The 72,089-nt window shown below is 44.0% G+C and overlaps 2 protein-coding genes across 5 annotated transcripts; one reads left to right on the top strand and one right to left on the bottom strand.

Moving 5' to 3' along the window:
• The first annotated feature begins 13,114 nt into the window (after nt 1–13,114).
• LOC311099278 (peptidyl-prolyl cis-trans isomerase A-like) lies at nt 13,115–22,855 on the top strand. Its single transcript, XM_084139988.1, has 5 exons — nt 13,115–13,303; nt 17,527–17,557; nt 19,794–19,882; nt 20,426–20,598; nt 22,428–22,855. Exons 1-5 carry the CDS (start codon nt 13,235–13,237, stop codon nt 22,558–22,560), a joined length of 495 nt encoding a protein of 164 aa, XP_083996114.1. The 5' UTR covers nt 13,115–13,234; the 3' UTR covers nt 22,561–22,855.
• A 4,800-nt stretch (nt 22,856–27,655) lies between these two features.
• On the bottom strand, nt 27,656–42,081 carry LOC311100149 (RING finger protein 122-like). Of its 4 annotated transcripts, none has more exons than XM_084140927.1 (7): nt 41,682–42,081; nt 41,382–41,539; nt 39,874–40,059; nt 34,879–34,924; nt 34,427–34,468; nt 34,199–34,281; nt 27,656–32,603 (listed from the first exon to the last, which is right to left on the bottom strand). In XM_084140927.1, the coding sequence occupies exons 3-7, from the start codon at nt 39,981–39,983 to the stop codon at nt 32,489–32,491; spliced, it is 396 nt and encodes a 131-aa protein (XP_083997053.1). In that variant the 5' UTR covers nt 39,984–40,059; nt 41,382–41,539; nt 41,682–42,081; the 3' UTR covers nt 27,656–32,488. The 4 variants fall into 4 exon arrangements, with proteins under 4 accessions (XP_083997053.1, XP_083997054.1, XP_083997055.1 ...); XM_084140928.1 differs by having other exon boundaries at nt 41,824–41,967; XM_084140929.1 differs by having other exon boundaries at nt 34,199–34,278; nt 41,382–41,970.
• Nucleotides 42,082–72,089: the final 30,008 nt, after the last annotated feature.

Here is a 72,089-nt window from a genome sequence, read left to right as displayed (position 1 = left end):
TGCTCTTATCCAGAGCGACTCACAGTTAGTGAGTGAATACATTTTCATACTGGTCCCCCGTGGGAATCGAACCTACAACCATGGCGTTGCAAGCGCCATGCTCTACCAACTGAGCTACACAAGACTACTATAACTGACGTAATTCCCACTGACTGAAATAAGATGGCGCTGCAGAGATGGAAGCAGCCGTTTTATGGGCTCCTGACCAATTCTGCTATTTTGTGTGTTTTTTTTACACTGATCAACTTATTTTTACATAATATTTTCTATGACCAAAAACAGCTTCTGGACATCAGATCAGCGATTGCTAACCTCGATTTGGTTTCTACTTCAACGACTCGGCAGCTGTTGATGTACTGCTCATTCTGGACCAGGCCCTAATCCCTTGGACTCTAAAGAGAAAGAGACAACGCGAACAAGCGGGCTCCCTGACGAGACTACGTTGAGTAAATAAATCGCCTCTACCCTCCGTTCTACTGGTGAACGTACAATCACTAGAGAACATACTGGACGAGCTCCGTTCAAGACTATCCTATCAACGGGACCCTGAAGAACTGTAATATCCAATGTTTCTCAGAGTCGTGGCTGAACAAGGAAAAGGATAATACACATCTAGCTGGTTTTTCTATGTCTCGCATACAAAGCTCTCCCTCGCCCTCCATTTGGAAAAGCTGACCATAACTCTATCCTCCTGATTCCTGCTTACAAGCAAAAACTCAAACCGGAAGTCCCAGTGACGCGATCAATACGGAAGTGGTCCGATGAAGCGGATGCTAAGCTACGGGACTGTTTCGCTAGCACAGACTGGAATATGTTCCGGGATTCATCCGATAACATTGAGAAGTATACCAAATAAGTCACCGGCTTCATTAATAAGTGCATCGACCCACAGTGACCGTACGTACATATCCCAACCAGAAGCCATGGATTACAGGCAACATCCGCACTGAGCTAAAGGCTAGGGCTGCCGCTTTCAAGGAGCAGGACACTAATACGGAGGACGCTTATAACAAATCCTGCTACGACTTTTGACGAGCCATCAAACAGTCAAAACAACAATACAGGACTAAGATCGACTCCTTCTACACCGGCTCTTATGTTCGTCCGATGTGGCAGGGCTTGCAAACTATCATGGATTACAAAGAGAAACCCAGCCAAGAGCTGCCCAGTGACGCGATCCTACCAGACGAGCTAAATTCCTTCTACGCTCGCTTCGAGGCAAGCAACACTGATCCATGCATGAGAGCACCAGCTTTTCACAAGGCCGCAGGGCCAGATGGATTACCAGGTCTCGTCCTCAGAGCATGCGCTGACCAGCTGGCAAGTGTCTTTATTGATATTTCAACCTCTCCCTGACCAAGTCTAATACCTACTTGTTACAAGCAGACCACCACAGTCCCTGTGCCCAAGAACACCAAGGTAAACTGTCTAAATGACTATCACCCCATTGCACTCACATCTGTAGCCATGAAATGCTTTGAAAGGCTGGTCATGGCTCACATCAACACCATCCCAGACACCCTGGACCCACTCCAATTCGCATACTGCCCCAACAGATCCAAATGACGCAATCTCTATTGCACTCCACACTGCCATCTCCCACCTGGACAAGAGGAACACTAAGATACGCTCAGGACCCTGGGACTAAACACCTCCCTCTGCAACTGGATCCTGGCCTTCCTGACAGGCCGCCCCCAGGTGGTGAGGGTAGGCAACAACACATCCGCCACGCTGACCCTCAACACAGGGCCTCTTAGGGTGTGTTCTTAGTCCCTCCTGTACTTCCTTGTTCACCCACGACTGCGTGGCTGTGCCCGACGCAAACACCATCATTAAGTTTGCCGACGACACGACAGTGGTTGGCCTAATCACCAACAACGATGAGACCGCCTATAGGTAGGAGGTCAGTGACCTGACCAGTGGCGGCTGGCCGATAGAGGGCGCTAGGGCGCCGCCCCCTTAAATAAAATTATTTAAAAAAATAAAATAAAAAATAAATAAAAATAATAATAATAATAATAAAAACATCAGTATGTCAATATTTGTGTGTTTGAAATATGGAATGCACACAGTAATATGTGTAAGATATGATAGAAAATCATATTCGCAACCTTTCCTCTGCCTGTCAAACGCCTCGTCAGCTCTGGGCGATACAGGAAGTGCCCCGAGGAGGCGGGTCTACGTAGCAGTTAAGCCAATTGCTAATTTAAGATATGAATGTATGACATAAAATGTAGCTAATCAGTGATTTTAATTCGAATCCAAGGAGGGCGATTATTTTATCGCCCCAAGCTCGCCCCTGATAAAATAAGGACCGGGCTCCAGTGGCGCCATTTTTACTAGACGACAATGGCGAGCGCAAACGTTACTCCTCCAAGACCCAACCCTAACTCGGTGAAATCTCTCCTCCAAGATCCGTTTGAGAGGAGAACTTTGTCAGAGAAAGTTCGGGTGAAAGAGCTGGGCCCAGATCAACCTGACCTCTCAATCAGACAGCAGGCTAGCGAGAAAGGGAAGCAGTATATGCGCGGCTTCTCCCGTAGCTGGTACACCAGGAAGGCTTGGCTAGCTGGGTGCACTGATGCTAATGCTTTATTTTGCTTTCCGTGCTTGCTTTTTAAAACGACGGGGTCAGATTCAGCATGGACAGGTACCGGAGTGAGGGATATGAAGCACCTGTCAGAGAAGGTAAAGAAACATGAGAACACCAGGGCACACATGGACAACTCTGTAAAGCTAGCTGTATTAGGAAGGGTGAACATTGCTACGCAGCTGGATGACGGCCACAGGATTGCGGTGAGGAAACACAATGAGGAGGTGGATAAAAACAGGCACATTCTATCCAAAATTATCGATTGTGTGAAGTTCTGTGGGGCTTTTGAGTTGGCCTTGCGTGGGCACAAGGAGACTGACTCCTCGGACAACCCCGGCATTTTCCGGGGCTTAGTGGATTTTGTTGCCTCCCTCGACAGTGTGCTGGAGGAGCACCTGAAGACAGCTACCGTTTTTAAGGGCACGTCAAAGACGATACAGAACGAGCTGTTGGACTGTATGCTGTCAGTGCTTAAGGATTACATCCTGGAGGAAGTAAAGAGTGCTGATTTTATCGCCATTCAAGCTGACGAGATGACTGACGTTTCCACCCACTGCCAGTTGGTGCTTGTGATACGCTACATCGATGCTAAAAGTAACGTCCAAGAGCGTTTTTTCGAGTTCATTTTGATCGAGAACGCAACCGCCGACACCATCGCTACAGCGCTGCTGGAGAGGCTCAGCACCATACTCTCACATGGACAAAAGGCCAAACTTATTGCCCAGGCTTACGACGGAGCAAGTGTGATGAGGGGAGCCACCGGCGGAGTGCAGCGTAAAATAGTGGATGTGTACGAAAATGCGCACTACGTCCACTGCTATGCACATCAGCTGAACCTCATCATGCAGCAGGCTACTTCACGCATCCCCAGGATCGGCACTTTCTTTTCCGACCTTGCAGGATTTTCTGCTTTCTTCTCCAGGTCTCCCAAGCGAACCACCGTGCTTGACGAAGTGGTTGCGCATAGACTCCCCAGAGCCTCTACAACACGGTGGAACTTCCACAGTCGCGCTGTAAACACTGTGTACGAGTACAGGGATGACCTCCTAACGTGTTTCCAGACCATCAGAGACTCTGGGAACTTTGATGCCCCGACTGTCAGAGAGGCGGGGGGCTTTGTGAGGATGCTCGAAGACGAGGCTTTCTGTTTTTTCCTGGCACTGTTCCACAAGATCATGCCAAATGTGGACATGCTTTTCAGCCAGCTGCAGAAGAGGAACATCGACCCTGTCTTCATTAAAGCACTTGTCCAGAGGTTCACAGACAGCATGCTAACAATCAGGTAAATAACTATATTTACTATTGGCTGATAAAGATGTTGTTAGAAATATGAATAGTTCACTTACAACAGTTTAAAAGCCTAAATGTGTCTGGTCATCAAAGTGAGTGATTATCATAGAGCCGTCACAATTATATTTGTTTTAGTATTTTAAAAGGAAAGAGAAGACACAATCAGACGTTGATAATAATGCAGGAAAGTACTACACAGTTTGTAATAATTATTCAGGTGTCCACCAGGTCAATTTCTAGAAGAGGCCTAGTTGTTATTGAAGATTAACTTTATTGCTAAGTGCACAGCAGAACAAAATGATGTTGCATCCCTCTCACAAATGTAATAGAAAAAGGCTTTAAAACGTAATAACATCAGTTAATTATGTACATCACAGGTTAAAAGCAGTTACTAGACATAGTTTGTGTGTATATACACACTATCTGTCTGTCTGTCTGTCTGTCTGTATATATTTATATATATATATATATATATATATATAAAAGTCACTGGTTGTGTGTTGAGGGGGAATTACAGTGAGTTAAGAAGTCTGATTGCAAGTTATCAAATTAAACTTTATTTTTTGGACCCAGGGCCTCAATTCCCTCTTTGTGTGGGGACAGCGCATCTGACGAGCAGCAACAGCCCATCAAGCGACGGAGGATGCTGGGACCAGGAGAACAACAGAGGTTGGCTATAGAGGTAAGTTGTGATGTAATTGTCAGTGTTTCCCCCTAGAACTATTTTCAGGCCTGGTAGTATGTAGCCAAAACCCTGAACAATCAGCACCTTGGTAATCATATACTTGAGTTGGACATAGGCATGTGTCAGTCAGGATCACTTGCATCAAAATAGCTTAATTGCAAATTAAAGCTGATGATGTATCTTTTACAGGTATGTGATACCATCCTGAGTCATGCCAAAGAGAGGTTCTCCTTCACCCAGCACCTCATCAGCGCAACACTATTGCACGGAGAGTTGTTCCCACAACACAGTGTGAAGTTCCCCGATACAGCGCTTGAAACAACCGTGGAGGCGTACCCCATGTTGAACAAGGCCAAGCTCAAAACCGAACTGTCCCTCATCTATGAGAACAGTGAGTTCAAGGCTTGTAGTGGTGCAGTGCCCCTGTACCAGTTCTTCATGGAGAACAACCTTCAGAGCACTTTCACAGAGACTGCCAGCCTCCTCAAGATCCTCATCACCACACCCATGACAACTGCTGAGTCAGAAAGGTGCTTCTCTACACTGAAAAGGATCAAGACCTTCCTGAGAAACAGCATGACACAGGATCGCCTGAACGCTCTGGCCATGCTCTCCATGGAGAAGAAACTTGTCAGGGACATTCCTGACTTTAATCAAAGGGTCATTGAGAGGTTTGCCACTCAGAAGGACAGACGGGCAAAATTCCTGTACAAATAAGATGACAGACACACACACACAGAGCAGCTCTGGCCGCATGTTTCTTTGTATATAGTTGACCTTAGCATAAAAAATCCAGTTATATATGGTACTCTAGAAAGTCTTAATAGTGTCTTTGCTAATATTACTGTATATATGTTGTTTGTATCAATTAATTGTTGCAGTTCTGGAGCACATTAACAATTAGTCACATTTAGTATGATCATAAAATACTGTATGCTATTCTTCCAGTCAAAGGTTTGAGTTCATCCACTTGATATCCATTTCTATATTATACATCCTTTTATACAGTGTAAGATTTCCTATAAACTTTATAATAATTTCATGTTATTGTCCACTTTCCACTCTGTTCTGACAGCATGCCTGTTGCGTTGCCTGTTTACTACCAATGGTGAAAAGTTCACTTTAAATGCAAATGAAAGGCTTGGGTTTGTGTAATATGTTTTTGTGTAAGAATGCCTCAACTTTTTAATATTGGCATTAAATAATTACTGAATGTTTCACTGAGCACTGCTGTCCTGCAGTTTGTGTTAAAATATATCGCGATGGTTACAGGAAAAAAAAAGTATGGCACAGCCCCACCGAGAATATTTTTCACCAGCCGCCACTGGACCTGACAGTGTTGTGCCAGGACAACAACCTCTCTCTCAACGTCAGCAAGACAAAGGAACTGATCGTGGACTACAGGAAACAGAGGGGCGCGCACACACACCGATCCACATCAATGGGTCTGTAGTTGAGCGGGTCGAGAGATTCAAGTTCCTCAGTGTCCACATCACTAAGGAAATAACATGGCCCACACACACCCACAAAGTTGTGAAGAGGGCACGACAGAGCCTCTTCCCCCTCAGGAGGCTGAAAAGATTTGGTATGAGCCCTCAGATCATCAAAAGGTTCTACAGCTGCGCCACGCTGCTGCTACTGTTTATTATCTATCCTGTTGCCTAGTCACTTTATACCTACCTATATGTACATAACTACCTCAATTACCTCGTACCCCTGTACATCAACTCGGTACTGGTACCTCTTGTATATACCTTTTCCTTACTCTGTGTATTTATTCCTTGTGTTATTATTTTTCTATTATTTCAAATGTTTCTCTTCCATCAATGTTAGTCTACACCTGTTGTTTACGAAGCATATGACAAATACAAATACATTTGATCGATCAGCATTCCATAGGGAAACAGATGAGGATGTGGCCTCAGTCAGACAATTACTGCCGATTCAGATCATCTATTCTCATCTGATGAATGACAGAGTGGAACAGTGATTCAGAGCTAGGTATTGTATTTGTATTTATTATGGATCCCCATTAGCTGATGCCAAGGCAGCTGCTACTCTTCCTGGTGTCCAGTAAAATTAAGGCAGTTATACATTTTAAAAACATTACAATATATTCATAACAGATTTCACAACATATTAAGTGTGTGCCCTCAGGCAGTTGAAGTCGGAAGTTTACATACACCTTAGCCAAATACATTTAAACTCAGTTTTTCACAATTCCTGACATTTAATCCTAGTACAAATTCAGTTTTAGGTCAGTTAGGATCACCACTTTATTTTAAGAATGTGAAATGTCAGAATAATAGTAGAGAGTGATTTATTTCAGCTTTTATTTATTTCATCACATTCCCAGTGGGTCAGAAGTTTACATACACTCAATTAGTATTTGGTAGCATTGCCTTTAAATTGTTTAACTTGGGTCAAATGTTTCGGGTAGCCTTCCACAAGCTTCCCACAATAAGTTGGGTGAATTTTGGCCCATTCCTCCTGACAGAGCTGGTGTAACTGAGTCAGGTTTGTAGGCCTCCGTGGTCACACATGCTTTTCCAGTTCTGCCCACACATTTTCTATAGGATTAAGGTCAGGGCTTTGTGATGGCCATTCCAATACCTTGACTTTGTTGTCCTTAAGCCATTTTGCCACAACTTTGGAAGTATGCTTGGGGTCATTGTCCATTTGGAAGACCCATTTGCTACCAAGCTTTAACTTCCTGACTGATGTCTTGAGATGTTGCTTCAATATATCCACATAATTTTCCTTCCTCATGATGCCATCTATTTTGTGAAGTGCACCAGTCCCTCCTGCAGCAAAGCACCCCCACAGCATGATGCTGCCACCCCTGTGCTTCACGGTTGGGATGATGTTCTTCAGCTTGCAAACTTTGCCCTTTTTCCTCCAAACATAACGATGGTTATTATGGCCAAACAGTTATATTTTTGTTTCATCAGACCAGAGGACATTACTCCAAAAAGTACGATCTTTGTCCCCATGTGCAGTTGCAAACCGTAGTCTGGCTTTTTTATGGCGGTTTTGGAGCAGTGGCTTCTTCCTTGCTGAGCGGCCTTTCAGGTTATGTCGATATAGGACTTGTTTTACTGTGGATATAGATACTTTTGTACCTGTTTCCCCCAGCATCTTCACAAGGTCCTTTGCTGTTGTTCTGGGATTGATTTGCACTTTTCGCACCAAAGTACGTTCATCTCTAGGAGACAGAACTCGTCTCCTTCCTGAGCGGTATGACGGCTGCGTGGTCCCATGGTGTTTATACTTGTGTACTATTGTTTGTACAGATGAACATGGTACCTTCAGGCATTTGGAAATTGCTCCCAAGGATGAACCAGACTTGTGGAGGTCTACAATTATTTTCTGAGGTCTTGGCTGATTTCTTTTGATTTTCCCATGATGTCAAGCAAAGAGGCACTGAGTTTGAAGGTAGGCCTTGAAATACATCCACAGGTACACCTCCAATTGACTCAAATGATGTCAGTTGGCCTATCAGAAGCTTCTAAAGCCATGACATAATTTTCTAGAATATTCCAAGCTGTTTAAAGGCACAGTCAACTTAGTGTATGTAAACTTCTGACCCACTGGAACTGTGATACAGTGAATCATAACTGAACGAAATGGCGCCGGAGAAGATGGCTGCCGTTTTACAGCCCTCTAACCAATTGTACTATTATGTGTGTTTTTCCGCGTTATTTGTAATTTATTTTGTACATAATGTTTCTGCCATCGTCTCTTATAACCAAAAAGAGCTTCTGGATATCAGGACAGCGATTACTCACCTCGTATTGGACAAATAATTTTTCTTCAACGAGGTGGCCGCGAAAGATATCCTACAGACACCTGACAAGGCCCAAATCCCTGTCATTCGCATGAGAAAGAGACGGAGATATCGTGGACGTAGGTCGGGGTGCCTTGTAAGGATCCGACGGCGAGCGAGTAAACTGCCGCTCCCATCAACCCTATTAGCCAATCTTCAATCATTGGAAAATAAATTGGATGACCTAAGATTACGGTTATCCTACCAACGGGACATTTAAAACTGTAATATCTTATGTTTCACCGAGTCGTGGCTGAACGACGACATGGATAACATACAGCTAGCAGGCTATACGCTACATCGGCAGGATAGAATGGCTGACTCCGATAAGACAAGGGGTGGCGGTCTGTGTATTTTTGTAAACAGCTGGTGCACAAAATCAAATACTAAGGAAGTCTCGAGGTTTTGCTCGCCTGAGGTAGAGTATCTTATGATAAGCTGTAGACCACACTATTTACCAAGAGAGTTTTCATCTATATTTTTCATAGCTGTCTATTTACCACCACAAACCAATGCTGGCATTAAGATTGCACTGAATGAGCTGTATAAGGCCATAAGTCAACAGGAAAATGCTCATCCAGAGGCAGCGCTCCTTGTGGCCGGGGACTTTAATGCAGGGAAACTTAAATCCGTTCTACCTAATTTCTACCAGCATGTTAAATGTGCAACCAGAGGAAAAAAAACTCTAGACCACCTTTACTCCACACACAGAGACGCATACAAAGCTCTCCCTCCATTTGGCAAATTTGACCATAACTCTATCCTCCTGATTCCTGCTTATAAGTAAAAACTAAAGCAGGAAGCACCAGTGACTCGGTTAATAAAAAAGTAGTCAGATGACGCAGATGCTAAGCTACAGGACTGTTTTGCTAGCACAGACTGGAACATGTTCCGGGATTCTTCAGATAGCATTGAGGAGTACACCACATCAGTCACTGGCTTCATCAATAAGTGCCTCGATGATGTCGTCTCCACAGTGACCGTACGTACATACCCCAACCAGAAGCCATGGATTACAGGAAACATCCACACTGAGCTAAAGGGTAGAGCTGCTGCTTTCAAGGAGCGGGACTCTAACCCGGACGCTTATAAGAAATCCCGCTATGCCCTCCGACGAACCATCAAACAGGCAAAGAGTCAATACAGGACTAAGATTGAATCGTACTACACCGGCTCTGACGCTCGTCGGATGTGGCAGGGCTTGAAAACTATTACAGACTACAAAGGGAAGCACAGCCGCAAGCTTCCCAGTGACACAAGCCTACCAGACGAGCTAAACCACTTCTATGCTCGCTTCGAGGCAAGCAACACTGAAGCATGCATGAGAGCACCAGCTGTTCCGGATGACTATGTGATCACGCTCTCCGTAGCCGATGTGAGTAAGACTTTTAAGCAGGTCAACATTCACAAGGCCGCAGGGCCAGACGGATTACCAGGACGTGTACTCCGAGCATGTGCTGACCAACTGGCAAGTGTCTTCACTGACATTTTCAACATGTCCCTGACTGAGTCTGTAATACCAACATGTTTCAAGCAGACCACCATAGTCCCCGTGCCCAAGGACACTAAGATAACCTGCCTAAATGACTACCGACCCGTAGCACTGACGTCTGTAGCCATGAAGTGCTTTGAAAGGCTGGTCATGGCTCACATCAACACCATTATCCCAGAAACCCTAGACCCACTACGATTTGCATACCGCTCCAACAGATCCACAGATGATGCAATTTCTATTGCACTCCACACTGCCCTTTCCCACCTGGACAAGAGGAACACCTACGTGAGAATGCTATTCATTGACTACAGCTCAGCATTCAACACCATAGTGCCCTCTAAGCTCATCACTAAGCTAAGGATCCTGGGACTAAACAACTCCCTCTGCAACTGGATCCTGGACTTCCTGACGGGCCGCCCCCAGGTGGTAAGGGTAGGTAACAACACATCTGCCACACTGATCCTCAACACGGGGGCCCCTCAGGGGTTCGTGCTCAGTCCCCTCCTGTACTCCCTGTTCACCCATGACTGCATGGCCAGGCACGACTCCAACACCATCATTAAGTTTGCCGACGACACAACAGTGGTAGGCCTGATCACCGACAACGATGAGAGAGCCTATAGGGAGGAGGTCAGAGACCTGGCCGTGTGGTGCCAGGATAACAACCTCTCCCTCAACGTGACCAAGACAAAGGAGATGATTGTGGACTACAGGAAAAAAAGAGGACTGAGCACGCCCCCTTTCTCATCGACGGGGCTGTAGTGGAACAGGTTGAGAGCTTCAAGTTCCTTGGTGTCCACATCACCAACGAACTATCATGGTCCAAACACACCAAGACAGTTGTGAAGAGGGCACGACAAAGCCTATTCCCCCTCAGGAGACTGAAAAGATTCGGCATGGGTCCTCAGATCCTCAAAAAATTATACAGCTGCACCATCGAGAGCATCCTGACTGGTTGCATCCCCGCCTGGTATGGCAACTGCTTGGCCTCCAACCGCAAGGCACTACAGAGGGTAGTGCGTACGGCCCAGTACATCACTGGGGCCAAGCTTCCTGCCATCCAGGACCTCTATACCAGGCGGTGTCAGAGGAAGGCCCTCAAAATTGTCAAAGACTCCAGCCACCCTAGTCATAGACTGTTATCTCTGCTACCGCACGGCAAGCGGTACCGGAGTGCCAAGTCTAGGTCCAAAAGACTTCTCAACAGCTTCTACCCCCTAGCCATAAGACTCCTGAACAGCTAATCATGGCTACCCGGACTATTTGCACTGCCCCCCCCACCCCATATTTTTACGCTGCTGCTACTCTGTTAATTATTTATGCATAGTCACTTTAACTCTACCCACATGTACATATTACTTAAACTACCTCAACTAGCCGGTGCCCCCGCACATTGACTCTGCACCGGTACCCCCCTGTATATATAGCCTCCCTACTGTTATTTTATTTTACTTCTGCTCTTTTTTTCTCAACACTTTTTTGTTGTTTTATTTTACTTTTTTATTAAAAATAAATGCACTGTTGGTTAAGGGCTGTAAGTAAGCATTTCACTGTAATGTCTGCACCTGTTGTATTCGGCACATGTGGCCAATAAAATTTGATTTGATTTGAGATAATCTGTCTGTAAACAATTGTTGGAAAAATTACTTGTGTCATGCACAACGTAGATGTCCTAACCGACTTGCCAAAACTATAGTTTGTTAACAAGAAATTTGTGGAGTGGTTGAAAAACGAGTTTGAATGACTCCAACCTAAGTGTATGTAAACTTCAGAATTCAACTGTATCTATAACACAAAATCTATGTGTACATGTGTGTATAGTGCATATGTTATTGTGTGTTTGTATGCATGTGTCTATGTTTGTGTTGCTTCACAGTCCCCACTGTTCCATAAGGTGTATTTTTATCTGTTTTTTTAAATCTAATTTTACTGCTGGCATGAGTTCCTTGATGTGGAATAGAGTTCCATGTAGTCATGGGTCTATGTAGTACTGTGCACCTCCCATAGTCTGTTCTTGACTTGGGGAGTGTGAAGAGACATCTGGTGGCATGTCTTGTGGGGTATGCATGGGTGTCCCTTGCTGTGTGCCAGTAGTTCAAAACAGACAGCTCAGTGCATTCAACATGTCAATACCTCTCAGAAATACAAGTAGTGATGAAGTCAATCTCTCCTCCAATTTGAGCCAGGAGAGATTGACATGTATATTATTAATGTTAGCTCTCTGTGTACATCCTGATTTATCCCATGTGCAGCAGAACCCGAGAGCAGAAACCAGGTTTTGTCTAGATGGGATGCAGCAGTGACTTTCCGTAGCAGGTTATGAGAATTTATGCAGCAGGTTAGGAAAATTAGGTTACGGTTAGGAAAAGGTTTAGGGTTTGCTAAAATGCACTTTGACATGAGCAACATCCCTTTTTTTATTACAATACAATAACAAAAACAGGACACCACTACAAATATATTTTCTCAAGAAGCATAAAATAAATTAAGCAAAAAAATATATACAAATAACTACACATGAATTGCCAGTGACATCCGTTTCACAAAAGTTAAAAGAAGGGATCCAGCTTTTGTCAGAATTGACTTTTCCTAGCAGGTTTAGGAGAATTTACGCGGCAGGTTAGGGTTAGCTAAAATGAAAAATAAATAAATAAATAATAGAGCTTTGACGTAAATTTGACAAGCAGGATCCCATCTAGACATTACCAGCCACGACCTTGGCTCGAGTCAGAAACCCGATACAACCGCATCGTTTCAGTCGTGCCCCCTCCCCCCTCACTCGGTGTCTTTTGTTAGGCATACAATCATTCGTGCTAATGCCGCATACATTCCGCGAGCGCTTTGTCAAGTGGTTAACGACAAACACAGGCCATTTTGGATCTGTTGCTCCATACAATGCCATTGGTAACTCACTTTTATATTTCAGGCATAATGGCGATTTTATTCGGCGGGAAACGCCCTGTACAATACAGCTAGCGGACAGTACACGCCTAGACTTTCCCTGGCAGCGCATTGGGCAGTATGTATTATCATCATTTGTATGCACCACAATGGGCCAATCACGAGTCCGTCCCCCAAACCTCGCTGATCAAACGGGCGTGCAGGGGAAGGGACCATTGTTCTAATTTATTCGCCCCCGAGACATCTAATTGGTTCAAGCTCATGTCACTCAGTGGTCCCAGTCTTCTTACTGGTTCGCATTGGCTCCGGAGGCTTCCCTGGGGTGCGCATATATATTTTGTGTACACAGCAGTGTTTCCGTTCCGAGTCAGCTGCGGCACCGTCCAGTAAACTTGGCCTGTACTCGTGTATTTTCACGAAATAAAAAACGGTTTAATCCCAATCATGCCAAACCCCAGAGTTTACTTCGACATCACTATCGGCGATGCCCCCGCCGGCAGGATTGAAATTGAGGTAAGGAGCAGAGCAAATCGAGATGTTTCGGAATAAATATAACTTAACTTTACATCTTTAAAATAATTGCTTAATTCTCGTTAGGGTCTGCTTTAGCTCGCTGCCAGATAGTTGCATGCAACCGGGATGGTGTCAGACTCGGGTCCACGTGCTTTCATCTTTGACATGTTTACTAACTGGCTAACGTTAGCGTACTTAGTTTCATTGAAAGCTCCCCAACTTTGCTCGAACCTCACTTGATCTGCATACATTTTAAACAATGTCTAGTCAATGATTGAGATTGTGGTTTGTATTTGCTGTTCTTGCGTTTTCATTGGGCATTAACGCAATATTAAAAGCCATGTTTTGCATTGTTTTCTTGTCGGTATCTAAATCAGCGTTGTTTCTGGAGCAGAGGTTTTACCATGCTGATGTAAAATAATGGTTTTACTTTCGCAATAATAATCCCATGCTCCTGCATTCATGGAACTGAAAATATGTGCGCGTAAAATAGTTAATTGCGTTGTTTAGATTAACATAGCTAACTAACGTTGGTTTCTGCTGTTTCACTGAAGTTTTCCGGACATGCCATTTTTAGCCAGTCGCCATTTTCAGCATATTTTCTTTTCATAGCGCCAGATGCCATTTTGAAAAAGGAGGGATGTGTGGTTAAGGGAACGCAATGTACCTAAAAGCACACCGCAGCCAATACTTTGATTTGGTGCAATCGACAAATTGTAATGAATTGATTAATCTGGTAATTTACCCAGCCCCATTATTATTATAAGGCACCAAGGAGAATGTGGTCCTCCGTAGTTCAATTGGTAGAGCATGGCGCTTGTAACGCCAGGGTAGTGGGTTCGATCCCCGGGACCACCCATACGTAAACATGTATGCACAGATGACTAAATCGCTTTGGATAAAAGCGTCTGCTAAATGGCAACAACAAAAAAAGTGGACTATGGTCCCTCTGCAATCCGCTGTACTGCGGTGTAACGTTATGCTAACTGTTTATTGTTATGAAATATGCTATAAAGGCCATACATTTTCAGCTGCCTGACCTTTCTCTCTATGCGGTAAAACCTTGCTGCTGTTTACTGCTGCATACTTGTTTTCCATTCAAACAGCACGTGGCCCTAGATAGCCTGGATGCCCATTCACTCCCTTCACAATATCTGCATTATTTAGAATGGCATTAACTTACATCTCAGATTTTGTTGACTAGTTGTAGGTGCAGTGGCGCACACCAGAACGCATTTAAGGCCAGCCATCCACCCGCAAGCCTGGCGCGAAATGCAGGAGAAAATTCCCTTTTTTTTTTTAAACATCAAACGTTACACAATATCTTCCAAATGGCAAAATGGAGTGTAGTACTTGGTGATTCTTGTAGCATTGCCTTTTGATTCGTTTTGGACAATTTCTCCAAACATTTTGTCATCCCGTGGGAGGGAGCACGTGGCCGTGCAGCTGACACCAATTGTTTACGGCCATGATGCCAGTAGCTCTGGTGCTTCTTGCTAAGCTAAACATTGTAGTGTAGGTACAGAAGTTGGTCAAAATCACAGATCTAGAAAAAGTATATCCTCCCTAAATCTTTACCTTTACCCACACTAGGGCACGGGACACTCAAAACTGATCTTAGACCAGCCTCTATGGGGATGGGGCAACTTTATCCTACAACATTGGCCCAATGACTATGGAGGACTAAAAGTGCCACAATTAAATAAATAAATAAATACACCATTAAATAATTACTTAAATGTGTCATTAATTAATTAAAATTAGAATTAAATACATAAATGTGTAATTAAATGTATCATTAATTAATTCAAATACCGATTCATTTTATGTAAAATACATATATAATTATTTCACTATTTACATTTAATTTCATGATCCTGCATTGCAGTGATTCATGAATTACTTAAAACTGTCAAACTGACCCATCAAAGTCAGTGGGCGGGGCTAACGCGAATCTAGTCTGATCCATTGCTTTGGTCTGAAGTAGAGTAGGCCAACCTGGATAGAGACAATGGAGGATCTCCGTGAACTTTCCAGGGAGTTGGTTAGAGACATTTTAAACTTAGCCGAGGATGTAGAAGCAGGACCTGCTGACATTATCCGGAATTGATTTGTCTTGGCTTGATGCAGAGGGTAACCAATCAGGCGTTAGGTTCCGCCTACCAACTTTTGATGGGTCAGTTTGACAGTTTTAAGTAATTCAGGAAGCACTCCAACGCAGGACCATGAAATGTAAATGTAAATAGTGAAATTATTATATATGTATTTTACATAAAATGAATCGGTATTTGAATTAATTAATGACACATTTAATAACACATTTATGTATTTAATTCTAATTTTAATTAATTAATGACACATTTAAGTAATTATTTAATGGTGTATTTATTTATTTAATTGTGGCACTTTTAGTCCTCCATAAATGACCGCAGTAGTGAATTCCTTTTTCCTTGAACTTGTTCCTCATCTAAGGAGTGGAAAAGTACTGGGCTACAGCTGGGGGTGTGTCTGGGGCTGGAGGAGGGAGGGAAGTGAGAAGAGGGGCTGTGTCAGCTGGAATCTGGCATTTCATGCTGAGGCCCTCCCATCACAGTAGCTGCCTGGTGGAGGGAAAGGCATGTTGTGTAAGGGCCTATATGTCAACGTTCACTTTTCACAGGTGGTTGGTGCTTGGCAGGAATATAATATAGCCTCATTTGCTCTAGACACTGATCTAACATAATCCCATCCCTCCTAATGTATTTTAAAGGATTTTGGGTAAACTGATCCTAGATCAGTACCTTAAGGCAAAGAGTGATTTCATTTTATACCAGTAGTTAGCTGGTAGTGTAATGTGAGCAGGTGGATTGTATGAGGTGAGTGAGATGGTGCACACTACACTTGACATGTGTCATGCTGTGGAATTCAGTGACATCATTGCCTGTAGCTGTAGTGGCCAGTTGTTGCTAGTCGATTGCCCCAGACTGACTGTCATGCGATAGGTTGGAAATGGTGTCTGTAGAGATGCACCTTTGTCCCACACAATCAGTAGCTGTTAACATTAACTTGTCCAGTGAATAGATAGATCACATAAAATAGTGTAGATGCGACAATTGCCTGCTAGGTTATGTTTCCATTTGAACTATCTTTTGTCGATTTAAAAACAGCTGGAGACGTAATGACATCACCCCAAAAAAACTTTAGCAAAAACCTAGTGTCGAATAAAAATGTAGTGGTTGAAGTGTTTCCTTTACCCATTTAGGCAAATTGTGCCTTAATAAATTGGTGGCAGCCTGTATGCCCTCCCACCTATGTTTCATACCTCGGGTAGCCTGCGAAAGCCAGCATCGAAAGACTGCAATAATTGACTAATATTTGGCATATTCTAATAATTCTCATGTGCCAACATATTGCCAAGGTCTGTGCTATGTTGAAACTTGCACGCCTGTAGATCTGAAATAATTGGTTGCTGTAACTTGCCAGCCTACCAGAAAAGTAAGATGACGCAATTCGGTCATTCTTGAAAGTCAGGACAATCCTTGTCCTGCAAAGAAACATTATTTTTTAAATATTTATTTTGCCAGCATTTAGAATTAAATGTGGCGTAGAGCTTATAGTTACATGATGACATCACGTGCCCTGCGTACCTTCAAAAGTATTTGGCAATCATCATTTAGTCGAAGAACACGGTTTCATTTGTTGCAATAAAGTTAGACAAAAGACAAATCCATCCCAGTTGAACAGATACAAATTGTTGATATTTAGAAAACGTCTATATATGCAGTTTCCATTACACGTGTCGCTATTTATTTATTTTTTATGACATTGCTTTTGTCGAATAAACCTTGGTCAGTGGAAACATGCCTACTGTCTTGTGATTCTCACATGGGAGTTGTTCTAGCTCAGAATAAGTCTAGAAGCAACACCTAGAATCGAAGTTGTTTAGACTCTAGCCCCCGTCTGCTTTGGGTCCTGTGGTCAATGCTTTAGCTGTAGTCTTTTATTACCCTGGGTTATAATGATCACGTTATTCCTTAGTGACAACTTGAGCTCTACCTCCATTGATCTCCATGCTGTTTCCCCTTCATTTATTGGGTATATGTTGTGAAATTGTTAAATATTACTGCACTGTCGGAGCTAGAAGCACAAGCGTTTCGCTACACCCGCTATAACATCTGCTAAACACGTGTGTGACAAATAACATTTTATTTATACTAATGAAAAGCCCTCTTCTCTTCTTGCAGCTTTTCGCTGATGTGGTCCCCAAGACTGCAGGTAAGACTGCTTCAATGATTGACATTTCCTGAATAATAAACACATACACTCTGCAAGTGATGTTTATCTCACAATGGTCTTCCAAGCCTTGTGGTTGTGACGTTGCCTTCTAATGGCAACAAAATTGACGCTGTCCAACCTTCCCCACGCTCCTCACCCCCTTCAATGGCGCCTTTTGTGTCATCAGTGAGCTCTGGTCCCTGAAGGCCAGCAGCATACGTTTAGTTCCATCTACGCTACATGACAAAATGCATTGCTGAATGATCAGATATCATATACAATGCAACAGCTGATGCATATAAATGCAAAAGAGCAAGGCTGCTTCCTGTTAGTAATTAAGTAGCATTGAGCGGCCCTGGCCAACCTTGTCAGTCTTGATAGATTTCAGTGATCAGGAGCAGAAAACCACTATTTTGACTTCATGCAACCTTTATGCCTTTAAATGGATAAGTGGGGATTTTGGCAATGAGACCCTTAAACTACTTCCCCAGAGTCGGGTGAACTCGTGGATACCAGTTTTATGTCTGTGTCCAGTATGAAAGAAGTTGGGTGTATCTGCATGCTAGCATACAGTGCATTCGGAAAGTATTCAGACCCCTTCGCTTTTTCCACATTTTGTTACGTTACAGCGTTATTCTAAAATAGATTAAATACATCTCCAATCTACACCCAATACCCCATAATGACAAAGCAAAACAGGTTTTTAGAAATTTGTGCACATTTATAAAAAACAGAACTTATTTACAGAAGTACTCAGACCCTTTGCTATAAGACTCAATTAAGTTCAGGTGCATCTTGTTTCTATTGCTCATCCTTGATGTTTCTATAATTTTGATTGGAGTCCACCTTTGGTAATTTCAATTGATTGGACATGATTTGGAAAGGCACACACCTGTCTATATAAGGTCCCACAGTTGACAGTGCATGTCAGAGCAAAAACCAAGCCATGAGGTCGAAGGAATTGTCCCTAGAGCTCTGTGACAGGATTGTGTCGAGGCACAGATCTGGGGAAGGGTACCTTTTTGAAGGTCCCCAAGAACACAGTGGCCTCGATCATTCTTAAATGGAAGAAGATTGGAACCACCAAGACGCTTCCAAGAGCTGGCCACCCGGCCAAACTGAGCAATTGGGGGAGTAGGGCCTTGGTCAGGGAGGTGACCAAGAATCTGATGGTGAATCTGACAGAACTCCAAAGTTCCTCTATGGAGATGGGAGAACCTTCCAGAAGGACAACCATCTCTGCAGCACTCTACCAATCAGGCCTTTATGGTAGAGTGGCCAGACGGAAGCCACTCCTCAGTAAAAGGCACTACAGCCCGCTTGGAGTTTGCTAAAAGGCACCTAAAAGACACTGACCATGAGAAACAAGATTCACTGGTCTGATGAAACCAAGATTGAACTCTTTGGCCTGAATGCCAAGCGTCACGTCTGGAGGAAACATGGCACCATCCCTACAGTGAAGCATGGTGGTGGCAGCATCATGCTGTGGGGATGTTTTTCAGTGGCAGGGACTGGGAGACTAGTCAGGATCGAGGGGAAAAATGAACAGAGCAAAGTACAGAGATCCTTGATGAAAACCTGCTCCAGAGCGCTCAGGACCTCAGACTGGGGTGAAGATTCACCTTCCAACAGGACAACGACCATACGCACACAGCCAAGACAACGCAGGATTTGCTTCGGGACAAGTCTCTGAATGTCCTTGAGTGGCCCAGCTAGAGCCCGGACCTGAACCCGAGTGAACATCTCTGCAGAGACCTGAAAATAGCTGTGCAGCGACACGCCTCATCCAACCTGACAGAGCTTGAGAGGATCTGCAGAGAAGAATGAGACACTCCCCAAATACAGGTGTGCCGAGCTTGTAGCGACATACCCAAGAAGACTCGAGGCTGTAATCACTGCCAAAGGTGCTTCAACAAAGTACTGAGTAAAGGGTCTGAATACTTATGTAAATGTGATATTAAAGTGTTTTTATAAGGCTGTAACATAACATAATGTGGATAAAGTCAAGGGGTCTGAAATCTTTCAGAGTGCACTGTATAGCAATAGACTTCCAGTCATTGCGCTAATGCTGGTCATAGTGGACACGGAGATATAACAATTGTATCCACGATTTCATCTGACTCTAGGGAAGTAGCTAAATGGCCTCATTTGTAAAATTACGAAGTATCCTTTTAAGCAGCTTTGCACATATCACTGACTATAACAGGGTGCCTGTTTCCCCCCCCCCCCCCCCCAGAGAACTTCCGTGTCCTGTGCACCGGGGACAAGGGGTTCGGCTACAAGGGCTCCAGCTTCCATCGCATCATCCCCGGTTTCATGTGCCAGGTGAGCGGTGGGTTGGTTGGGTGGGTGGCAGCAGACTCTGGGTTGCTGTTTCCAGACTAAACTCAATAGTCCCAAAGGCTGCTTCTGCTCCTCAATCCGGCGCTGATATGAATAAAGTGTCTCAAACAAGAAGTGCTGTTCTAGGATAATTTGTTGCCTTTTAGATCATAATGAATAAGATTATATGGGGGGGGGGGGCCTCAACCTAGATTGGCACTTATCCTCTGAGACTCTTTCTGAATATGGGCCCTGATCTGATTTAGATTTGACTGGTGCAACCAGGCCCAATGCTGGGCCCCTACCAACCATAATAATAATTTTCAATCATTCCCTGCCAGTGATATTTTTCTCACGGTGGTCTTCCGAGCCACGTGGTCGTGACGACACTGCCTAATGGCAACAACACTGATGCAGTCCCCCAACATGCCTCAAAGTTGGGATTCTTGTGGAATACAGGAGCCTTGTCAGTGGCATGATTAGAGAAAGGGGATAGCTATACAAAGAAAATGGTCATGATGTCCCTTATTCTTTGCCTTCCCCCAGGGTGGCGACTTCACCAACCACAATGGAACCGGGGGCAAGTCCATCTATGGCAACAAGTTTCCCGATGAGAACTTTACCCTGAAGCACACAGGCATGGGCTGTCTGTCCATGGCCAACGCCGGCCCCAACACCAACGGATCCCAGTTCTTCATCTGCACTGCTAACACCGACTGGTGAGGAGCATATATATATCTCTCACACACACACACACACACACACACACACACACACACACACACACACACATACAGTTGACACTGATTGGTGAGATGAGTTCATTGATTTGAAATTTAGTGAATAATTTACATGCATACTCTGCAAGTGATGTTTAAATCACGACGATCTTCCAAACCTTGTGGTTGTGACGACACTACCTACTGGTAACAAAACTGATGCAGTCCACCCTTCCTAACACTCCTCAGACCCTTCAATGGTGTCTCTCTCTGATAAATGCGCGCACACACACAAACTGCGGAAACTAAGACACGTCCTCACTAGTGTAAAGGAGTGTCCTACAGGGCAGCGCACCAATGGTAGGGCTGGTACAGTAATCGGGTAAATTATGATTATGGATGAAGATCATATCAACTTTATTGAAGTAGATATACACAGAACAAAAATAAACGCAACATGTAAAGTGTTGGTCCCATGTTTCATGAGCTGAATTAAAAGATCCCAGAAATTTTCCATATGCACAAAAAGCTTATGTCTCTCCAAATTTTGTTCACAAAATTACATCCCTGTTAGTGAGCATTTCTCCTTTGCCAAGATAATCCATCCACCTGACAGGTGTGGCATATCGAGAAGCTGATTAAACAGCATGATCATTACACAGGTGCACCTTGTGCTGGGGACAAAAGGCCACTCTAAAATGTGCAGTTTTGTCACAACACAATGCCACATGTTTTGAGTGAGCACGCAATTGGCATGCTGACTGCCCAAATGTCCACCAGAGCTGTTGCCAGATAATTGAATGTTAATTTCTCTACTATAAGCCGCCTCCAGCATCGTTTTAGGCCTCACAACCGCAGACCACGTGTATGGCGTCGTGTGGGCTAGCAGGGTGCCAACGTTGTGAACCGAGTGCCCCATGGTGGCGGTGGGCTTATGGTATGGGCAGGCATAAACTACAGACAACGAACACCATTGCATTTTATCGATGGCAATTTGAATGCACAGAGATACCGTGACGAGATCCTGCGGCCCATTGTCGTGCCATTCATCTGCCGCCATCACCTCATGTTTCAGCATAGTAATGCACGGGCCCATGTCGCAAGGATCTGTACACAATTCCTGGAAGCTGAAAATGTCCCAGTTTGTCCAAGGCCTGCATACTCACCAGACATGTCACCCATTGAGCATGTTTAGATGCTCTTGATCAACGTGTATGCCAGCGCGTTCCAGTTCCTGCCAATATCCAGCAACTTCGCACAGCCATTGAAGAGGAGTAGGACAACATTCCACCGGCCACTATAAACAGCCTGATCAACTCTATGCGAAGGAGATGTCGCGCTGTATGAGGCAAATGGTGGTCAGACCAGATACTGACTGGTTTTCTGATCCACTCCCCTACCTTACATTTGTATTTATTTATCTGTGACCAACAGATGCATATCTGTATTCCCAGTCATGTGAATTCCATAGGCTAGGGCCTAAATGAATGTATTTCAATTGACAGATTTTCCTTAACTCAGTAGAATCTTTGAAATTGTTGCCTATTTTCAGATTTTTGTTCAGTATACTTTACCCAATAGCCCCGGCCCTGCTGCAGTGCCTACTGCTAGTGCCAGGGAGAAGGCCAGGAGAAAATGTAATTTTATATTTTGAACGGGTATAGTGATGACCTTCATTTGACTGACAAATAATCCTTACCCAGAATTCCATGATCGTCACAGCCTTTGACTACAAACATGTTTTGTTGAACAGTTCCTGGTTGCCCTAAACCTCAGGAAGAACGCTGCTGTAACTACTGAGGTGCTGATCTCGCTCTCTCCCTCTGTAGGCTGAACGGCAAGCACGTTGTTTTCGGCAAGGTCGTGGAGGGGCTCAGCATTGTCGCTAACATGGAGAAGAAGGGTTCCAGCAGCGGCAAATGCTCTGCCAAGGTCGTCATCGCTGACTGTGGAGAGCTCTGAGCACCTCGTCCCTCCCTCTGTCCCCTTTCATCCTGCGTTCCCTCTCTCCACACAGCTCTAAGCATCAACCTCTCCCTTCCTTCCCTTCCTCAAGCTCCCCCCCCCAGAATCAGAAACATTCCCTTTAATTGAGATTCATTTTTTTACCATTCCTATCCCTTACTGAGCAGTTCATCCTGTGTCTGAACTAGTTTCATTTGTGGCTTTTTATTTAATTTTTTTTGCATTTTTGATCGTTCCATCAGGACCACATTTGTTTAGCAAATTCTGAATAAAGTGGCAAAAGATTCCTTAACTGTGTGTGTGGGTATCATTGAGTAAGAGTGGATCAAATGTGTAAGTCTGAAGTGTTATTTTGGTGTAATTAGTTTCTTTTCCCAGTACAGACAGGTGAGCTGACGTCACAAACGATGTGCGCACTTCAATGGGGCAGAAGGCCATGTGTTGTGATTCTGGATGGCCAGATGGCTAGCAACAATGAAGGTACCATGTGGGGAATTTTAGGTGGCTCGTTTTAAAATTGTTAGTCTCCAGCCACCCAAGTACACGTGACCTTAGCTTAAACAACCGACCTGTCTATATGGCACTGCATACAAATGGTCACTGTTTGCTGGGGCAGTGGGTTTCGTTCTGGTAATGTGAACAAAGTTTTTCAACCACCCAAATGAGCTCTCTAAACAAAAGCATGTTACTGTTGCATGCTTCCCTGGTTGGAGTATATCACAAAGCTGGATCTATACCCAGTGAACATTTCTAAATATTTTGAAATGGTTCCACCAAATAGAAAATGGGCATGGTATTATTGATTTGACCCTCCCAGTAACCCAAGAAATCTGCCTTGAACCAGAAATTCAAGAGCTTTATCTGATGGTACATGAACATTGGCAGACTTTTTTTTTTTGGGGGGGGGATCAGATGTTACAAAGATTTCACTTCTCAGTAACTGATGCCCAGCAAGACTGCAATAAAGACTACCTCTAACGCACCCACGGCCTACACATGTTTAGGTGACCTGCATCTACTGGACTGGGCCACAGCAAGTAAAATCACTGCGTCGCTTAACAAATAGCTGCAGTCAGTTTTAGAATGGGTGGCAAGTAATAAGCTAATACTAAAATAGTTCTAAAAGTAAATGCATTGTATTTGGGACAAACCATTTACTAAACGCTGAACTAAATCTTGTAATGAATAATGTGGACCTTGAGCAAGTTGAGTCTAAACTGCTTGGTATAACCCTGGATTGTAAACATTGCTGCAACGGCGGTAGCTAAGATTGGGAGAGATTTGTCTGTAATAAAGCGCTGCTCTGCTTTGACATTGCTATCAACAAAACCAGTCCTACAGTCCCTAGTTTTGTCACACCTGGACTACTGCCCAGTCATATGGTCAAGTGCCACAAAGACGAACATAGGCAAATTATAGTTGGCCCAGAAAAGAGCAGCACAGTTGGCCCTTAAATGTACACAGAGAGCTAACATCAATGACATGACATGTCAATCTTTCCTGGTTTAAAGTAGAGGAAAGATTGACTTAATCACGACTTGTCTTTGTGAGCGGCATTGTCATGTTCAAAGCACTGAGCTGTCTGTTCAAATGGCTAGCACACATCTCAGGCCCCCGTGCATACCCCACAAGACATACCATCAGGGGTCGATTCACAGTCCCCAAGTCCAGAACAGACACTGGGAAACGCACAGTACTACACAGAGCAATGACTACATGGAACTCTATTCCACATCAAGCAACTCGTGCAAGCTGTAAAAAAAAAAAAGAATAAACTAAACCTTATGGAACAACGTGGACTGTGAAGACACTCTAGCACACGCACTTTACATATTGTTGTAAGGTGGTATTATACATTTTGTTGTAGATATGTAGTGGCGTAATAATGTTATGATGTACAATATTTTTACAAAAGATTTGATTTGATTTGCCTTAATGTGTTTGGACCCCAGGAACCGTAGCTAATGGGGATCCCTAATCAATACAATGCAAATGTCACAACTCATTCCAATGCACTGCTATCAAGGCAGGCAAATCAAATTGTGTAGACTTTACGAGCAAGGTGAGACGAGCATCTTCGACATTGCTTTATATGTGCAACTTTGTAGCGTTTTACACCTTTCACCACCAGATGTCAGCATAGTCTATTTACTGAGCTACTATTTAGTGTGAGTGCATTTAGGATCTACGAATGGGTGTCCGTGCGTGTGCAAGTCTGGCAGCAGGTGGTGATGGAGGATTTGGAGAAACAACAGCTGCGCTGGAATGCCATCAATATGGTTGCTAGTTCTGATGATAGGAGTGGGGAGGATGAGGGTCAAGGACCTGAGTGGTCTGTAGTGGAAAGTAATAGGAAAAAGAGGTCATGGTGCTACTGAAAGCAGTGTCGGAGTGGAAGGTTGTGGTGTTTGGTGTGACCACAGGGACGCAGCTACACCCTATCCGATCAACCAATGATGTATAAATAAAATAGGAAGTTAAACTAACCCGGTTCATTGGAAATGGTAGACTGCTAATATTCTGTGCTTGCCATGCTAAGCAGGGGAAGATTCTTCAAATGGAAACTCAATGGGAAGAAGATCAAAAGCCTGTCCTCTGAGCTTATGCTAAATTAAGGAGTCATTTCTGGGGACCCACTATCTATGTCCATAGATGATATTAAAGAAAATATGAAGGGAGGCATAGTGATTGAGGCCAAAAGGTTGATCAGTAGGCAAGAGGGTCAAATAAATGAAAGCTTATCAGTACTACTGAGGTTTGAGAAGGTTTTGCTTGCAAAAGTACAGATCGGATTCGTTAGTTTCAATGTCTGAGAATTTGTCCCATCCCCATTGCGGTGTTTTAAATGACAAAGAATGGGACATGTAGCTGTTCAGTTTAAAGAAAATAAAAATGTGTCAAGTGTGGAGGGGAACATGAATATGATTACTATGGGAACAATGTGAAGGCTGTGTTGTAATTGTGGGTGGGTGGGGGGGGGGGGGCACCGCGCAGCATTTGGTGGATGCCAGGTGCAGAGAGAGGCTAGAGGCCCAGAGATATAGAATAAATCATGTCTCGTATGCAGAGGCTGTAAAACAGACTGGTGGAGCTACTGTGGCTGCTCCTGTAGTAAGTGGATTTACTGGTGCTGCTACTAGTCCTGACATGGTTGAGGTATGTTCAGAACTTGCTCCCATAAATGTGCTTTAATTGGAAAGGTTCTCAACAGGACCCAGATTGTGGAAAGCAGAAATGCCAGGTTGAAGATGATTGTGGATACGGCAACAGAGTTATTAGGGGTGACAGATGTTACTGTCGAATAATCCTAAAGATGGATTGTCTCAGCATGATAGATATAAGGTTGGAAGGGGTTTGGGAGGGTTTTGGGGAGGAGGGTGGTTTGTTAGAAGGACAGAATTTAGGCAAACCATAATTGGTTGCACACACCAGCAGAGTAGGTGGTGCATGCACCTTAAACGTTTGTTTGCGGACCGCCATTATACCGAAGAAGTAGTATCTAGAATGGTAGCCACGTTCTCATGATGGACACCCCTGCTGCTTTTCCACCATACTGAGAAAGGATGAAGAGATATGAAAATGTGAAGACGCTTCCTTGTTTGCAAGCCAGTGGTAACAACTGAAGTTTTGTCCATTTAATAATCTTATTTGGTGAGGTGGTAACAAACACACAGGCATTGCAGATGTTAGGCACTTTACATACAGGGATCGTCGTGTCCATTGCTTCTTGACGCTGTGCCGCACCATTTTCTCTACATTGCTCCCAACGTGGGCCAATTCGAGTTCTAGCCAATGAGTTTCAGCCCTTCACATTTGAGTGACAGCTAGCAAGAGGCCTGCCCAGTGCCCAGCGTTATCTGATGAGGTTGCAGGGCGGGCCCAACGGCTCAGTGGACACAGGAGAGAGAGGGCAATGACATGGTGCACATATCTGCACATACAGTATGTGATGTAGAATGCAATTCTCTGGGACCACTACTGGCTTAAAAGTACCGGAGAATCTCTTTTAAGAGGAAAGGTTTAGGCCAAATGCTTAAAATCATTGCATTTGAAAAGCACTGTCCTCGCCAGCATGATCAGATAGTGACGTCCACCCCAGTCCCACATCTCTCGAACTGATGTCCTGTTGTAGCCTACCTCAAGACTGCGTCTGAAAGAGTCTGAAATGCATTCTATTTTTTGTGTACTATAGGGAATAGGGTGCCATTTGTGACGCATTCACCACATTCATTGATTTTTGGTGCTAAGTGTTCTAACCCCCGAACGAATCAGATGACTCATACACACATTGCTAGGCTACCGTCTGTGTGTCAATAGGCCTATCCTCTTGTGACCCTTTCCTGCAAGCCACAGGAAAGTACAACTCACTATGTGTTTATGGTAGAGAGTATTGAAGTAAAGAGCTTACTATAATTGTAACCCCTTACACTCTTGGGAATTGGCCTATATGGATAGGGCTAAATTGAAATGTTTCTTACACAATAAATATGTAAAGAATATGCATAACCATGGTAGCAATTAAAAGAGAATAGTTTGGAGATTATCTGAAAATGATTAGACTAAAGGTGAGGACACAACAGTTCACCTGACACGACTGAATCCAAACATTACACTGTTGATTTTATGTGCATTTTACATTTACTGTACTTTCGCCACATTTGTTGATAAGTGTGCACAGTTCCTAAGTAATTGAAATGCACTTTTATGACTCAAAGAAGAGTCTTCAACTATACGTTTTTTTTTGTTGCTCTCATAGCTGTGCCGTTGAGGAACTAGAGCAAGCACACTTGTAGTTATTTTATTTGGAACACAGCCCTGCGTCCCCCGCCTTTACACAATTACTGTTGTTGTTTATGCAATCCAAAAAAACGGTCCTTTATAAATCGCAATCTAGGTCAGGTGGGCATAATTTGAAAGCTTGTTCTATTGCCAACATGACTAGCTAAATTATAAAATATGATCTTACAGTGTTAGGTTTTCACAAGTCAATTCAGAGAAGCAGATTGTAGTTTTGGTCCGCATAGAATGGAGTCATGAGCAGCGTTCGGATGCATGGTCCACGGCAATTTTTCTTCATAATACAACAAACATAGGCATCAAAGCGGTATTTATTACAATCCTCAATGTCTCATCTTTCAAAATACAAAGAGTTTCCGTAATTTACAGCATTTCCCTCACTCAGACAACAAAAAAATAACTAAAGTTGCCCAATTAGTTGGAGGGATTGGGGCAACTCAAACAGGAGGTACCAGAACAAAAACTCAAAGAAGAAGTACCAGTTACTCGCTCATTACGGAAGTTGTCTGATGAAGCGGTTGCTAAGCTACAGGTTTCGCTAGCACAGACTGGAATATGTTCCGGGATTCATCCGATAACATTGAGGAGTTGACCACATCAGTCACCGGCTTCATTAATAAGTGCATCGACGACGTCGTCCCCACAGTGACTGTACGTACATACCCCAACTAGGGCTGTTACGGTGACCATATTACTGCCACACCGGCGGTCACGAGTGATGAAGGCAGTCAAATTCCACATAACCGTTTAGTCACATAATTAGGCTTCTCCAAGCTCTGATGCTGCTGATGGTCATTAGTAGCCTACCAAACTTGCTAACTGCCTGGTACTCAGCACTCTATTGTCCCTCTAATCACTCTGACATCAATGCAAATGTGATCAAAAATCTAATCAAACACTTCATGAAAGTACATGAGCTCATGTTGCGCAACATTTCTATAGGCTATGCAGTTGCGTGAGAAAACAGTGATGGCTTCTATTAAAAAGAGGAGGATCCCATCAGCCTTCTATAGGCTAGGCCTACTATACAGTGAGGGAAAAAAGTATTTGATCCCCTGCTGATTTTGTACGTTTGCCCACTGACAAAGAAATTATCAGTCTGTAATTTTAATGGTAGGTTTATTTGAACAGTGAGAGAAAGAATAACAACAAAATAATCCAGAAAAACCCATGTCAAAAATGTTATAAATTGATTTGCATTTTCATGAGGAAATAAGTATTTGACCCCTCTGCAAAAAATGACTTAGTACTTGGTGGCAAAACCCTTGTTGGCAATCACAGAGGTCAGACGTTTCTTGTAGTTGGCCACCAGGTTTGCACACATCTCAGGAAGGATTTCTCCAAGTCATTAAGGTTTCGAGGCTGACGTTTGGCAACTCGAACCTTCAGCTTCCTCCACAGATTTTCTATGGGATTAAGGTCTGGAGACTGGCTAGGCCACTCCGGGACCTTAATGTGCTTCTTCTTGAGCCACTCCTTTGTTGCCTTGGCCGTGTGTTTTGGGTCATTGTCATGCTGGAATACCCATCCATGACCCATTTTCAATGCCCTGGCTGAGGGAAGGAGGTTCTCACCCAAGATTTGACGGTACATGGCCCCGTCCATCGTCCCTTTGATGCGGTGAAGTTGTCCTGTCCCCTTAGCAGAAAAACACCCCCAAAGCATAATGTTTCCACCTCCATGTTTGACGGTGGGGATGGTGTTCTTGGGGTCATAGGCAGCATTCCTCCTCCTCCAAACACGGCGAGTTGAGTTGATGCCAAAGAGCTCCATTTTGGTCTCATCTGACCACAACACTTTCACCCAGTTCTCCTCTGAATCAAAAGAACACAGACACTGGACAGAGGAAGATTGTAAAAAAGTGTTATGGACAGACAAATCAAAGTTTGAGGTGTTCGGAACACAAATAATAAAAATTTTGAGACGCAGACCAAATGAAAAGATGCTGGAGGATTGCTTGATGTCATCATTCAAGCGTGGTGGAGGCAATGTGATGGTCTGGGGGTGCTTTGGTGGTGGTAAAGTGGGAGATTTGTACAGGGTAAAAGGGATCTTGAAGAAGGAAGGCTATCACTCCATTTTGCAACGCCATGCCATACCCTGTGGACGGCGCTTGATTGGAGCCAATTTCCTCCAACAACAGGACAATGACCCAAAGCACAGCTTCAAACTATGCAATAACTATTTAGGGAAGAAGCAGTCAGCTGGTATTCTGTCTATAATGGAGTTGCCAGCACAGTCACCGGATCTCAACCCTATTGAGCTGTTGTGGGAGCAGCTTGACCGTATGGTACGTAAGAAGTGCCCATCAAGCCAATCCAACTTGTGGGAGGTGCTTCAGGAAGCATGGGGTGAAATCTCTTCAGATTACCTCAACAAATTCACAACTATAATGCTAAAGGTCTGCAAGGCAATAATTGCTGCAAATGGAGTATTCTTTGACGAAAGCAAAGTTCCTTGACGAAGCATGCCTCCCACAGTTCAATTTTGCTGGACCCCAGGAAGTGTAGCTGCTGCCTTGGCAGCAGCTAATGGGGATCCATAATAAATACAGTTGTCAAGTTGGCTGGATGTCCTTTGGGTGGTGGACCATTCTTGATACACATGGGAGACTGTTGAGTGTGAAAAACCCAGCAGCGTTGCAGTTCTTGACACACTCAAACTGGTGTGCCTGGCACGTACTACCATACCCCGTTCAAAGCCACTTAAATCGTTTGTCTTGCCCATTAACCCTCTGAATGCACACATACACAATCCATGTCTCAAGGCTTAAAAATCCTTCTTTAAGCTATCGCCTCCCCTTCATCTACACTGATTGAAGTGACATCAAGAAGGGCTCATAGCTTTCACCTGGATTAACCTGGTCAGGCTATGTCATGGAAAGAGCAGGTATTCCTAATGTTTTGTACACTCAGTTTATATGTACATAGCTACTTCAATTACCTTGTACCCCTGCACATCGACCCGGTACTGGTACTCCCTGTATAAATCCATGTTACGTTTACTCATTATTCGTTATTCACTGTGTATTTATTCCACTATTTCTATTTTTTATAGTATTTTTGATCTTTATCTTAACTCTGCATTGTTGGAACCCGTAAGTAACCATTTCACTGTTAGCCTACAGCTGTTGTATGAAAAAAGTATGAGAATGTATGCACTCACTACTGTAAGTCGCTCTGGATAAGAGCGTCTGCTAAATGACTAAAATGTCAAATGTAAACGTTTACGAAGCATGTGACAAATACAATTTGATTTAGATTTATACTTCTTGTTGAGCGCAGCGCTCAAGTTCGGAACGGCTGTCAGTCAAAGACCATACAGTGCTGTGAAGTGGAGACCCTGAGCTCTGACTTCATATATAGCAAGTTACTGTACAGCCACTGCGTTCCAATTTAGGCGCTTATCAGTGTCCAAATACGCCATTTTCAACCGGTATACAGGTACGAGTGTAAAGGGTTAACCCCTAACAAATGGCACACAGATTTGTTTGTCAGTTCTGATGATATTGTCACTTGTTTGCTCTAGCCTGGCCACTACGTGATTTGGGTGCCTGCTTCAGCCAACTCCTTTGATTGTCATGTCAAGGACGGTAAAAGCGGAGATAGACTGGCCCTCTACTGACTATAGTCTAGTGACCCCTTCCAGGCTTCTTGGTGTAACTGTTAGTATGAGGGCAGTCCATAATAACACTCTGTGATGAAGGGATGGATGGTGTTGAGAAGTGACCGCTGACACATTCACAGGAACACAAACATGGCTACTGAAACAGCACTGTAAAATCCATGGGCTTGTTCCAATACTTAAAAAATGCACCCTTTCAACCTCTTTTACTAAATATTCACAGTTCTGACCTGACTGGATTGATGGAAGCTATGTGATGGGTAGAAACCCATCCAGTAAGGTCAGTGATTACTTTGCAGAAGGGAGTGTGGAAGGGGAATGTTTGAAGTATTGGGTCATGGCCCATGTCGTATCTCAGAGCAGACCCAGAGGTGAGAGGGGGCTTCTCTAGCTCCTGCCAATACATACACAGTAGAGGACTGTTCGTTCACACACTACAAACATGGTAGGACATAGAACAAAACAGGACCCATAGACTTTTTCTCATATTTACAAAAGCAGATATTGTCTATTATTATTTCCATTTCAGTAGAAAAATCATTGTGCTGTACACGTAGGGAATGTCGACTTAGCTATTGGGCAGTGCTTCAGTTCACTTTACCATGCAGAAAGGAATGGTTCCGAATCGCTCTTCATTCTAAATACAATAAACTGCAAAGGCTCGTTTGGCAAATCTATAGGAAATACTGGTCAGAATAAACACATTGTTGTCGGTTCCTCCTACAGGTCATAACAGGGGAGTGTCTCACCCTCTTAATATAAGCAGGATGCAGATCTGACAGACGCGCATGCACACACACACACACGGCGTAGTCAGCAGGAAACATGTCACAATAATGATAAATGTATGTCATCATCCCCAGGGTGCAACAGACTGGATGTTGCAGATAGAAATACCACAAATAAAGCTGACACGATTCCTTACTCTACATCATATATTTGTATCTGGGCGTTCTGCAATGCGGCCCATGAGTTATCTGAAGTTCTCCCTCAACAGGTAGCCCCTCTTCCTGTCAGTGACTGAGGGTTGAGAGGGGAGTTTTAGTCCCAGAGTTTGGCTTTGTGAATCCTTCTTCCTGCCCTCATTCCTGAGACTGGTGGAGTGAGCACTGTAGAGGTTTGGGCAGCCAGTCATTAAATGACTGATTCCACTTGATAAGGTGCAGTATGATATACTACAGTACCCATAATGCTCTGTGTACCGTCTTGTTATCAATACATGAGGGTCTGAAATCTGAATCTTTGTTCTCCATCGTTATGGTTACATGTGGTTTTGTCCCTGGACCCTAAGAACAGTTTGTCCCGTTAATTCACTTTAAAGACGTATAGTCTGTCCCAGGACCCCTAAACCATCCTGTTCCAGTCATATCATCATAGCAACATGTTACATCAGTCTATTCCAGCTGTGTTGTCATAGCAACGTGCTACACCAGTCTGTTCCAGCTGCATCGTCATAGCGACATGTTACACCAGTCTGTTCCAACTGTATCGCCATAGCAACGCGCTACACCAGTTCTTCCAGTAGTGTGCCCAGGCTGTGGCGATGTTCAGATGGTCCAGTGATGGGCTTGTTACACATGGGACACACACAGCGCACCTCCAGCCACTTCACCAGGCAACTGCAGGGGCAAACAACAATTCAGTAACACATACAGTACCAGTCAAAAGTTGGACACACCTACTCATTCAAGGGTTTTTCTACATTGTAGAATAATAGTGAAGGCATCAAAACTATGAAATAACACATATGGAATCATGTAGTAACCAAAAAAGTGTTAAACAAATCCAAATATATCCAAATAGCCACCCTTTGCCTTGATGACAGCTTTGTACACTCTTGGAATTCTCTCAACCAGCTTCACCTGGAATGCTTTTCCAACGGTCTTGAAGGAGTTCCCACATATGCTGAGCACTTGTTGGCTGCTTTTCCTTCACTCTGCCGTCCGACTCATCCCAAACCATCTCAATTGGATTGAGGTCGGGGGATTGTGGAGGCCAGGTCATCTGATGCAGTACTCCATCACTCTCCGTCTTGGTAAAATAGCCTTTACACAGCCTGGAGGTGTGTTGGGTCATTGTCCTGTTGAAAAACAAATTATAGTCCCACTAAGCCCAAACCAGATGGGATGGCGTATCGCTGCAGAATGCTGTGGTAGCCATGCTGGTTAAGTGTGCCTTGAATTCTAAATAAATCACAGACAGTGTCACCAGCAAAGCACCTCCACACCATAACACCTCCTCCTCCATGCTTTACAGTGGGAACCACACATGCGGAGATCATCTGTTCACCCACACCACGTCTCACAAAGACACGGCAGTTTGAACCAAAAATCTCCAATTTGGAATCCAGACCAAAGGACACATTTCTACCGGTCTAATGTCCATTGCTCGTGTTTCTTGGCCCAAGCAGGTTTCTTCTTCTTATTGGTGTCCTTTAGGAGTGGTTTCTTTGCAGCAATTCGACCATGAAGGTCTGATTTACACAGTCCCCTCTGAACAGTTGATGTTGAGATGTGTCTGTTACTTGAACTCTGTGAAGCATTTATTTGGGCTGCAGTTTCTGAGGCTGGTAACTCTAATGAACTTATCCTCTGCAGCAGAGGTAACTCTGGGTCTTCCATTCCTGTGGCAGTCCTCATGAGAGCCAATTTCATCATAGCGCTTGATGGTTTTTGCGGCTCTCTTTTGCTTATTTGAGCTGTTCTTGCCTTAATATGGACTTGGTCTTTTACCAAATAGGGCTATCTTCTGTATACCCCCCTACCTTGTCACAACACAACTGATTGACTAAAACACATTAAGAAGGAAATAAATTCCACAAATTAACTTTTAAGAAGGCACACCTGTTAATTGAAATGTATTCCAGGTGACTACCTCATGAAGCTGGTTGAGAGAATGCCAAGAGTGTTTAACACTTTTTTGGTTACTACATTATTCCATATGTGTTATTTCATAGTTTTGATGTCTTCACTATTATTTTACAATGTACAACATTTTAAAAATAAAGAAAAACCCTTGAATGAGTAGGTGTGTCCAAACCTTTGACTGGTAGTGTATATGCACGCATATACACACACACACACACAGATATGCACTTACAGATACACACGCACGCACACACACATATGCATGTACAGACACACACGTGCACACAGACACACACACACACATCTGACACATCAATTCTATCTGCTTGGCGTGAGGTGACACTTGCCTCCGGTGAAAGGCATGTTGGCATGGCAACACTCCTAGCTCATCTTTCACTCTGAAGTCCTCCAAGCACACTGCACATGTCTGCTGTGATGGCGAGAAGGAGAGGGGGAGCAATCGAGAGAGAAAGAGATAGAAACCAGGGGCGAGAGAGGGGGGGGGGGGTTGGAGAGTGTAAAAAGAGTCGGCACTAAACAGATTTATAATGGAAAGAAGAAAATAAAAAACTTACCCCGTGTAGATTCAATTTCTTTGTATCCCCTTTGAATACCACCTGTGAAAATGCATCAGTGATTACCGCTAGAATTGTGAGACAAACATTGAATGAAACAGGTTTTCCATTCACAAGATGAAGGGGTGTTTAAAAGGTCATTGGAATGTTTTTGCTCTCAACACTAGGGGGCCGGAGACACTGTGAGGATTGATGTGGGGCTGTCTTTGCAGTTACAATATATTTCTGTAATGTATTCCAGAGATTTTCAACAATTCTCCAGGCATTGTGCTTCTGATTATATGCACAGCACGACAGCAAAAAAGGTGACCTGGAAGGCACCCTAAGTTTGTATGCAAACATCTGATGATGAGGAAGTAATTGTGTTATACATGCAGTGTGTTGAACATGACTGACTTATAGAAGATAGTTCAGTAATGTGACTTTTTTTGTGGTGTTGTGACGTGGCTTACCGCTTTGTATCCAAACCTCTCTCGCTGGGCCTGGTACCTCAGTTTACTAGGAGGGAGGAGAGAGTAGAAAGAGAGGAGAGACTTTTAGTCCAACTGAGTAAGAAGACAGGCAGATGGACGGACAGACAGACAGCGGATTCATAAATGAACCTGTCTGAGTAATCACCCTGGAGGTACATAAGCTGAAACTGCTGGCCCTAGTCAGAATGTTATTTTTTAGTTTTAGTTTTGAAGTGCACTGATTGCCAAATTCAATTATTTTCAATAATTCTGTGAAAAAATGACCATATATACAGTAGCACGTTTTCATCGAACAAATGAATCTTAGTAAAGGGGCTCGTGCCCGCTGTGCATATTCAGTTTCAATGGGCATAATGCCTTTCCTCTCTTCTCTGCCACTCTGAAAGGACCACATTGTGGAGCAAAGAGGGTCATACCCCGGACACAGTGCTGTGTTGTTCACACTGAACACAATCCCACTTCATTAAGCCTCAATAACTCTTCAGACCCCAGAGCAGTCTCCAGTTACCACTGTGGTATATCCTCTTTGTCACAACACAGATGACGACAATAGACATTCCTCCTTCTATTCGTGTCTTAAAATGTGCGTGTGTGTGTGTGTTGGTGTAATCGCATAGGGGGCCCTATAAAAGCAGTTTAATTTTTTGCCTGATTACGTTTAGTTTTTTCCCAAATTCAGTTTTTTCCATTTAGTTATTTCAGGTTTCCATTTTCCAGTTTTTTGGGGGGATTCCACTCTAAAAATCACACTTTTTAAAATAGAACATCCAATTGAGTTGTAAGTCCACAACAATGCTTAAACCACACCAGGAGACCACTTTTGAGGTCTGGGAAAAACAGAGAAATTTAGATTTTTGGGTGTAGTTACCCTTTAATTCCAGTGTGCAACTAGCAAGAGGCTGTTGTCTAGCGTGTGTTTTTTTGTGATGGTAGAGTTTGCAAAACAAATACCCACTGGATTGATGCAAATAATCAAGAGATCAGGTAAGTATAGGCTACTTTGTAGTTAATATTTGATTGAGAAGGTTTTTGGGAAAGCCTTAAGGCAAATTACCATCTACCAGAAGACTTTCCATTAGCATCATCGCTAACGGCTACACAAAGTGGTAGACACGCGCACCGCACATTCACAGACCAGTGCAATTCTCGTTGCCTCTTCAGAAGGAAATACAATTTAACTGATACATTCTGTTCATTGTCTTATGATAATTAATTCATTTTCAATACATTTAGTTGATTCCCTACTAAGTTCAATACATTTTTGAATTCCGTTTTAATGTCTGGAATCTCGGATTTTATAGGGCCCTATGTGTGGGAGGTTCAGAATAGTAGAAACTAAGTTTCCTTCCAACCATGGGGCTGCAGCCTGAGGCCTTAAATAGACTCAGGGACAAACCAGGCTGATAAGCATCTGCAGCTGATTGTTTGAGTTGGGAAATACTTCAGGACAGAGGAAACAAGGGACGGGTGAGGAGATGGTCCCCCATGACAACAATACAGGAATACAGATATGCATTTGTTGGTCACAGATACCTTTAAAAAAAAGGTAGGGGCGTGGATCAGAAAACCAGTCAGTATCTGGTGTGACCACCATTTGCCTCATGCAGCGCGACACATCTCCTTCGCATAGAGTTGATCAGGCTGTTGATTGTGGCCTGTGGCATGTTGTCACACTCCTCTTCAATGGCTGTGCAAAGTTGCTGTATATTGGCGGGAACTGGAACACGCTGTCGTACACGTCGATCAAGAGCATCCCAAACATGCTCAATGGGTTGCACGTCTGATGAGTATGCAGGCCATGGAAGAACTGGGACATTTTCAGCTTCCAGGAATTGTGTACAGATCCTTGCGACATGGGGCTGTGTGTTATCATGCTGAAACATGAGGTGATGGCGGCGGATGAATGGCATGACAATGGGCCTCAGGATCTCGTCACGGTATCTCTGTGCATTCAAATTGTTATCAATAAAATGCAATTGTGTTCATTGTCCGTAGCTTATGCCTGCCCATACCATAACCCCACCACCACCATGGGGCACTCTGTTCACAACGTTGACATCAGCAAACCGCTCACCCACACAACGCCATCTGCCTGGTACAGTTGAAACTGGGATTCATCCATGAAGAGCACACTTCTCCAGCGTGCCAATGGCCATCCAAAATTAGCATTTACCCACTGAAGTCGGTTACAACGCCAAACTGCAGTCAGGTCAAGACCCTGGTGAGGACGACGAGCACACAGATGAGCTTCCCTGAGACAGTTTCTAACAGTTTGTGTAGAAATTCTTAGGTTGTGCAAACCCACAGTTTCATTAGCTGTCCGGGTGGCTGGTCTCAGACGATTCCGCAGGTGAAGAAGCCGGATGTGGAGGTCCTGGGCTGGCGTGGTTACACGTGGTCTGCGGTTGTGAGGCCAATTGGACGTACTGCCCAATTCTCTAAAACAACGTTGGAGGCGGTTTATGGTAGAGAACTGAACATTCAATTATCTGGCAACAGCTCTGGTGGACATTGTGTGGCATTGTGTTGTGTGACAAAACTGCACATTTTAGAGTGGCCTTTTTTTGGCCCCAGCACAAGGAGCACCTGTGTAATGATCATGCTGTTTAATCAGCTTCTTGATATGCCACACCTGTCAGATGGATGGATTTGATACCAAAATTATATCACAGAAAAGAAGAAGGCATATTAGCCAAAGTCACAGAATGGCACTTCATCCAGACGGATAAACTCAGCTACTGCTCTATTCAATCGTTGGGCATGTTTTGAGTTCAATATCATTACATTTGAAATGTTTTACGTCAGTATTTTTTGGAGACCCCCATGTATTCATTAATTTACCAATTATACAATCATGCAATTAATTTGACTTTGTCTTTAACAATCTAACTACATAACAACATAATGATTATAATTTATTTGAATGGTTAAATCTCTATTGATAAACTGGCTAAATCAAGATGTACCCTAGGCCTATTTGTAAGTCGCTCTGGATAAGAGCGTCTGCTAAATGACTTAAATGTAATGTAAATGCCTATTCCACCTCAAAAAGCACAAGAAAGAGGATTTTGACACCCACCATCTCATATTGTTCTGAAATTGTTTCTGTAGTTAGAAATTGATACAATTATCATTCCTGAAACATTATTTTTGTTTCAATATAATTTGATCTCTGACATTTACATTTACATTTTAGTCTGACAAATTAAGCTAATTGATTGCACCCAAATTGGCCATTTTAATTTATTGGATTCATATAATCTTCCATAAATATAGTACCTAACATTCGATTTGGACCATCATTCTTCCTAACAATGAGTCAAATATGAGGATTCCAACAAAATTATCAAAAGCCACCCACACCCCACGCCTATCCCACACCAACAACCAGTATACAGTATCAGTTCTCTATATCTGACAAGTAGTATGCAGCTGCTGCTTGGAGTATTGCTTCTTCATCCTTTGTACTGTAATGTATTTCCTGTGAATCTGGTGATGTTTTTTCCCCCCTGTTCAGAGAAACTAGCCATTGATGTCGCTTGCATTATTTACCATAAATGAGTGTGAATTTGTGAAAGTACCACGTTTTGCCCACTAGATGCTGCTGTTCCTTCTACTGCCACCAAACACCCTTTTATGCATTTTGCTGGTCTCTTGTGTTTATTAAATGGATCACAACATTTTATTTGCAACTTTGGGTAGAAAAACAATAGCTTTTGCTCATGATGAAAATAAATTGTATGGTCATCCTCACAATTCCAGCCATGAAAGCATGGCTGGAAAGCAATTAAGTTTGTCCTTCTCTTAGGCTTAATTTGTGTCCAGGTTGCTAAGAGAAGGACAAACTGAATTGCTTTCATTTAGAACTGGCTTGACCACACAATTGACCACACAATTTATTTTCATCATGAGCAAAAGTTATTCACCAGAGATAATGCGTGTCATGGCTTGCTGAAATGACATGGAATGACCCACAGGTGAATGCATATTCAATAGGAGTTTGCGCATGCATTGAGTTATTGAGCTTATTTTGACTGATTTCATGGGCCTACTGATGACAAACAATCTGTTTCCCTTCCATGTGGCATTTATTTTATTGTACTGATCAACAACATTTGCATAAAAGTGGCTTATTTTATAAAAGTGTGCGCTGTCTCTTTAACCAGTAATGACTCATTCACAAGCCAAGAAGCGGCCTGCCAGAGCCTTCGGCCTCAGTTTGCTGAGGGAGAGACGTGAGGGAGACTGATTAAGTGAATGAAGTTTTTAGTGGCAATCTGCTTTGAATCAGTATATTTTGCAGTATGGTTTGCATATTATCACAAAAAAAGTACTAGGGTAGTGAATTTATGTTAGTTTCAGCTGTAAGCTAGCAAGGAAAGGGTCAGTGCAACCCTGGATCCTTGGGACATCCCTACCCTAAACCCTAACTTTAATCCTTATCCTAACCTATTACCTAACCCTAACCTTAACCCTTTTTAACTTCAACTTCAATGGAGTAGGGATGTCCCAAGGATCCTGGGTTTCACGGGCTGCAAGGAAAGTTAGCATACAAAGCTGGAAGCTACCGGTATCTTCTTGCATTGTAAAGTTATTCTAGCCTGTATGGAAATTGTATTGCGAACGGTAATTAACAGTTTCAACATTTCTACATGCCATGTCGCATTATTCAAGTGTGTTAACTTCTGTGTAGCATGAGTGGGGAGCTAAACATGAAACAGCCCAGACTCCCAGTGCAGACTATTAATGAGTATGTGGAGCAGGCACGTGTGCTCCGTGGGGGACATCTGCTGCGCTGATAGCCAGACTTGATCCGTCAGACACATTTGGCACAAGTACCAAAAGTAACCAACATTCTAGTACCGCACCGTTTTTCACGTTTTAGTATTTAAAAAAATATGGACGTTTTGGTATACCGTGCAACACTTGCAGACAGACAGACAGATAGATAAATAGATGGAGGGATATGTTTACCTGATGAAGTAGCAGCAGAAGATGAGGCTGAGGACGAAGACGAAGACTCCGGTCCCGAAGATGACCATGTAGATGTTGAGAGGAAGGTCCTGGAACGCCACGGCAGACATGACTCCTAACCTCTGGCGCCCGACCTGCTGTGACCTTTGATCCTTCCCCTCTGACGGTGAACCAGACACACACACCCTGGAGGGAGACACACACAAACATTCAATCATTTCAGAAAAGCCTGCACGTTAAGAATGTTGATTACAAAAAAAGAATGCACACATGCAAACAAACGCACACACACACACACACACACACACTAACAGTAAGTAACCCAGGCCGTCTCTGTTGTGGGTGTGGGAGAAGATAACAGGCGCAGACAAAGCAGGAAGTGATGCAGTCTGTGGTGAGACATAGCTCAGCTGCTGTGCAGCTGGCAGGATATTGTACACCCCAAAGACTTGTTGCTGATAGACACTGATCTAAGGGCAGTTTGTATCTAACGTTAGGTTGGATTGGGGGAGGTGAGCTGATCCTAGATCTGTGACTATTGTCTACATGGGCTTACTGATGCCCTAGTCTTCTGATGTACGACTGTACAGCATGAATGCCTGTACAGCATGAATACAGAATAGCTGTATTTTCAGGCCCTGGTCCAAGTATAACAACCTGCTCACATGCGTGCACACATGCATGCACACGCACACACTGCCCTAGGAAAGTCCTTGGCTACAGACACTGTTTATATTCCTAAGCTCTATTGGTCAAGCGGCACGTGTTCAGTTTATTGGCTGAGAGAACAGAGATCACAGGTGAGGCATTCAGCCTCCAACCGAAATAAGGAAGTGGTTCAGTATTGATAGCAACATAATGCATTACCTCTCAGGCAGTGTATAACCCCTGCAGTATAACACTGCAGATTTGTGTGCGCTGTGTGCTTGTGTGTGTGCACTCTGAAGCACAGATGTTGGTGTGGGTCACTGTTAGAAGAGCCACTGGATATGAGACTGTGATTTCCAAACAGTTCCTCCACTTTTTTTCCTAAGACAATCTGAAGGTAAATGTATAAGTGTGTGTAATATAAACGAGAGAATCAATAAGTTTACTCTTGTCTGTTGTCTCAACTTACCATAAAACAGACTTGGATATCAAGAACTGTCTGCGCACAAACGAGAAGTTGCGCACAGTGCACACTCACAGTGACGTGAAGTCACCAAGGGACAATGACATACCATTAATGACGATCATATAATTTATTTTCAACGGAGGATATGTATCGTCAAAATGTCCAATGTGTTAGTAATAGAAACGATTCTATGAAGTAATGCAAGTAGGCCTGGTGTTATGCGCGCAAACTGCGCATATCATACAGTAAAATAAAAAAGTCAAATAATGGTGTCAGCTCATAACTTGTTCTTCAAGACAATCAAAACAATGCAATATCACACAGCGATTAAGTAAATATTTTGAAAAACAAGAAACGTTAACAGAAACAAATGTGTTATGCGTAAAATGCTTACCGTTATAACGAAGAAGGCGCACAGACTGCCCCTCGATGGTAGAACATGTTTATTCTTCATCAACACCAGTGGTTCGTCGTGAATGGCTGCGGCTCACATTTGGACTTTACATTCTTCCCTCGGTAGGCTATTCTCTCACTCTCTCTCTCTCTATGGTCCTTATTTTCCAATGTCCCAACCAAAACAGACATAAAGATGAAAATGTTGCCATGAGATATACATTTGCGACTTTAAATAAAGACAAAGAAAAAAAGTTGACAAGACAGATGCAAAAGGAGTCGACCGTGGCTCGTATCTTACCACATCTGTAGGCAATTTTACTTATTGTTTCTACATCTGTTGTCCTGCCCTGGTATTGTCATACACAACATTACCGTTCCTGCTAATTCCCGCTAATGTTCATAAAGTATGCGAGGAGTGGAAACAATTATTTTTTCCTCACTTTCTCTTATCGAGCCAATTTGAGTTCAAAAGAATTGGCCCAAAATAAAAAAGAACGTACATTTAAAAACATTATTGAAAGCGAAACTGTAGTAATGCAAGTAAAAAAAAAATATATATATATATTGTATGAAAACATATAGAATTCAAACGTATTGAAAATGGTTTTGAAAGCATTAAATTGATGTTTGCATTCATGCTCAAAGTTCCTTTGTGTCCTTGAAATGAATTTCCCACCCCCACACCTTCCTTCAAAGTCATATTTTCTCTCCACCGAGTTTTGGTATTGACGATGAGGCGGAGTTTGGGGGGATGGGCGTGTCCAACGAGGCACGAGGGACAGCATAACCAATAGGATACTTCAGAGATACTTTTGAGTTGCACTCTACTGCTGATTATCTACCAAGCAGAGGAGGCTGGTGGGAGGAAATATAGGCGGACAGACGCATTGTAATGGCTGGAATGGAATAAATGGAACGGTATCAAACACATCAAACATATGGAAACCACATTAACCATTAAACCATTAATTCCATTCCAGCCATTACAATGAGCCTGTCTTCCTATAGCTCCTCCCACTAGCCTCCTCTACTACCAAGCTACTTCAGGGTATGACTGATGTGTAACATTTCTGACTTGTTATTGTTTATCAGTAACCACATTTCCATCCACAGTTTTTGTGCCTGTAAAGTCATATCGTATAAAACAAAAATCACGACAGCTGTGATGGAAAAGTTTTTGTGCAATTTTATAAATGCAGACAGATCATTTGTTTGTTCGATCTGGTGGGATATTTTTGTGTGGGTAAAAAGTATTATGTGGGAAATGGCAGTGGAAACACCTTCATGCGCAAATATTGATATAATAACCATCATATCAAATCAAATCAAATGTTTTTTGTCACATGCGCCTAATACAACAGGTGTAGACCTTACAGTGAAATGCTTACTTACAAGCCCTTAACCAACAATGCAGATAGTCCGGGTAGCCATTTGATTAGCTGTTCAGGAGTCTTATGGCTTGGGGGTAGAAGCTGTTAAGAAGCCTTTTGGACCTAGACTTGGCGCTCCGGTACCGCTTGCCATGCGGTAGCAGAGAGAACAGTCAATGTCTAAGGTGGCCTTCCTCTGACACCGCCTGGTATAGAGGTCCTGGATGGCAGGAAGCTGGCCCCAGTGATGTTCTGGGCCTTACGCACTACCCTCTGTAGTGCCTTGCGGTCGGAGGCCGAGCAGTTGCCATACCAGGCAGTGATGCAACCAGTCAGGATGCTCTCGATGGTGCAGCTGTAGAACTTTTTGAGGATCTGAGGACCCATGCCAAATCTTTTCAGTATCCTGACGGGGAATAGGCTTTGTCGTGCCCTCTTCACGACTGTCTTGGTATGTTTGGACCATGATAGTTGGTGATGTGGACACCAAGGAACTTGAAGCTCTCAACCTGTTCCACTATAGACCCGTCGATGAGAAAGGGGGCGTGCTCAGTCCTCTTTTTTTCATGTAGTCCACAATCATCTCCTTTGTCTTGATCACGTTGAGGGAGAGGTTGTTATTCTGGCACCACACGGCCAGGTCTCTGACCTCCTCCATATAGGCTGTCTCATCGTTGTCGGTGATCAGGCCTACCACTGTTGTGTCGTCAGCAAACTTAATGATGGTGTTGGAGTCATGCCTGGCCATGCAGTTATGGGTGAACAGGGAGTACAGGAGGGGACTGAGCACGCCGTGTTGAGGATCAGCGTGGCAGATGTGTTGTTACCAACCCTTACCACCTGGGGGCCGCCCGTCAGGAAGTACAGGATCCAGTTGCAGAGGGAGGTGTTTAGTCCCAGGGTCCTTAGCTTAGTGATGAGCTTTGAGGGCTCTATGGTGTTGAACACTGAGCTGTAGCCAATGAATAGGCTTCTTAAATGCCCAACAACCTGCCCACTTGACCCTATCCCCTCCTCTCTTCTCCAGACCATCTCTGGTGACCTTCTCCCTTACCTCACCTCGCTGATCAACTCATCCTTGACCGCTGGCTATGTCCCTTCCGTCTTCAAGAGAGCGAGCGTTGCACCCCTTCTCAAAAAACCAACACTCGATCCCTCTGATGTCAACAACTACAGACCAGTATCCCTTCTTTCTTTTCTCTCCAAAACTCTTGAGCGTGCCATCTTTAGCCAACTCTCTTGCTATCTCTCTCAGAATGACCTTCTTGATCCAAACCAGTCAGGTTTCAAGACTGGTCATTCAGCTGAGACTGCTCTTCTCTGTGTCACGGAGGCTCTCCGCACTGCTAAAGCTAACTCTCTCTCCTTTGCTCTTGTCCTTCTAGACCGGTCTGCTGCCTTTGATACTGTGAACCATCAGATCCTCCTCTCCACCCTCTCCGAGCTGGGCATCTCCGGCACGGCTCACTCTTGGATTGCGTTATACCTGACCGGTCGCTCCTACCAAGTGGCGTGGCGAGAAGCTGTCTCCGCACCACATGCTCTCACCACTGGTGTCCCCCAGGGCTCAGTTCTAGGCCGTCTCCTATTCTCGCTATACACCAAGTCACTTGGCTCTGTCATATCCTCACATGGCCTCTCCTATCATTGCTACACAGACGACACACAACTAATCTTCTCCTTTCCCCCTTCTGATAACCAGGTGGCGAATCGCATCTCTGCATGTCTGGCAGACATATCAGTATGGATGACGGATCACCACCTCAAGCTGAACCTTGGCAAGACGGAGCTGCTCTTCCTCCCGGGGAAGGACTGCCCGTTCCATGATCTCGCCATCACGGTTGACAACTCCGTTGTGTCCTCCTCCCAGAGTGCGAAGAGCCTTGGCGTGACCCTCGACAACACCCTGTCGTTCTCCTCTAACATCAAGGCGGTGACCCGATCCTGTAGGTTCATGCTCTACAACATTCGGAGAGTACGACCCTGCCTTACACAGGAAGCGGCACAGGTCCTAATCCAGGCACTTGTCATCTCCCGTCTGGATTACTGCAACTCGCTGTTGGCTGGGCTCCCTGCCTGTGCCATTAAACCCCTACAACTCATCCAGAATGCCGCAGCCCGTCTGGTGTTCAAACTTCCCAAGTTCTCTCACGTCACCCCGCTCCTACGCACACTCCACTGGCTTCCAGTTGAAGCTTGCATCTGCTACAAGACCATGGTGCTTGCCTACGGAGCTGTGAGGGGAACGGCACCTCCGTACCTTCAGGCTCTGATCAGTCCCTACACCGAAACGAGGGCATTGCGTTCATCCACCTCTGGCCTGCTGGCTCCCCTACCTCTGCGGAAGCACAGTTCCCACGCAGCCCAGTCAAAACTGTTCGCTGCTCTGGCACCCCAATGGTGGAACAAGCTCCCTCACGACGCCAGGACAGCGGAGTCACTCACCACCTTCCGGAGACATTTGAAACCCCACCTCTTTAAGGAATACCTGGGATAGGATAAAGTAATCCTAATACCTGGGATGATGTTGTTGATGTGAGCCATGACCAGCCTTTCAAAGCACTTCATAGCTACAGACGTGAGTGCTACGGGTCTGTAGTCATTTAGGCAGGTTACCTTAGTGTTCTTGGGCACAGGGACTATGGTGGTCTGCTTGAAACATAATAATAATAATAATAAACATGTTGGTATTACAGACTCAGTCAGGGACATGTTGAAAATGTCAGTGAAGGCACTTGCCAGTTGGTCAGCGTATGCTCGGAGTAAACGTCCTGGTAATCTGTCTGGCCCTTTGGCCTTGTGAATGTTGACCTGCTTAAAAGTCTTACTCACATCGGCTACGGAGAGAGTGATCAAATAGTCATCCGGAACAGCTAATGCTCTCATGCATGCTTCAGTGTTGCTTGCCTCGAAGCGAGCATAGACGTGATTTAGCTCGTCTGGTAGGCTTGTGTCACTGGGCAGCTCGCGGCTGTGCTTCCCTTTGTAGTCTGTAATGGTTTTCAAGCCCTGCCACATCCGACGAGTGTCAGAGCCGGTGTAGGACGATTCAATCTTAGTCCTGTACTGACTCTTCGCCTGTTTGATGGTTCGTCGGAGGGAATAGCGGGATTTCTTATAAGCGTCCGGGTTAGAGTCCCGCTCCTTGAAAGCGGCAGCTCTACCCTTTAGCTCAGTGCGGATGTTGACTGTAATCCATGGCTTCTGGTTGGGGTATGTACGTACGGTCACTGTGGGGATGACGTCATCGATGCACTTATTGATGAAGCCAGTGACTGATGTGGTGTACTCCTCAATGCTATCGGAAGAATCCCGGAACATATTCCAGTCTGTGTTAGCAAAACAGTCCTGTAGCTTAGCATCTGCGTCATCTGACCACTTCCTTATTAACCGAGTTACTGGTGCTTCCTGTTTTAGTTTTTGCTTTTAAGCAGGAATCAGGAGGATAGAGTTATGGTCAAATTTGCCAAATGGAGGGCGAGGGAGAGCTTTGTACGCATCTCTGTGTGTGGAGTAAAGGTGGTCTAGAGGTTTTTTTCCTCTGGTTGCACATTTAACATGCTGGTAGAAATTAGGTAGAACGGATTTAAGTTTCCCTGCATTAAAGTCCCCGGCCACTAGGAGCGCTGCCTCTGGATGAGCGTTTTCCTGTTTACTTATGGCCTTATACAGCTCATTGAATGCAATCTTTGTGCCAGCATCGGTTTGTGGTGGTAAATAGACAGCTACGAAAAATATACAGTGGAGTGAAAAAGTGTTTGCTCCCTTCCTGATTTCTTATTTGTTTGCATGTTTGTCACACTTAAATGTTTCAGATCATCAAACAAATTTAAATATTAGTCAAAGATAACACATGTAAACACAAAATGCAGTTTTGAAATGAAGGTTGTTATTATTAAGGGAAAACTAAATCCAAACCCACATGGCCCTGTGTGAAAAAGTGATTGCCCCCTACAACCTAATAACTGGTTGGGCCACCCTTAGCAGCAACAACTGCAATCAAGCGTTTGCGATAACATGCAATGAGTCTTTTACAGTGCTGTGGAGGAATTTTGTCCCACTCATCTTTGCAGAATTGTTGTAATTCAGCAACAATGGAGGGTTTTCGAGCATGAACTGCCTTTTTAAGGTCATGCCACAGCATCTCAATAGGATTCAGGTCAGGACTTTGACTAGGCCACTCCAAAGTCTTCATTTTGTTTTTCTTCAGCCATTCAGAGGTGGACTTGCTGGTGTGTTTTGGATCATTGTCCTGCTGCAGAATCCAAGTTCGCTTCAGCTTGAGGTCACGAACAGATGGCCGGACATTCTCCTTCAGGATTTTTTGGCAGACAGCAGAATTCATGGTTCCATTTATCACAGCAAGTCTTCCAGGTCCTGAAGCAGCAAAACAGGCCCAGACATCACACTACCACCACCATATTTTACTGTTGGTATGATGTTCTTTTTCTGAAATGCGGTGTTACTTTTACGCCAGATGTAATGGGACACACACCTTCCAAAAAGTTCAACTTTTGTCTCGTCAGTCCACAGAGTATTTTCCCAAAGGTCTTGGGGATCATCAAGATGATGTGGCTAGCGGAATTGAACTCAGGTGTGATAAACCACAGTTCAGTTGTGTTATAACAGTTGGGGGCAAACACTTTTTCACACAGGGCCATGTAGGTTTGGATTTTGTTTTCCCTTAATAATAACAACCTTCATTTCAAAACTGCATTTTGTGTTTACTTGTGTTATCTTTGACTAATATTTAAATTTGTTTGATGATCTGAAACATTTAAGTGTGACAAACATGCAAACAAATAACATCAGGAAGGGGGCAAACACTTTTTCACACCACTGTAGATGAAAACTCTCTTGGTAAATAGTGTGGTCTACAGCTTATCATGAGATACTCTACCTCAGGCGAGCAAAACCTTGAGACTTCCTTAGTATTAGATTTTATGCACCAGCTGTTGTTTACAAATATACACAGACCGCCACCCCTTGTCTTACCGGAGTCAGCCGTTCTATCCTGCCGATGTAGCATATATCCCGCCAGCTGTATGTTATCCATGTCGTCGCTCAGCCACGACTCGGTGAAACATAAGATATTACAGTTTTTAATGTCCCGTTGGTAGGATAACCGTAATCTTAGGTCATCCAATTTATTTTCAAATGATTGAACATTGGCTAATAGGTTTGATGGAAGAGGCAGTTTACTCGCTCGCCGTCGGATCCTTACAAGGCACCCCGACCTACGTCCTCGATATCTCAGTCTCTTTCTCATGCGAATGACGGGGATTTGGGCCTTGTCGAGTGTCTCTAGAATATCCTTTGTCTAATACGAGGTGAATAATCGCTGTCCTGATATCCAGAAGCTCTTTTTGGTCATAAGAGACGGTGGCAGAAACATTATATACAGAATAAATTACAAATAACGGGAAAAAACACACATAATAGTGCAATTGGTTAGAGGGCTATAAAACGGCAGCCATCTTCTCCAGCGCCATACTCAAAATAGTTAATCGTTTTGTATGGTTACATAAGACAGAAGGTTACTTAAGGCAAAAACGAAAGGAGGGTGGGTTGTCGTATAATGAGAACATCTAGCAACCCAATGGTTGCGTGTTCTAATCTCATCACGGACAACTTTAGCATTTTAGCTAATTAGCAACTTTTGAACTACTTACTACTTTTTAGCTACTTTGCATGTTAGCTAACCCTTCCCTTAACCCTTTAAACTAACCCTTCCCCTAACCTTAACCCTTTAACCTAACTCCTAACCTTAACCCCTAACCCCTAGCCTAGCTAATGTTAGCCAGCTAGCTAACGTTAGCGTTAGCTACCTAGCTAACATTAGCAACCACAAATTGGAATTTGTAACATATCATACATTTAGAAAATTCGTAACACATTGTATGTTTTGAAAATTCGAAACATATTTTACTTTTGCAAGTTTGTAACATATCATACGAATTGTAATTCTTAACTTATCCTGCAAAATGGATGATGGACATCCACAAATGAATACATACCATACGAAGCGTCACATATCATACTAAATGAAGTATCTTGGATTTACATACAGAATCAAACGAAATTATCTGATCCAGGTTGAGAGCATAGATATCCAGGAAAAGAGAAAAGTGTAGTAAATCATTCTAAAACCATTCCAAAAGTACCATAATGATGCACACTTATTATTTCTCACACAAGTTTATTGTTGCCCACACAAACTTCCCTTATTTATATGATTTATATGTTTGGTTGTAGGCCCACCACTTTCAACAGCAATTCTGAGTACTCTGTCCCTTACAAAAAAAGATTGCAGTGATGAAACTGCAGTAAAAGTGCAGGAACTGCAGTCGACTGTGGTATTTTGGACGCAGTAATTGCAGAATAAGTTATACTGCACTCTAACTGTTGTTACACTGCAAAATTACTGCAGTAAAAACAACTGTGTTATTTTGGATGCAGTATTTGCAGCATACTGCAGTTATATTGCACTCTAACTGCAATCTTTTTTCATAAGCGGTAGGTTTTCACACTTCCCGGGAACCACCAAGTCTGACAACAGGGAAAGCTTTGGTTGTTCCCAGCTCAAAGGTGTGCTTACTGCACCCTGTGTTGCGTGGCGACATCTCCTCGAAGTTGTAGCATCCCAGCCGTTGTTGCTGGTGGCACTTCAGGGAGTCTTGGGTTATCTGATTAAACTAATTGCATTCTAAACTGAAGACCATGATTAGATGATTATTGGAACCATGTGCTGGCTGGAGCTGGGGCAAAAGTGTGTCATCAAACAAGCCCCTGAGGACTGGAGTTGATCATCCCTGACCTAGATCAGAATTAAAACTAGCTATTTTTAGAATGTGTTGTACAACAGCTGATTAAAGACGAGGCATTCAGATCAAGAACACGAGATGTGCAGTTGAGAACGTTTCCACGGTAATGGTGCCGCTTTACAATTCCGTGATGAAACTTTGAAACAAAGTTGCCCCTTGTTGTAGCAAATGAGTGTCATGAAATACATGCACCAGAAACAGGGTAGCGTACAGTTTTTGACTTGTAAGAAATGTCAGCAAGCCAGGCTAGCAATGTACAGCAAAATAGATAGCTCTCTGCTTTGCTGGCTAGCAAGCTGCTTAGCTGAACACAGAATGTTAGCGTACTGTTCTTTGAATGGCTAATGGTTCCGTCTCGTCGCAAAACTTTGGCTAAAGTTGACTTATTGAATACTCCAGGTAATGATATGAGACGTTCAAAAACTAGACCGTTCAGATCAAACAAACCATTGCGTTGTGTCTCATCTTATGTATCTGAACTGGGTTTTATGGCTATTCCGTGCCAGTACACTTGTGTGAACTGAAGTAAATAGCTAGCCAATATAAGCATACACCGCCACCTACTGTACTGGAGAGTGAGGCCAGTCAAGGCCTACCTAAATGAAATTCTCTTCATTAGTCCTGTTCCCTCCCTTTCCTCCCCCCACTACACCACCCAAACCCCAATCCCGTCCAGCCTCTTTAACCCTTTCACACAATCTCTCCCTATCTACGTCACCGTTTCCTCCACTAAACACTGGTCACACAGACCTGTTTCATGTCTCCCTATCATCCACAACGTGGCATTCAAACATGTGTGTCCAACCCGTAGTCTACTCCACACAACTTCCTCGCACGTACTTCCCATACTCCCTACCTCTTCCTTAACTGACCGGTGCACGCGATAAAATTGCCTCCCCTTACTACTAGCATCCCACTCCCTTTGCCAAAGATCGAGCCCTTTTGCCCGGATCAAGGACTTGACTTCCCTGCAGCCCAGCAGGACCTGAATATCTACACCCTCTCTCCTCACCATACTCTTAGCCACCACATCAGCCTTCTCATTAACCACCACACTCACATGGGCGGGAACCCATCAAAAGCTTACCACCACTCCCATCCTCTCCAATCCCATTAACAGCACCATCATCTCAACAAACAAGTCTGCCCTATCCGACCTGCCCGTCTTCACACTACTCAACACTGCAGCCCAATCAGAACAGATCACCACTCTGAGTGGTTTCACCTCCTCCACCCATCTCAAACCTATAATCATGGTCATCAACTCGGCCGCATACACTGACACATAGTCAGTTAACCGCTTACATATACATATATACATATATACATATATACATATATACATACATACATACATACATACATACATACATACATACATACATACATACATACATACATACATACATACATACATACATACACATACATAAACATATACATATCCTTTAAAAACAAAAATATTTCCCTTTATTACTTTCCAACCCCACCACCCCTTCCCTAATTTGAGTAAACTAGTGAACAACAATGCTTAGGCCTCTACTTCCAGCTTATACATACTATGTACATTTTATGGACACAGTCAATTTTACAATAATTATATTTTGTTTGTTTTTACTCCTGAACATCTTCTACCCTCAACCTTTCTGCTCATTTTCATGATGTCCATCCGGTTTGCTTCTATATGCTATATCTTTCTAACTGTGCTCTTTCACAAAAGCTCTCAACATACAACCTATATACTTATTATGGACACAGTATGCTTACATTATGAGTTATCTTGTTGTTATTAGTTGTTGTTAGTTGTTATTAGTCCCATCCTTCAACTCCATTCAACACCACCCATCTATCTCTTAACACCATCCATATTGGATTTCTATTTGCCATTTTTTTTCAACTGTACTGTGATATTTTACGAAAGTTCTGAACCTTGTAAATTGAAAATAAACATTTCCATATGTTTTTGTTAGCTGCATGTGCGACATAACTCCACCAGTCCTACCGATGATATCATTTACGAAGATTATTGTGATGAGTGTGATGAAAGGAGTCAGGCGCAGGAGGGTATTCACCGAATACAGAGTTTATTCCTTTGTTGACACATAAATGCGCTCAAATAGCGATCAACGAAAGGGGAAACTCTCATCCCTGGCAAAATACACTGTAACGGTAGAATCCAATAATATATAGGCACAGGGGAAAATCTACCCTGGCAACAAAATGTACGAGTAGCTCCACCGAGCTATACTACTCTCACAACTAACAATCAGCCACAAGGACAAGGGGGCAGAGGGAACACTTCTACACAGACTAATGAGGGGATTAGAACCAGGTGTGTGTGATTAACAAGACAAGACAAATGTGATGATGATTGGGGCGGCAGTGGTTAGTAAGCCGGTGACGACGAACGCCGAAGCCTGACCGAACAAGGAGGGGAGGCAGCCTCGGCCGAAGTTGTGACAATTATACCTTTTTTAAACATTTAGAAGACCGGGCCTCACTGTGGTGACGGTCAGCATTGGCCTTCTGACAATGCACGGCGCACTGGAGGTGAACGTGGGCAGCGTCCCACGACTTCTCCACGCGCGCCGAAACCAGTCATCCACCGCAGGAGCCTCGGTCTGGCTCTGGTGCCATAGTGCCAGAACCGGTTGGTAACCTAAAACACATTGGAATGGTGTTAGGTTAGTAGAGGAGTGGCGGAGAGAGTTCTGGGCATATTCTGCCCATGGCAAGAACACCGACCACTCCCCCGGCTGGTCCTGGCAGTAGGACCGCAGGAACCTACCCACATCCTGATTTACCCGTTCCACCTGCCCATTTCACTCGGGGTGGAACCCAAAAGGTCAGGCTGACTGAGACCCCCAGACGTTCCATGAACGCCTTCCAAACCTTGGACGTGAACTGGGGACCTCGGTCGGACACTATATCCTCTGGCACCCCGTAGTGCCGGAAGACGTGAGTAAACAGGGCCTCCACAGTCTGCAGGGCCATGGGGAGACCGGGCAGAGGAAGGAGGCGGCAGGACTTGGAGAAGCGGTCCACAATGACCAGGATGGTGGTGTTACCTTGGGAGAGGGGAAGATCAGTCAAAAAATCAATAGTAAGGTGAGACCATGGTCGTTGTGGAACTGGTAAAGGTTGTAGCTTACCCGCTGGGAGGTGCCTAGGTGCCTTACTCTGGGCGCACACTGAGCAGGAGGAGACGTACACCCTCACGTCCTTAGCCAAGGTAGGCCACCAATACTTTCCGATCAAGCAGCGCACTGTACGACCGATACCTGGGTGACCAGAGGAGGGTGACGTGTGTGCCCAGAAGATCAGACGATCACGGATAAGAGCAGGCACGTACCGCAGCCCAGCTGGACAATGCGGTGGAGATGGATCTGTGCGTAATGCCTGCTCTATATCCGCGTCCATCGCCCATACTACCGGCGCCACAATGCAGGAGGCCGGGAGTATGGGGGTGTTGTCTCTGGGCCTCTCCTCTGTGTCATACAGCCGGGACAGTGCGTCTGCCTTCACGTTCTTCGTACCCGGAATGTATGACAGTGTAAAATGAAACTGGGTGAAGAATAGGGCCCACCTGGCCTGGTGAGGATTCAGCCTCCTCGCTGCCCAGATGTACTCCAGGTTACGGTGGTCCGTCCAGACGAGGAAAGGGTGTTTCGCCCCTTCGAGCCAATGCCTCCACACGGTCAAAGCTCGGACAACAGCCAACAGCTCCCGATCACCAACGTCGTAGTTCTGCTCCGCCGGGCTGAGCTTCTTAGAGAAGAAGGCACGGGGCGGAGCTTGGGAGGCGTGCCCGAGCAGTCGGGCCAGCACTTTGCGAACCAGGGACACATGCTCGGCGCGAGTAGCCATCCAGGACCTCTATACCAGGCGGTGTCAGAGGAAAGCCCTCAAAATTGTCAAAGACTCCAGCCACCCTAGTCATAGACTGTTCTCTCTGCTACCGCACGGCAAGCGGTACCGGAGTGCCAAGTCTAGGTCCAAAAGACTTCTCAACAGCTTCTACCCCCAAGCCATAAGACTCCTGAACAGCTAATCATGGCTACCCGGACTATTTGCACTGCCCCCCCACCCCATCCTTTTACGCTGCTGCTACTCTGTTAATTATTTATGCATAGTCACTTTAACTCTGCCCACATGTACATATTACTTCAACTACCTCAACTAGCCGGTGCCCCCGCACATTGACTCTGCACCGGTACCCCCCTGTATATATAGCCTCCCTACTGTTATTTTATTTTACTTCTGCTCTTTTTTCTCAACACTTTTTTTGTTGTTGTTTTATTTTTACTTTTTTGTTAAAAATAAATGCACTGTTGGTTAAGGGCTGTAAGTAAGCATTTCACTGTAATGTCTGCACCTGTTGTATTCGGCGCATGTGGCCAATAACATTTGATTTGATTTGATTTGACATCAGGATGTCATCGATGTAGACCACCACACCGCGACCAAGCATGTCCCGAAACACCTCGTTCACAAAGGACTGGAAGACGGATGGAGCATTCATCAAACCGTAGGGCATCACCAGGTATTCATAATGCCCCGTGGTTGTGCTGAATGCTGTCTTTCACTCATCCCCCTCCCGAACACGCACCAGGTTGTATGCACTCCTGAGATCTAACTTAGTGAAGAAGCGCGCCCCATGCATTGACTCAATCACTGAAGGAATGAGGGGAAGAGGATAACTAAATCTAATCGTCTCCTTGTTCAGTGATTGATAATCAATGCACAGGCGCAGACCATCGTCTTTCGTCTTCAAAAAGAAGAAACTCGAGGAGGCGGGTGATGTGGAGGGACGTATATACCCTGGCCCAGGGACTCTGAGACGTATGTTTCCATAGCCTCCGTTTCAGCCTGCGACAGGGGGTACACGACTTCTGGGAGGTACAGCGTCTACCCAAAGGTTTATCACGCAATCCCACGCCCGATGAGGTGGTAACGCGTGCGCCAAATCGAGGTATTCTGGGGGAATGCGCACGGTGGAGGTACCATCTGGACTTTCCAACGTGGTTGCACCAGCGGAAACATCTAGACACCTACTCTGACACTCTCGCGACCACCCCGTGAGAGCCCTCTGCGGCCATGAGAAGGTGCTAGCCAAGGGATACCTAATACCACAGGGAAAGCAGGAGACTCAATAATCGAAAAAATAACCTGCTCACAATGTGTCTCCTGGATGATCATGGTGACTGGTATAGTGATTTCCGTAACAAACCCGAACCCTAATGGTCGACTATCGAGTGCTCTGATGGGGAGTGGAATGGATAGGGGAACCAATGAAATGCCTTGACGGCGTGCAAATTCCCTGTCCATAAAGTTCCCTGCTGCGCCTGAATCGACTAGCGCCTTTCACTGGGGAACTACCTTGTGATCGGGAAAGTGGATAGGTAGGATACAGTGCGCAGCAGAGGGCTCTGAACAAGTGTGGGTGTTCGATACCTGGGGTGATGCGTGAGTGCCATGCCTGCCACCTCCAGGCCCAAAAGAACGTTGACTACGACGTGTGGTGTACTGTCCCTTAGTGCCACCAGAGTGGCACTGTCGCTGTCCTCCTCCGCTCTCTCGACCGGCGGCTCCACCCACCTCCATCGGCTCGGGATCCGAGTCGTCCGGGGTGGAAACGGGCAGACCCCTACCAGGACGTCCTCTGGCTGCCTGCAGGTTGTTCAAACGAATGTCCACCAGTTTATTGAAGGACAACATGGTGTCCTGGCAGGCTAGCTTGTTCCACCCGGACCCCGCTGCCAGCGTCCAAAACTCCAACGCAAAGTCCTGCGCGGTCCTCGTCCCCTGCCTCAGGTGGACCAGCCGCTCGCCAGCCTCTCGACCCTCGGGCGGGTGATCGAAGAACACCCGAAAGAGGCGAGTGAACTCCCCATAGTCCTCCAACGCGGCTCCTCCTTCGTTCCACACCGCGTTGGCCCACTCCAAGGCTTTCCCACAGAGGCAGGAAACGAGGACGGACACCTTCTCCCGCTCCGATGGCGCCGGCCTGATGCTGGAGAAGTACAGCTCCATTTGGAGGAGGAATCCCTGGCACAGCGCCGCCGTCCCATCAAACGCCCGTGGCCGGGATATATGGATCCCTCCGGGTGCTGGGGTGTAGGTGGCTGGATCCGGTTGACCAACTGGTCTCGACAGATCGGGTCCTCTCCACTCCAGGCATTGGACGACCTGAAGAACCCGATCCATCGCTTCCCCCAAGCTGGCCAGCATCGTGGAATGCTCTTGGACCCGTGCCATGACTCCAGGTTTAACTGCCATAAATGTTATTCATGTCATTATTAATAGGTTTTACATAATATCATTATTATTTGTACAACTTGTATTTTGAATATTGATTTTGCTTGTATTTATGTGATAGGAACTATCTGTACATTCTATGTTGTGTTGGGACGCTTTTAGTGGTGACAAGTTCCAGACATCGCGGTAAAGTAGCGGCGGTAAAGTTTAGTACTCTGAAAGATAAGTTAAATTAACGACGTGTTTATTTACAAGTATTCTTGTTTCTAAGTGGACCCATTTCCCTCTCAGTTGTGTGCAGCCAGCGAGGTATGTTCATTATGTTAATTATTTGTCGCGCATATTTACGTGCAAGGTTTCTGTAACGTGAACGCCAACTTGTGTTTTGTGCATGTGTTGAAATGTATTTAAACAGTTCGACGGTGGATTGATGACGGTGGAGAATTTAGTAGAAGAATAAATCCATCAGTAACCAGAACAGCGGTGTCGTGTATTTCCTGGAGGGAGTGATACCAGGCATGAGCTCTTCTCCCGCTGACTCCATAGGGGTGGGTGATTCTGTGATGAGTGTGATGAAAGGAGTCAGGCGCAGGAGGGTAATCACAGAATACAGAGTTTATTCCTTCGTTGACACATAAATGCGCTCAAATAGCGATCAACGAAACAGGCACAGGGGAAACTCTCATCCCTGGCAAATACACTGTAACGGTAGAATCCAATAATACATAGGCACAGGGGAAAATCTACCCTGGCAACAAAATGTACGAGTAGCTCCACCGAGCTATACTACTCTCACAACTAACAATCACCCACAAGGACAAGGGGGCAGAGGGAACACTTCTACACAGACTAATGAGGGGATTAGAACCAGGTGTGTGTGATTAACAAGACAAGACAAATGTGATGATGATTGGGGCGGCAGTGGTTAGTAAGCCGGTGACGACGAACGCCGAAGCCTGCCCGAACAAGGAGGTTTTAGAAATAGTTTTATTTGGGAAATGATTTCCTTTTCAAATAACTGAAAGTGAGTAATCTGAATAAAGGGAAAAAGGCCATTCTTGAACATTGGGTGAGACAATCTTACTAATTTGCTAGAGAACCAGCTCGGATTTATGTATAACTTTTGTATGACTGAGGCTTTTAGTGATAGGTCTAATGCTTTAATATTTAATAATTTCTGTCCTCCGAATTCATATTCATTATACAAATAGGCCCGTTAAATTTTGTCTGGCTTGCCGTTCCAAATAAAATTGAATATTTTTTTGTCATATAATTTTTAAAAAACTGTTTGCTAGGCGTAGGCAAGACCATAAGCAAATAGGTAAACTGGGATAATACTAAAGAGTTAATCAGGGTGATTTTCCCACAAATTGACAGGTATTTACCTTTCCATGGTAGCGAGATCTTATCTATTTTTGCTAACTTTCTATTAACATTTATTGGAGTGAGATCATTTATTTCATTTGGGATATATATTCCGAGTATATCCACATCCCCATCAGACCATTTTATTGGTAAACTACATGGTAATGTAAATGTTTAATTTTTTAGTGATCCAATACGTAATATAGTACATTTATCATAATTTGGTTGTAATCATTTTTTATTTTATTTTTTAAGTCATTTAGCAGACGCTCTTATCCAGAGCAACTTACAGTTAGTGAGTGCATACATTTATCATACTGGCCCCCCGTGGGAATCGAACCCACAACCCTGGCGTTGCAAGCGCCATGCTCTACCAACTGAGCTACAGAGAGGTTAGGAAATGTATCTAGATCCTCTATGAGGCTGTGGAGGGATTCAAGTTGTGGATTTAAAAGAAAACATGAATCCTCAGCGTACAATGACACCTTTGTTTTTAAGCCCTGGATTTCTAATCCCTTGATATTATTGTTGGATCTGATTTTAATAGCTAACATCTCGATGGCCATAATAAATAGATATGCCGATAGTGGACAACCTTGTTTCACTCCTCTTGACAGTTTAAAACTTTCTGAGAAATAGCCATTATTTACTATTTTACACCTAGGGTTACTATACATGATTTTAACCCAATGTATAAGAGATTCTCCAAAATTGAAATGCTCCAGGCATTTATATATAAACCCCAGTCGTACTTTATCAAATGCCTTTTCGAAGTCTGCTATGAATAGCAGGCCTGGTTTCCCAGATTTTTCATAGTGTTCTATTGTTTCCGGTACTTGCCTTATATTATCTCCAATGTATCATCCATGTAAAAAACCTGTCTGATTAGAATGAATAATGTCCGACAATACCTTTTTAATTCTATGCACTATACATTTTGCTAGAATTTTTGCATCACAACACTGAAGTGTAATGGGCCTCCATTTTTTTTTATGGACTGGATCTTTATATTTTCCACTTGTATCCTGTTTCAGTAATGATGAAATCAGACCTTCTTCTTGAGTGTCTGATAATCTACCATTTACATAGGAGTGGTTAAAACATGCTAATAACGGTCCTCTGAGTATATATAAAAAAAGGTTTGGTATACCTCAACTGGTATGCCATCCAACCCTGGAGTTTTCCCAGACTTAAAGTTTTTACTTGCATCCAGAAGTTCCTCCTCTGTAATTTCCCCTTCACATGAGTCTTTCTGTATGGCTGTTATTTGTACATTATCAATATAAATAAAATCTCTACAATTTGCTTCAGGAAGAGGAGATAGAGGCGACTGAAATGAAAACATATGCTTAAAGTACTTTGTTTCCTCCTTCAAAATATAATTTGGTGAATCATGGGTTTCAGTAAATTCTTTTTGGTAGCATTCCTATGTTGAAGATTAAAAATTTAAAGGTGTCCCATACAATATGGGGATTTGCTATTCCTATGTTATGTTGGAAAAAATCAGTTATAAATTCCTCTGTCCTAGTTAAAAATAAATGATCATCCAATAGGCTTTGATAAAATTTCCAATATCCTCGTCCGCGTGGAAGTTCAATAAGAGTAATGTATATGCCAATTATATGATTGTCCGACCGCATTCTGTCCCCTATCAACACTTTTTAAACTTTTGGTGCCAACGAGAATGACATAAGAAAGAAGTCAAGACGACTAGCTTGATTGAGTCTCCACCATTGTTACGTGAATTTCTATCCCCATGTTTCAAAAAATGAACTTATTACTCAGTCTTTATCCCAGAGGTTATAAATCTCTAATAATCAGACCAAGCAACCCTGAATATATCAGGGTTCATTCATGAGAACGTTCTAAAACAAAATGGTCGTACAATATTTTTATATGCACACGTCAGAGAAAAAATCCCTCCCCTCTGTAGGCAGGCTGTAGTTTTCCACCTTATAATTGCTCTCCTGACCATCAGTTCACACACATACACACACACACACACACACACACACACACACACACACACACACACACACACACACACACACACACACACACACACACACGCGCACATACACACACACACACACACACACACGCACACACGCACTCTTCCAAGCCTAACAGTTTCTCTCCTCCCTAAATTCCTCAGTTATCTTGGTTTCTCAGTTGCCTGTAGACAGTTCTCCTTGTCCTTTGTTGTCTGGCCTAACTCTTACTCACATTGCTAAATAGTAGCACAATGTCATAATCTTTACTGGTCCTACACTCACACATTCTAACACATTTCACACAGTTTCAGGGTGTAATAATTAGTCATTAATAATTAGTTTAACTGAGGGTGTGACATTTTAGTCATACCTCACTCACACATTTCTTTATCAGCCGTGTATATCTCACTAGATCAGGATAGTTAAGCCTCCATATATCTACTAGTTCTAATGTATCCATGACATTCACAATTTCCTTAAGAGCAAGAGGGTGATTGTTTGTAGTGTGATTTCCTTTACGGTACATTGAGCTATTTAAAACTATATTATAATCTCCCACCATAATAAAATAGTCTTGAATTGCTTGCAGGGTTGATCATTTATTATATATATTGTCAAAGAAGTGTGGATCATCATTATTTGGTCGGTAAAGGTTAATGAGCCATATCTGTTTATGTTAGCTTATTGTTTAAACATTAATATCCAAGACAGTACAGTATGAAGATGGCCAGAAACTGCTTCTCCAATAGAAATCCCCGATCACACTTGTAGGCAATGCCATGGTGACGTTGGCTAGCTAATCTCATGCGCAGAAACACGTCATCGTGTGCTGGAGGTAGAAGAGACCTACAGGGATTTCCACATGCTGGTTTGCTCTAGGAGGAATAATGAGATTGATAAAGTGTTACCGACATTTCACACGTGAAGTGTTCCAAAAACACAGTTTCACATGCGAAACCACGTTACATTTCATTTGACTTTCCACTTATCAAACTACATACACTGTTAGCCATTGCTGTTAATTTTGTGGTACATTGTACAGTCATTATACGGTACATTTCTACAGTAATAGGAAACTGTGTCAGTGTTTTGCTATATATGTCACACCCTGGTGCTGGGACTCATTATTGTTTATCCAGGGTGTGTGCAGTCTATGTGTTTATGTTCTAGGTTGGGTGTCTAGGTTGTTGTTTTTCTAGGTTTGTTCAATGACTCCCAATCGGAGGTAACGAGTGTCAGCTGTTCGGCTCGTTATCTCTGATTGGGAGCCATATTTATTCTGTATGTTTTCCTGTGGGGTTTGTGGGTTTTTGTTTCCTGGTTACATGTTCCGTATGTCAGTGATTTGTAACTTGAGAACTTCACGTATCGTCTTTTGTTTTGTTTTCGTGAGTACGTTTATTAATAAATCATGTTCACTCGCAACGCTGCGCTTTGGTCCGCTTCTTCATATGTAGACGATCGTGACAGAAAAACCCACCACAAGAGGACCAAGCGGCGTAACAAGCGGCAACAGGACCTACCTACGCAGGATTTATGGGAGCCTCCTAAGGACTTTTGGACATGGGAGGAGATACGGGCTGGAAAGGGTCCTTGGGCACAACCAGAGGAGTACCACCGCCCTCGTGAAGAGCTGGAGGCAGCTGCAGCCGAGAGGAGGTGGTATGAGGAGGCAGCGCGGAGTCGAGGCTGGAAGCCCGTGGTTACTCCCCAAAAATTTCTTGGGGGGGGGCTAAAAGGGAGTGTGGCGAAGGCAGGTAGGAGACCTGCGCCTACTCCCTGGACTGACCGTGGAGAGCGGGAGTACGGGCAGACACCATGTTACGCAGTAGAGCGCATGGTGTCTCCTGTACGCAGGCATAGCCCGGTGCGGTACATTCCAGCTCCTCGTATCGGCCGGGCTAGATTGAGTGTTGAGCCGGATGTCATGAGGCCGGCCCCACGCAGCAGGCCACCAATGCGTCTCCTCGGGCCGGCTTACATGGCACCAGCCCTACGTATGGTTTCCCCGGTTCGCCCACATAGCCCGGTGCGGGTTATTCCTCCTTCCCGTACTGGTCGGGCGACGGGGAGCATACAACCAGGTAGGGTTGGGCAGGCTCAGTGCTCAAGGGAGCCAGTACGCCTGCACGGTCCGGTATTTCCGGCGCCACCTCCCCGCTCCAGCCCAGTACCACCAGTGCCTACACCACGCACCGAGCCTCCTGTGTGTTCCCAGAGTCCTGTGCGTCCTGTTGCTGCTCCCCGCACTAGCCCTGAGATGCGTGTCCTCAGCCCGGGACCACCAGTTCCGGCACCACGCACTAGGACTTATGTGCGTCCCCAGGGTCCTGCATGCCCTGTTGCTGCTCCCCGCACTAGCCCTGAGATGCGTGTCCTCAGCCCGGGACCACCAGTTCCGGCACCACGCACTAGGACTTATGTGCGTCCCCAGGGTCCTGCATGCCCTGTTGCTTCTCCCCGCACTAGCCCTGAGATGCGTATCCTCAGCCCGGTACCTCCTGTTCCGGCACCACGCACCAGGCCTACGATGCGCCTCAGACGGCCAGAGTCTGCCGTCTGCCCAACGGGGCCTGAACTGTCCGTCTGCCCAACGCCGTCTGAACTGCCCGTCTGCCCAACGGCGCCTGAACTGCCCGTCTGCCCAACGCCGTCTGAACTGTCCGTCTGCCAAGCGCCGCAGGAGCTGCCCGTCTGCCATGAGCCTGCAAAGCCGCCCGTCTGCCATGAGCCTACAGAGCCGTCCGCCAGACCGGAGCCGCTAGAGCTCTCCGCCAGACAGGAGCAGCCAGAGCCTTCCGCCAGACAGGATCAGCCAGAGCCTTCCGCCAGACAGGATCAGCCAGAGCCTTCCGCCAGACAGGATCAGCCAGAGCCTTCCGCCAGACAGGATCAGCCAGAGCCGTCCAGCCGGGATCCGCCAGAGCCGTCCAGCCGGGATCCGCCAGAGCCGTCCAGCCGGGATCCGCCAGAGCCGTCCAGCCGGGATCCGCCAGAGCCGTCCAGCCGGGATCCGCCAGAGCCGTCCAGCCGGGATCCGCCAGAGCCGTCCAGCCGGGATCCGCCAGAGCCGACCAGCCAGGATTCGCCATTCAGCCTGGTACTGCCCCTTAGTCCGGTACTGCCCCTTAGTCCGGTACTGCCCCTTAGTCAGGTGCTGCCCCTTAAACCGGTGGGGGTCATTTGGAGGAGGCTACATAAGCGGGAAGTGACTATGGTGGGGTGGTGGTCTAGGCCGGAGCCAGAACCGCCACCGAGGAGGTATGCCCGCCCAGCCCTCCCCTGTTTGGGGGTTTTGAGGCGCGGTCGCAGTCCGCGCCTTTAGGGGGGGGTACTGTCACACCCTGGTGCTGGGACTCATTATTGTTTATCCAGGGTGTGTGCAGTCTATGTGTTTATGTTCTAGGTTGGGTGTCTAGGTTGTTGTTTTTCTAGGTTTGTTCAATGACTCCCAATCGGAGGTAACGAGTGTCAGCTGTTCGGCTCGTTATCTCTGATTGGGAGCCATATTTATTCTGTATGTTTTCCTGTGGGGTTTGTGGGTTTTTGTTTCCTGGTTACATGTTCCGTATGTCAGTGATTTGTAACTTGAGAACTTCACGTATCGTCTTTTGTTTTGTTTTCGTGAGTACGTTTATTAATAAATCATGTTCACTCGCAACGCTGCGCTTTGGTCCGCTTCTTCATATGTAGACGATCGTGACAATATATTTACTGTCAATCGCAATGCACTTGTGTACTTTTTGGCCCGTCCTACAAATTAACTTGGCATGCATCACTTGCAATTTCATTTAAATTTATAGCATACAGATTGGATAGCACAACATTTTTATTGGCAAGAATACATTTCTGCACTTTGCTAAAAGTTGCCCAGAATCAAGTCAATAATTGTGCGATTGTCTGACAACCCCAACTAAAAGGTAGCAGTACTCAGGGACACTTGACATTAAGGCCTAGATTCAATCAGATCAAGCGTAAACACGCAATAGCCGACACCCACATTACGGGTGTTTTGGTGGTGTTGGAGATGTAACTGCATTAGAGCTGTCACACCGGTGAGCGGCTGCTTGTGTGGTCATTGTCATGAAACCACATCCGTCCTATTCACGTTAGAAGTTCAGAACGAGAAAGTGTAGGCTACAGTGCCTTCAGAAAGTATTCACACCCCTTGACCTTCCACATTTTGTTGTGTTACAGCCTGAATGAAACATGTATTAAATAGCCAGTTTTGTCACTGGGCTACACACAATACACCATGTTTTTCTAAATGTTAACAAATTAATTAAAAATGAAAAGCTGAAATGTCTTGAGTCAATAAGTATTCAACCCCTTTGTTATAGCAAGGCTAAATCATTTCAGGAGTAAACATTTGCTTAACAAGTCACACAAGTTGCATGGACTCACTCTGTGTGCAATAATATTGTTTAACATGATTTTTGAATGACTACCTCATCTCTGTACCCCACACATACAATTATCTGTAAGGTCCCTCAGTCGAGCAATGAATTTCAACCACAAAGACCAGGGATGTTTTCCAATGCCTCGCAAAGAAAGGCACCTATTGGTAGATGGGTAAAAAAATAAAACATACATTTAATATCCCTTTGAGCATGGTGAAGTTATTAATTACACTTTGGATGGTGTATCAATACACCCAGTCACTACAAGGATACAGGCCTCCTTCCTAACTTAATGGACGGCAGACCCGGCTCCAGGATAAAGTGACTAAGGGGGCAGTTGAAATCGGCGAGGGCACACATTTTTGGGGGGTTCTTGCATTGGAATTATATTGAATTCTGCTTATATAATCACGCTATACCACAATAAACAAAGTTAAAATGCAGAGACTCCGAGATCATTGAGTGCTTTTAAAATATTTAGCCTATCTCTGCTGCGCTGTATCAGCACAATGGACAGCACCCTACAGCTAGGCTGTTTTGGTAATGAATATAGGCTACAAGATAGATAGGGCAATTCACCAATTACAAACAGCCTATGTGAATGCAGCCGTACACACAGCTGTCTTACCAAAATAATGCAAACTAAAGGCTGGAAGTATTAGCCTAGTTATTCATGCATGCAAACAAAAATACTGAATAGCAGTTTAGCTTAGAATACTGATGTAAGGGATAGTTGATTGGTTAAGATCATTGCCTCTTTGCTGACCCAGTCAATCAGTAAACAGAATCAAGACATTCTAAGGAAGGTCCAATAAACCTCCTTGTTATTCAGAAGAGGCGGGACTAGCAATCACGTTATGCGTATTGATGTATTGGAATGCTGAATAGAGTGCCATGATAAGAAGCCTACAGAACAAAGAAACAACAAAAATAACTTTTAAAAAACAGTTACCAGACATAATGTGACTTACCTGAAATCAGTGGAGTCTACTGGAGAACGGAAGAGAGACTTTATGTGTAATACTATTCTCATTCTTCGGTGCTACAAGTGGAGCGAGAGACCACCAACGTTTTGTTGGGGCACAGAAGATTGGCTAGCTTGCTAATGGCGTTGGGACCAGAGAGTCTTCAGCTACAGATAGGCGGGTTAGCAGCTGCATGGGATCGGGACCAGCAAAGTTGAGGATCGGGCAGTGGCGGCTCCTGAACAAATTCTCAGGAGGGGCAATTTTTCTGATGATTTAGGTGACCTACACACATTTTAAAAAAGATATGTCCAGCAACAACATGAAGACAGGGGCAGCATATAAGTCAATACCAGAAGCATTTATTGACTGATCTGGGGAGATGGATTCCAGTTTCTGCGACAGATTATAAATAATCTCTGATGCCTTTGTTATATTAGCTTTTGGTTGAATGTACTGTCGTAGTAAATATATAATGTTATAGCTTGGTCTGACTAAAATCTTGTGCATGACCCATTTTGTGTTGGGCGTTTGTTTTCAATCAATGCTGTTCCTATCCTATAACAATGGACAAAAGAGTCCTATCTTGTCAGCCTTGTCAGCAGGTGGCCAAGGACAACACCCACGCCATAGGTCTCTCAGTTCTTCCAACTCACGAGTTCTTGCTCTGAGGACACACACACACACACACACACACACACACACATCATCACTGATAACACACACACACACACACATCATCACTGTTAAACACACACACACACACACACAAAAATCCCCTCTCTTTAGGCTGAACATTTGAAGACAGAGAACCCGACTCAGAGCCAATGCAACAGTGGAGGGGACCTCGCCCAACTCATCAGGACCAATCAGAAGATCAGAACTACTAGATTCAACCTACATCATTTATTGTATAAAATGTCTGCACACAATGTTTTCGGGGCTCTCTTCTCCCTAAGAGTTTGACGAACGAGTCCGTGCACGCGATTCCAGATATCTTTACCTCTGAATAAACTGCCTTTATTATACCATATCCACCCTGTCCAAAGTCTCTACTTGGTCTCAGTTCTCCAGTAAACTTGTGATTATCAACAGTACACAACGGTAACAAACAATTGGGGGAACTCACGGGGCAGATAGTAAGGTCGCAATGACACAGAAAGCAGTTCAATGTCGGGGTACAGAGTCGCTCTCTTACCAGGATCGCGGTCCGCTCTGACCAGGGTGAAGCCGGCCGGCTCCACTTCTCTGTCCGGGACTCTGTCATCCAGCCAAGTCTCCCAGCTGTATTGGGATTCCGCTGCCAGCAGCGTTTTCATTATTTAGTCCGTTCGTAGCGGGTATGTACACGATCAACAAGATCAGTCCAAAACCAACCACTGGAAATCCATGGTTGGCAGAATGTTTGTAAACTAAGTCTACAAATTAAAAACATAAAATAACGCCACACTGCAGGTCGCAACAGAGACGCTGCTAGCCGCTATTGTCTTAGTTACGTTCATGGTTACGTCACGTATGACGAAAGCGCGTAAGTGCAAGCCCACAGACACCCATAGAGAATGTATTGAAAGCTTTGAAATTTGAAAAAAATAGATTTTACATGACAGGCTATGAGAGACTTCTGGGCGATTTTCAACTTGACTGAAATCGCCCCAAAAACGGGCGGGGCCATTTGAAGCACGACTTTAGCCTGATTTGACATTTAGTGGCTGGCAGATCAGACGTGAACACTGATAACTACTGTTGCCGTGATATAATTGATTAGAAAAAAAATCCCTTCCTTTTCCCGTTTGGCAGTGCGTCGCCCATATCGCCCTATTGAACAGGCCGTCCCTGGGATCGGGACACTGAATAGCGCGGGAAGTTGCAGGTCGAGGAAAGCGGACATTGAACTACAGCAAAGGGAAGTAAAAACTGTCACTATTGGACTTAGACTTAACGTCATTCATAGAACGGGATAGTAGCAGTGTGAACAGACAGTGACGGTGTGAAGTTGGCAACATTAACAATTAGCCACAGTAGCAGACAGTGCAATTTATGCAAATACAGCTATTCTGGAAACTCATGAGCTGGAGCATATCGCTAGCTCTGACTATAGAAGCAGATTACTTACTCATTCTAGCTGAAGATCATTAGTTTGGTAACGGATATGAGAGAAGCAGACTTGTGATTTCACAGTGACTGTAAGAGAAATAACATTATTGGGAGAAAGGAGTTCGATGAAGGGTGCTGAAAGGACATTGTCATTGAAGACAGTTTAGCGCTTGAGTCGCTGTTTTATTGAGTTGAAACAAAATCAACTTTATTATTTTATTTTATTGACAATTTTATTTGTGACTTTCAGGTGATCTGATAATCGAAGGTTGGTTATCTACAAAGTCATGGGTTGGATGACTGTTTGGATATTTCACCAACTAGTGTCAAACTATTTTGGTATTGGTTATTGAGGGTGTGAAATACTTTGTTCCTTGCTGAATACTGTATGTGGTTTTGAGAAACGACTGTTCCTTTTTGAGTGTTTTAATGCTGATGGTTTGATTAATAGAGGCCATACTATTGCACTCTTACACTGACACAACTGTGAATGTGAACGAATGCGAACAGAACAAAACAGCGTTACCAAGTAGAAGGCCTAGTAAACACAATATCTGATCTTTAAAGGCATGACACCATCTATATTTAGGCTAGTTACATTAACAGTAAACAAACGCAGTAAACAAAAGGTGAATGGAGATCCAAATAACCAAAACATAGCCTACAGCCTACTACAGTGACATGAAGCCATGCACAGCTGTCTTGCAAAATAAATAGGCCCACGGGGGGGGGCAGTATGAAAAAAAAAAAAAATAAATAAATAATGTATGCACTCACCAACTGTAAGTCGCTCTGGATAAGAGCGTCTGCTAAATGACTAAAATGTAAAAATGTTTAAATAAATACAGGCCCGATTCAAACATGGAAAATCGTGCCGCTCGCTCTTGAGTTCAGCAACACGTTGTGATATGGCACAATACACTTATGTGAATCAAATTTGACCCACGTAATCAATTAAGCAATGACAGCCTACAATAAACACGTTTCCAATAAGTACAGTTCAATTTACAGTTGATTTTACAGCAACGAAAACCAACAGGCTACCAAGAAAAACATAATAGCATCTGAAGTAACCAAGTATTCCAGCCACTCTCTTCATATGATCCAGTTGCTATTAAATGAATGTTTTTGGACATTAAATCTGCGGCTAGGGTAGGATTCTAGGCTAACCTGGGGTGGCTCCTCTGTTCCAAGATCATCAGGAACAGTCGGAAGTGGAGGTGGCTATGGAGCCATTATCATGGTGACACTTGTGGAAGGGTGGGTAGGCTCTGCACACGGAACTATCTAGAGCTCGGCAGCATCATCGCTGCTGGGCTTGGCGGTGTCCTCGGTGGTTTGATGCTGCTGCTCATCGCTCTCCTTCTCCTTTGTTTGGGTACTTTGATGAAGCCAATTTCTGATATCCATCATGGCAGATTAGCTGGTTCGAGCTAGCTAAATAGGCTAAGGCTAATAACACTAACGCTTTTTACAGCTAGCTAGCTAAGAGTGAAGCAGCTTCAATGTTAAACTTATAAATCAAAATCAAAAATTACAGGCAGAGGCGTATCATGTTATTAGCCTACCACAGAGATGAGAGATGAGAAGCATTTTGACTGCTCTAATGCAGTTTGACAGCTCTAATGCAGTTAAAATACCGCCAAAACACCAGTAATGCGGGTGTCGGCTATTGCGTGTTTGCGCTTGATCTGATTGAATCCCAAAGGAGTCATACCTAACCGCCCAGAGGCTTTCCATAGCCCCCCAACACACCCGTGGCGCGCCCTGTCCATTGTGCTGACACACAGTGTTTGGTTTTCGCCAGATATAATGGGACCCGACCCAACTTGTCCAAAAAGTTGACTCAAGTTTGCCAAAAGCACCTGGATGATCATCAAGACTCTTGGAAGAATGTTCTATGGACAGATGAGTCAAAAGTATAACTTTTTGGACGACATGGGTCCCATTATGCCTGGCGAAAACCAAACATTGTATTTCACAGTAAGAACCTTATACCAATGGTCAGCGACGTGAGAGACTGTTCAACAACTTGTTGTGTTATTTGTTCACTCATGTTCCCTTTATCTAATATTAGGTTTTGGTTGAAGATCTGATAACATTTAAAAAATATGCAAAAGTAGAGAAAATTAGAAAGGGGGCAAATACTTTATCACAGCACTGTATCTAATCAAGATATATTAGTGTTTTTTATATTTTATTTTACAAATGTTTGGATATTTCTTCCACTTTGACATTAAATAGTATTTTGTGTAGATCGTTGACAAAACATTTCAATTAAATCTTATTTTAATCCCACTTTGTAACACAACAAAATGTGGAAAAGTTCAAGCGGTGTGAATACTTTCTAAAGGCACTGTACATGATACAAATAGGAGAAGGACCAAAAATAAATTGCAAGCCAATACAGGCAGGGACACACTCTTTTCACGCCACTTCGATTCAGTTACGGCCGGAAGTGATTTTTGTAGCAGATAAGGAGAGCATTTTCCTTTTCCTAACCTTAACCTAATTATCATAACCTGCTATGTTAGTTCTCCTAACCTGCTACGTAAAAGTAACTTCCAGTCATAGCTGTATCGAAGCGGCGTGAAAAGAGTGTTTCTCAATACAGGCGACCAACAGCTAAAAACAGGAAGTAGTTAGCCGGAAGCAGATCGCCATGACCTTTATTACCAAGAAGTTGTTTATGACGTTGTGCAAGTAATCTATTGATTATGCAGTCCCTCGTGGCTCATTGGACATGCCCATCTCTCCTAACTCCGCCTCCACGTCAATGGAGTACCAAAACTCGGTGGAGAGAAAAGATTAGTTGAAGGAAGGTGGAAAATAATCGTCATCGCAAGGACAAGAACCGAGAGTGAAAATAAGTTGTTTGACCAAATAAACTTTTAAGATTGGATGCGAACATCAATTGAATGCTTTCAAAACCATTTTCAAAACGTTTCATACAATTCAATATTTATTTGTTTTATTATTATTTTCAGTTTCAATGTGCATTACTTCACTCTCACTTACAATATATATATTTGTTCATTTACGTTATTTTTCTTTTGGGACAATTCTTTTGATCTCAAATTGGCTTCATATCCTCTCTCCACCCCCACCCTTAAACGATAAGAGATGTGGGCGCATTCCAATCTGAGCCAGCTTGAAGTTCAGACAGCGCGTTGTATTCAGTGTGCAGCGGTTATAAATGATGACAGACTTGTATATTGGGCATATTAACCTACTGTACATATAAAACAAACACCATTTTATATGAAAAGTCATAGTCAATCGATCAATAATATAATAATACTTTTAGCAAAAATGTTTATTTTTAATTCACAATCTGTAGAAGCAATGAGAATAGAAAGGTTCAGAACTTTTGTAAAACATCACAGTACGGTTGAAATATATATGGCAAATAGAAATCCTATATGGATGGTGTTAAGAGATAGATGGGAGGTCTTGAATAGAGTTGAAGGATGGGACTAATAACAAATAACAACAAATAATAACAAAGATAGCTAATATTGTAAGCATACTGTGTCCATAATAAGTATATAGGTTGTATGTTGGAAGCTTTTGGGAAAGAGTACAGTTAGAAAGATATGGCATATAGAAGCAAACCGGATGGACATCATGAAAATGATCAGAGAGGTTGAGAGTAGAAGAAGTTCAGGAGCAAAAAAATCCACCTAAAATTAACTGTGTCCATAAGGTGTAGATAGTAAGTATAGACCGGAAGTAGAGGCCTGGGCATTGTTGTTCACTAATTTACTCCAAGTAGGGAAAGGATGGCTGGGTTGAAAAGTAATAAAGGAGTATATATATAAAAAACATGGGGGATTGGAAGTGATGCAGACAATTACATTGATAGAAGATACAATCTATCTGCAATATTAAGCTGATCCACCCCCCCCCCCCCCAAAAAAAAATAAAAATAAAATAAATAAAAAACATTTTATACTGTACTGCAACATTTTACACAAGGTGAGAAAGTTCTCACCAGTGGACAGTGTTTCATCGCCTCACACAGTGTGAATGACTGTACTATACCAATCTCATGAAACATCAAAGAACTTGAACCATCATGAAGACCATACACTGCTGTCCAGTACCAACTATGTACCAATTATGAACAGGAAATTATCCTTGGCCTTGTACTACTTGTCAGAACGAGGAACCCAAATATCATTGAAAACTAAATCTAAAACTGTCATCAGGAAGTTTGAGATTTGCTTGTTTGGCTTAATGTTTTAACCAACTGGTTCCCAGACTGTATTGTGCTGCTAAATGGACCCATTTCCAACTTATTGACCTATAATGTCAACCAGTATCTGTGTACAATCTAGTCTAACACTGTGGCCCATGACCCTATAAAGGAGTGGTGTTCAATCTTATGCGCAAAGGACTCCAGCCCAAGCAGTAGCACACCTGTTTCAAAGTATCATATTCTTCAATCAAGATGTTTATCAGTTGAATGAAGTGTGTTACCGGCACTGCTTGGTCTGGAGCAAAAGCCTGCACCCACACAGGCCCTCACAGGGTACGATTATCCAGCCATGTTTTTTTTTCTTTGGGGATTATTAGGCTTTATAAAACGGGTTGTTTGGATCCAGGATGCTGATTTGTTGATAGCAGGGAGTTACAGCATCATAATCCCCGCATTCCACAGGTAATGCCTGTTAACAATTCCATTCGATTTATCAATGCGCATCTACTGTCCCACAGCCCAGCCAGGCAATTTATACATGACCTTGGAACCAAAAAATAACCACATGATCATTATGGCACCTGTGTTCATTCTACACAACAGAAACTGCCTCCAAGCACACTCAGTGTGGGATAAAGCTGCATCCATCCATACAATACCATTCTAATCATGGACAATAGAGCCATACACACATTCTGTGTAGTGGTGATGTGAGCATATTAAGCATACAGTATGTTTCATCCTGTGACAGGAAGTGTGAATTGTGGAAGGAGACAATCAAACAAAAATCTGCCATGTCCTCTGTTTCCTCCAACTGGGATACAAATAATGACGGCTGCATGTGGCTCAACCCTGTCACATCTGGATGTCACTGGGCAGGGTTGCCTTTAATGAGGTCAGAAAGAGAGAAGGGGAAACTTGGAGAGAGCCCTGAAATAATATCACTTATCATCTCCGTCCTCGAACCGACTCTGTAATCTATCCCAAGCCCCCCCCACACACACACACACACACACACACACACACACACAGCCACACCCTTGAGTAGTCCCAAGAGAGGAAGAAGGCAGGGACCTGTGAGTGTTTCTGCACATGTGCAAATGGCAGAGCCGCACACAATGCCATTTCTCCCAAAGGGACGTAATTTCACTATAAACACTTTACAGAATAATTATGTTACTGTAAAATGACTTTTTACTGGAATACCAGGAACAGGAAACAGGAGTAGAGTAGAA

The sequence above is a fragment of the Coregonus lavaretus genome, assembly GCF_964263955.1.
Source record: "Coregonus lavaretus genome assembly, chromosome: 24".
NCBI classification, from domain to species: Eukaryota; Metazoa; Chordata; class Actinopteri; order Salmoniformes; family Salmonidae; genus Coregonus; species Coregonus lavaretus.
The sequence above is the reverse complement of the archived record's forward strand: the minus strand, read 5'-3'. Positions and strand labels throughout refer to the sequence as shown.

What these genes read in the sequence shown, in the direction of transcription:
- LOC311099278 (XM_084139988.1), top strand. Translation starts at nt 13,235, where the DNA reads ATGCCAAACCCCAGAGTTTACTTCGACATCACTATCGGCGATGCCCCC. An exon ending in CCGGCAGGATTGAAATTGAG is followed by an intron (nt 13,304 to 17,526) that starts GTAAGGAGCAGA and finishes CTCTTCTTGCAG; the next exon opens with CTTTTCGCTGATGTGGTCCC. An exon ending in TGTGGTCCCCAAGACTGCAG is followed by an intron (nt 17,558 to 19,793) that starts GTAAGACTGCTT and finishes CCCCCCCCCCAG; the next exon opens with AGAACTTCCGTGTCCTGTGC.
- LOC311100149 (XM_084140927.1), bottom strand. Translation starts at nt 39,983, where the DNA reads ATGTCTGCCGTGGCGTTCCAGGACCTTCCTCTCAACATCTACATGGTC. An exon ending in AGAAATTGAATCTACACGGG is followed by an intron (nt 34,282 to 34,426) that starts GTAAGTTTTTTA and finishes TCGCCATCACAG; the next exon opens with CAGACATGTGCAGTGTGCTT. An exon ending in CAACATGCCTTTCACCGGAG is followed by an intron (nt 32,604 to 34,198) that starts GCAAGTGTCACC and finishes TTGCCCCTGCAG; the next exon opens with TTGCCTGGTGAAGTGGCTGG.